This window comes from Lygodium microphyllum, chromosome 5 (assembly GCF_053477565.2).
Source record: "Lygodium microphyllum isolate KBCC chromosome 5, Lygodium_microphyllum_v1.1.10, whole genome shotgun sequence".
NCBI lineage: Eukaryota > Viridiplantae > Streptophyta > Polypodiopsida > Schizaeales > Lygodiaceae > Lygodium > Lygodium microphyllum.
Genome location: NC_141139.1, coordinates 89,783,119 through 89,855,207, shown reverse-complemented (window position 1 = coordinate 89,855,207; position 72,089 = coordinate 89,783,119). Strand labels below are relative to the sequence as shown.

Below are 72,089 nucleotides of genomic sequence, written 5' to 3'. Positions count from 1 at the left end.
GTTGGGATTTGGTTGAAGAGATGGCTTAGGATTTGGATTTTTGTTTGATGGTAAAGCAAGGGGTCGTGTCCAAGATTTACGAAATGAAGATGGAAAGAAGCGGTTTTGATTGAATCTTTGAAAATTAGAATTGAATTGTTTTGTACCGAAGTTACCATTGTTTGAGAATTGTTGTGGACGCTTCTCTTATCCTCGAATTTTGTCTTCAGCATCATGGGCCAAGGAAATTGCATCTTCGAGAGTCGTTGGCTTAAACATGATCACTTTCGCATAGAAGTGACCAAGCAAACCAGACATAAACTTGTGCTTATGGGTTACCTCAGGTACATCTTCGAGCATTCGAAGTTGCAATAAAGCATTCCAAAAACGCTCGGTATATTGGGAAATAGGCTCGCGATCTCTTTGTTGCAGAAGATCCCACTGTTCGATTGTTTTTTTGTGGAATTGGAGTGGAAGAAAATTCTGCAAAAAATTCTTTTGGAAAGTCTCCCAAGTAGTAGGACAATCAATGCTTTTGCGAACAACAGTCCACCATAGGGATGCTCTGTCCACTAAATGATTAGTGACACACTTAATTTTGTCTTTTTCGGCATGCTGTTCTTCGTGGAAATAATCATCAAATTGACTGATAAAAGCAAGTACAGTCTTTCCATCGCATGTCCCATTGAAAGTACGAGATTTGAAATTTCTTTTACTTGTCTTTGTTTCTTTTCGAATAGATTGCACTTCAAGTGTCGCGTCGATGGTACGTTGTATAATATCTTCAGATTGCAGTTTATCTTGATCGGTAGTAGATCGTTGAAGATTGGCCAACTGAGCTTGCAAAGTTTGACGTGCTCTTAGTTCCTCTTGAAGCTACATCATAATTAGGTCTAGTTTTTGTTCCATCGTTGGTTCCGGTAGATCACCTTCGGCCATAAAATCTTCCATATTTTGATCCGTCATCCTGCAAAATTTCGAACAAACTCATACACTCAAAATCCTGTTAGCAGGATGAGTGTAGCTCAAATTCAAGTTTATACGGCTTGCTTCTTTTTTTAAAAAAATAGTGGCTTTTTATGATCTTTCTTCTTCACGACTACGAAAATTGATGTCGGCCTTCTTCCAAAGCGGATACTTCGCCTATGTAATCTGCATGTGATTCTCTGCTTGTTGAAGTTTGTCTCTGTCACAACACAGGTGTGAACTGGGGCTTGCTGAAGGGTTGAAACAAATTTGGGATTGTCTAGTGTGAATGCCAGCTTAAGAGAAGATTGAAACTTGAAGGTGTGTAACCTTAGTAGCTTCAGTTAATAGTTAAGATTTAATTAAAAAGCTTTAACTAATCAATTGTTGTCGACCGGGACAAGAGCATGTCGTCGACGGATTCAGCGCGTCAATCAAAACATACTGCCACGCAGTCAAAGAATTTTTTTATGGCTAAAGCTTTCTTTAAGCTTTTCAAGCTTAATGAATTTTTAAACTTATTGAAACTTCTTCTTTCTGTCTGAAAACTCAGAAAAAAAAACTTGTTGATAAGGGAGCTTCTGAGGTGGTCCTCTGCCTCCAGAGAGTAGTCCCTTGCGATCCAACTGCGTAACAGGGGGTTCTTCACTGCCAGAAATGTGTTGGTATTGATGGATTGTCGTGAGACTGATTGTAGAGCCCGTTCATTCCAGGAGCTTCGCCTTCGCACAAGATGGTAAGCGATTGGAAGCCCTCGACCTCAACTTCGCTCTAATACCATTGGTGTGCAAATCGGATGCCATATGCATATGTAGCGAGTGCCAGAAGGTCCCCAAGAACAAAGAATTCTACTTTTTGCTCAAAATCCAAGAGAGAAGACTTGCACAACATGAAACAAGAAGACCAATTGGGTACAATCTCCCCCCCATGCCTTGTGTGAGTGCTCCACAAAGCGTGTATTTAATATATTATTCATCTTTAAGCTAAAAAATAGCCCAATTTTACAATTAGCACACTTTAGTTTTTGTGTTTGCTTTTGTCCAAATAAAGAATAAAGCGGTTGGGCGCCCCAAGAGTCGAGCTATGCCTAAATACAATGACCAATAATGAATATTTAAATCATGCGCCCATGCATATACAAAATAATAAATATATGTTAAGCGCTTTAATAAATAAGCGTGTCAAAATAAATATTGGCACCACGCCTAAGATGCGTGCTTATCAAAAAAGATAATTTCTTCTAAATAACTTGAATACATGCTATCGCCCAGTGCTTCCCAGAGCCACAGTCACCTGCTCTACACATCAACTGAAGCATTCACAATTGTTAGAAAAGAATAAAATTAAACCGACAAAAGTGAATACCTAGCAGTCTTCAGCTACAAAATAAATAAATAGGTTGGAACTCTGTCCTAACCTTAATTTAATACGAGTGCGCACTCTAAACTCATAAACATCCATTAATTTAAATATGTATTTTACAAAATCACCCGCTATGGAATCACCCACGTGCACATTAAATTAACGAGACGCCCGAAAATGACAAGCATCTCCATTGACTTTTCGCACAAGGAATCCACCTTGTGTATGAGCCCCGACAAATAAACATAATTTTACAGAATCCACCGCAAAACCTCTTGTAATCCACCATGGAATATGCCTCCTGCCATCATTTTCTAGTGCACAAATCGAATATTGTGTGCATATGTAGCGAGTGCCAGAAGGTCCCCAAGAACAAATAACTCTACTTTTTGCTCAAAATCCAAGAGAGAAGACTTGCACGACATGAAACAAGAAGACCAATTGGGTACAATCTCCCCCCATGCCTTCTGCGAACGCTCCACAGAGCATGTATTTAATATATTATTCATCTTCAAGCTCAAAAATAGCTCAATTTTACAATTAGCACACTTTAGCTCTTGTGTTTGATTTTTTCCAAATAAAGAATAAAGCGGTTGGGCGTCCCAAGAGTCGGGCTATTCCTAGTTACAATGGCCAATAATGAATATTTAAATCGTGCGCCCATGCACATACAAAATAATAAATATATGTTAAGCGCTTTAATAAATAAGCGTGTCAAAATAAATATTGGCGTCACACCTAAGATGCGTGCCTATAAAAAATGATAATTTTTTCTAAATAACTTGAATACATGCTATTGTCCAATGCTTCCTAGAGCCACCGCCGCCTGCTCTACACATCAACTGAAGCATTCACAATTGTTAGAAAATAATAAAATTAAATCGACAAAAGTGAATACCTAGCAGTCTTCAGTTACAAAATAAATAAATAGGTTGGAACTCTGTCCTAACCTTAATTTAATACGAGTGCACACTCTAAACTCATAAACGTCCATTAATTAAAATATGTATTTTGCAAAATCACCCGCTATGGAATCACCCACTTGCACATTAAATTAACGAGACACCCGAAAACAACAAGCGTCTCCATCGACATTTTGCACAAGGAATCCACCTTGTGTACGAGCCTCGGCAAATAAATATAATTTTACAGAATCCACCGCAAAACCTCACGGAATCCACCATGGAATATGCCTCTTGGCATCATTTTCTGGCGCACAAATCAAATGCCATATGCATACATAGCAAGCACCAAAAGGTCCCCAAGAATAAAGAACTCTACTTTTTGCTCAAAATCCAAGAGAGAAGACTTGTACAACATGAAACAAGAAGACCAATTGGATACAATCTCCCCCATGCCTTGTGTGAGCGCTCCACAGAGCATGTATTTAATATATTATTCATCTTCAAGCTCAAAAATAGCCGAATTTTACAATTAGCACGCTTTAGCTTTTGTATTTATTTTTTTCCAAATAAAGAATAAAGCGGTTGGGCACCCCAAGAGTCGGGCTATGCCCAATTACAATGACCAATAATGAATATTTAAATCGTGCGCCCATGCACATACAAAATAATAAATATATGTTAAGCGCTTTAATAAATAAGCGTGTCAAAATAAATATTGACACCACGCCTAAGACGTGCGCCCATCAAAAATGGTAATTTCTTCTAAATAACTTGAATACATGCTATCACCCGGTGCTTCCCAGCACCACTACCGCCTGCTTTACACATCAACTGAAGCATTCACAATTGTTGGAAAATAATAAAATTAAACCAACAAAAGTGAATACCTGGCAGTCTTCAGCTACAAAATAAATAAATAGATTGGAACTCTATCCTAACCTTAATTTAATACGAGTGCACACTCTAAACTCATAAACATCCATTAATTTAAATATGTATTTTGCAAAATCACCCGTTATGGAATCACCCCCTTACACATTAAATTAATGAGACACCCAAAAAGGACAAGCATCCCCATCGACTTTTCGCACAAGGAATCCACCTTGTGTACGAGCCCCAGCAAATAAATATAATTTTACAAAATCCACTGCAAAACCTCACGGAATCCACCGTGGAATATGCCTCCTGGCATCATGAGCTATGTAGTCTTATTAACCTACAATAATTGAGAAATTTATTGCCCTATTGCAGTAGTGTAGACACCAGAGGAATCTAAATGAAGCTAGGTGTTTGCAAGCCCACATGCTATCTACATAAGCTTGACTCACAACTTGTTCTTGGTAACTTCCTCATCTCCGTGCTTGTCCAATGCGGGAGCTTACAACCCAACATGCCTTTTATAGGCTCACCCATAGAGATGTATATTCTTTGATGTTGATTATGTCATGTTACACTGAGTTCAATCAACCCCACTGTGCCTTCCAACTCTACCAACAAATGCATACACACTCTACGTGCTTTCCTCTATTATGAGCCAAACAAAAACAACCAAGTTTCTTGTATAGTCCTCAAAGATCATTCCATCTATTCTAGCTTGCTTCTCATGAAGCTACCATCATCTACCATTCCAAAAGGACTTATCATAGTCCTCCTTCCTTAAAGAAAATAATATCTCTTAACTTGCCCCACCAAATGGCATCCTACATGGATAGCTGCTACTTAGGCCTTAATGGTCATTGCTCATCTCCTTTTTGCTTTTGCAATTTGATGGCAGGGGATTCTCCAACAAATACTGTAGCATTTGCAAAATCTTCACACCATAATGTAGTAGTTTAGAAAACATGTCTATACATGTGTCTTGTTCAACATCCTTGAAGATAAATTGCTAATATTGAGGAGGTGGGTAATTCTATGAATGATTACCAATGGATGCTAAACTTTGAGTGTCCAATAGCAAGATATTGGAGAGAAGTGGCTTTGGGACACTCCTAAATTTTCCTTGCCAATTGAGACATAAAACCTAATCTTCGATCACCTTGTTCTTGGTGCCAACAACATGAAATACTCTTATATAAAGTGTCTCAATGCTTGAGTGTTGATAGAAACTTGAATTCTTGTTGTAATATTCAGCATTGAAAATAGCCAAAGTAGTGCCAAATACATAGGCTCCTACTATAAACTAGCTGTGGAAAACATGGACAAATAGGCTATTCTTCTTTAAGCAAATATCGCTTGGAATCATGCTAAGTATTTCTTAAGAGAGCATGCTCCCTAATCTTCAAGAAAAGCAAATGGTAGTCAAATCTTGTTGTTGTATATGTTGTTCTTGGGCCTAAGAAAGAAAGATAAAAAGAAAGAATTGAAGACTATTGGTATGGTCCTATGAAGAGAGTCATCTTGGAATGTATGACAATCCATGTGGTTGGAAAGCTCCACAAAATGGTGCTCTATCTCAAGCTTGAGAGACTAAGAGGTACCTTCTTCAATCCTTTATTGCTACTAGATGAGATTCAAGAGAGAGAAATAGGTTTCTTAGTGTAGCTTCCATGGAAGCTCTCAAGGATAAATAAGAAGAACTTTCTTTTGAAAAAAAACAACTATAGTTAAAACTCTCTTCAATTTCTATTAGCGTTTTTCAACCAAGAACCCTAAATTTTCACCTCAAAGTTAATGATGACCCACTAAAGATGGTCTAAGTACCTCTAACTTGTTCGTGGCTCCTGTGAGATCTCCAAGAAAGGTTTCCAACACCCTATGGTACTCCATCATTGCTCCTTACAGTTCCTATCCTTATTATACCTATCTAACTAGGTTTTTTTTAATAATTGGGTATGAGAAAAGGGAAAGAAGAAGGGACCAAAGACCTAACCTTTGATACCAACCGTAATGAAGGAGGGTGAGAGGAGAGAGAGAATGAGTAGAAGAGAGAGAAAGACAATGAAAATGAGAAAGAAAGACTAGCAAAAGAAAGAGAAAGATAGGAAGAAGAGAGAATGCCAAGAGGAGAGTGAAGGGAGAGGAAGCCATGAAAGTGGAAGGAGAAGAAGATGAAGATGAAAGGGTATTCGTATTAACTGATCATGCAAAAATAAAACCCCATACATCTTATATATGTGGTTATGTAGCCAGTATTTTCCCTATTTCCCCTGTGCACTTATATTTCCCCTTCTTTACACACACAACTTGAAAGAAAAGGTCTAGTTGCATTCACACTGCATTAGTTGCATCATCACTCATCACATAAAAAAACCATTCCCATGTACTTTCTTACTTTAATGGCAATATTCTTGTTGTTTTTATTTTTAATTCAATTTTGGAGCACTTATTGTTAGAAGTGGATGCATCACAAATTCAAGCATTCCCATGTTGTAATTTATGGAAAATCTTGCACTTTTTCATTATAATATTGGCCAACCTATTTTGTGGTACGATAACTCTTCTATTTTTGTGTATAGAAGGAGGAAGTGTGACTTCATGTACTTTAATGATTCTTGCTATGGAGAGAGGGAGCCTTCCAAGTGTGACCACCTGTAGACTAATTCATGTACTTTAATGATTCTTACTATGGGGAGAGGAAGCCGTATGTGGTATGATAACTCTTCTATTTTTTTCTGTAGAGGGAGGAGGTGTAACCACTAGACTCATTCATGTGTTGTAATGATTCTTGTTGTGGAGAGAGGGAGCCTCTCAAGTGTGTGAGTTAGTGCTCAAACATCTTTTCTATATAATATAGGGAGGTTTGGGACAAGTGCCACATGGCACCTCCCACCCAACCTCGCAATTCATGCTTTGCCCTCATAGGAATAGGGCCCAATAGCTTGCTTGCCAGTCAAAAGGTTTGCAGTCCCCCGTGGCTTGCCCATGTCCATGACCCAATATATTAACACGTGTTTTATACATTATCATATATTACATAATATGTAATTACGATACATTAATGTCATAATCCTTAAAATTATGTAGCTATTAATAATAGGTCGATGTATGTGTGTGTGTTACATTATATATATTATCTAATACATAAGATTATGTAATTACAATACTTTTATTATCACTATATAACATATTAATATGTACATAATTTATTATTTTATTACTAATATATCACTCTAATACTTGTGTAAGTATTAACTATACATTAATATTTATGTCATAATATAATATATATTAACATAGTATATATCATATAATTATAATATGCTAATTATTAATATATAATATATTAAATATCTCATTAACTATACTTTTTACTAATAATTAATAATAATAAATAATTAATATTTAATATATAAATTATTATTGGTTACTCAATTAAATAATATTAATTTATTATTATATAACATATATTATTATATGCATTTATCTTAAATTATATGGCATTTACCATGATATAAAATTGAGTTTAGATTATATTATAAGCATTTATCATATATATTATATACATTTATTTATTACTATTATTATTTAAATTTATTATATTATGTTATATTATCACTTTATAGAAAATAATTTAATAGTTTCTCTCTCTCTCTCTCTCTCTCTCTCTCTCTCTCTCTCTCTCTCTCTCTCTCTCTCTCTCTCTCTCTCTCTCTCTCTCTCTCTCTCTCTCTCTCCAAAATACCATCTAGCCATTATATATTACTTGTGGAATATTTTGCACATGCATACACACACACACACACACACAAAGTTATTTGCATATATTTTTTACTAATATTTATGTAATTATTTATTATTATTTAATAATATATATATTATTATCCATTATTATGTCTCAAGTGGTTTCTTTGTGTCTCAACTACCATGAACCCTCATGCCACATGAAATGTGCATCAAGACATGAAGTGCCCTAATTGCTCTTAACATCAGTGCTTCAAACTCCGATGCAAAGTGACAAGAGAATCTAGGTGTGGAGCACCTAGATTTTATTATAACAAGGCATAATTAAGCTAAAGTTTATCTTTAAAAGGGATATGATACTTCTTGGAAAGGAAGATTTGATTCAAATATTAAAGACTAGAAATAATATTTACCAAGTCAATAATAGGGATAAGCATAAGTAGCTTAAAAACATTCTTGGGGTTTTTCATACATGTGTAAGCTTGAGGGGATTTCAACAAAACATGGGATCTTTGCGCTTCAATAATAGTTTGGCTAAGTTGTATTGGGTCATGCTACTCTTGTTTAGTTGTACTTACAATTATCAGAATGGAATCTTATCGCTATTTTCATCTTGCATGTATGAGCTTGAGGGGAGCTCAACAAAATGTGGGTCCTTTGCACTTCAATAATAGTTTGGCTAAGTTGTATTGGGTCATGCTACTCTTGTTTAGTTGTACTTACAATTATCACAATGGAATCCTATTTCTATTTTCATATTGTGCATATTCATCTCATTGATCTTGTCTTTCATTTATTTGATGCTTGTTTTGCTCTTTTGACATGGTATGAGAAACTTAGGTTTGATGGAAGGAGTTATGTTCATGCTATTGGTGCAGCTTTGCAAATGTGTTCAATCGGCTGCTTGCATGTCATGCCCATTTGTGTGGATTGCTATGGCCTTTGTTTTTTGTTAATGTATTGACTTCTCAACATATGCTTATTTTGACATGCAGCCTACGATGTTCCTAGTGACCTATGCTAGTTGTATCTCCACATTGATGCATTGGTATTTCTATCACTCCCACCTTTATGGCACTTCCATCAACCATTTTGACTAGCCTTCCTTTGGAATTGTGGACTACATTGCCATATCTTAGTTGATGCTTGATGTCTATGTTGATTGACATTGAGATTTGAGGTTTGACTAGTGAGATGTTACAGATTGTGTTTTGACATGTGTGTGCTAATTTGCTGGTGTATCAGTGGTCTATTATTTCCATTACTTATGCTTATAATCCTTGATTGCCATATATTTAATACTTATGACTTTGTGGTTAATAACTATTGATGTTTAGTTCTCTTGTGGTTGTTCACACAATATGCTTACTTCATTGGTTTTATCCTTATATTTGTTATTACTCCTTGTTATGCTAAAAATAATTTGTGGGCATTTGCACTCCCTCTATCAACTCTCTTAATTGAGGTAATGTTCATGTAGTTTTCCTTTCTCATTTCACCACATGATGATCGTATTGGTCCCCTTGTGATTGCGAGATTCATTTTTCTAACATATGTTATGAAACTCTGTGTGTGTGTTGTGATGCTTACCCTTGCCTTTTTGAGAGATTGTTGGATTACTCTAGCATGTGGAGGAGTCTCTACTTCCATCACGATGTGACCAAGTAGTGATCATGCATGTGAAGGTCAAGAGAAGGAATGGTGTGGCATGTTGTCACATTTGAAGAGAAGACATGTTACTACCCTATGTAGTGAACATAGTGGTCAAGCTTAGTGAATCATGAGATTGTGTGCAATTCTACATTATCTTGGTTCATTTGGGGTCTAGCAATGGTGATGGTTCTTATTGGCTCATTCCCTAATCTAATTCTAGCTAGAAGGGGCATGTCTAGGGGTGTAGAGAGGCCATGTCAATGATATTTTGTTCTTCATGGTTCGTTTGGGGTCTACCAATGGTTCTTACTAATTCTAGCTAGAAGGGGCATGTCTAGGGGTGTAGAGAGGCCATGTCAATGATATTTTGTTCTTCATGGATTTGATGTGTGTAATTGAGTTAGTATTTTTTGGCAACTCTTAACCTTTGATTTGGTGTGCCCATCACCAAATCCATGACAAGGCATGCAACATGATGTGTTTATATGGTCTTGTATAGGGGGACTTGAAGGGCATGCACATGCTCTAGTGTAGGAATCTTGGTGCCATGGTGAGCTCTCTATAAAGCTTGTGTGGCTACAAGATGTACAAGGTGGCTAGCTTGACGAGTTTGCTTCAAAGAGAGCTTATGGCACTTGGGTGGCCCTATAGTTTAAATTTTGTTTCACACAACATAAAGTGAGCCTTCACACCTAACTAGATCTTTTATCTTAGCTCCCTTCAAACCCAACTACTATCCTTGTTGATCCCTCTTTCCAACCATTGCATATTCTTCTTTTTTAACTTGATTCATCATAACATGCTCATCTAGTGATCTAACTTGATTCGTTTTCCTCTATAATCGATTCATTTTTGTTCATATTAGCTTTTCTCTATGACTTTTGAGCTTCATCAATTGTTAGTATCCTATAGCATTAAGATAACAATTGAAGCATAGGGTTTCTACCATGTATCCTTCTACCATGATTAGTCTCCCTTTGGTATACAACACAATCTATCTAATATGAAACTTCCACCCTTTGAGTGGATCAAACTCCGCAATGCTTCCTTATGCTGCAAAGTATGGCCCATGCACTTATAGAATATGTACAAAGGTACAAATTGTTGAAAATACCATTATAAAGAAAGCTAATATAAACCTTAGATATCCACAAATGTGATTGATGTATGTACAATGTTGTGAGTGATAAAACTTGCATCCTAGGCCTCATAATGAAAGTACACATGACAACATAGAACTCATGCATTCTTGAATACTATCTTTGAAAGCAACGAAGTAAACCTATTAAAACTAGCTCAAACATTGGCTTTTTGTCATCCTTGTTCTTCCTTCTTACCACTCTAAAACTATATCATGCAATTTTTTCCCAACACATTGAAGTCTTTCTTAATGTGATACCAAAATCATCTACTAGTGGAGAAATGAGTTTTCTAGCTTTGGCTATTGCAAAGCAAGGTTTTTTAGGCACATTTCCACTATTTCATAACCTCTTCTAATTGTAAAGATAAAGTTGTAGATAAGGATAAAAGTTTGGATAAGATAAGGACAATTCAGTATGTGGACAAAAGGATCCCATAGATATCCACTTTGTAAATATCTCAGATATTTAGAGATGAAGCTCACCTACCTCATTTAATGTACCATGTACATATACAACTACTAGCAATGAAATATTCAACTGCAATTGACTCCATTTCTATATTGCCTCTATCTCTTTCTCTTATTGTGCACAATATCCTCTTATCTACAAGTTCCTGGTTTTCACTACATGGTATCAAAGCACCAGGTTCTATCTTTCTAGCTTATCATATTCTCCTCAAAATCACAAACCATTAGTCCTCCTTTACTCTCATTCTTCCAATGGCTCTCATTAATCAAGCAAGAGAATCAAGCAAGAGCAAGTCATGAGAGATATTCTTTCTACTTCTTCAAATCGAGAATCCAAGGCTCTAGCTATAACTACTTACAACCCAAAACATCATCACAAAAGAGCTCAACACCTTCATCAAAAGCCCAAGTTTTCTCCTCGGTCTAACTTCAAAGGAATTATTGGTAATCCTCAACATAGGCCCAACTCTTACCAATCATTTCAATCCTTATCCTTAACCAGAAACCCTCATTATCATCTCATGTGTAATATTTGCAAACGACAAGGGCATATTGAAAAGCATTGTCATAAAAAAAGTAGATTCAACAAACATCACTCAAGAGGTCAAGCTCACTTTGTTAGCGTCGGCAAATATGATATGGAAGAGCAACCAGAAACTATCATTAGCCTAGCCACAAGTGTTTGGGCATCTTCCTCAAACTCCAAAGAAGAATATACATGGTTTCTAGATTCTGGAGCTACTCATCATACGACTTTTCATAAGGAATGATTAGTCAACTTCAAAGAGATCTCCACTCCACTTGGTGTTGCCATGGGAGACAACATCATTCAACAAGCTTAGGGCTACGGCACCATTCAACCGGAGCTTCCCTCAAATCACATAATCAAGGTACATAAAGTCTATTATGTTCCCAATCTCAAGAAAACTCCGTTAAGTATCAGTGAGCTCACTTCTCAATCCTCTCTCACTGCTCACTTCTACATAGACCACTGCATCTTACAGCTACTCTCGCCTTCTCTCAAACTTACTTTCGCCAAAGTAGGTTGGCTTTATACACTTGGGTATTCACTCCTACAACCTTCTTCAAATGCTTCAGCTAACTCCACTTCACTCACAAGTACACCACATAACACAATCCTATGGCGCTCTAGACTTGGTCATACCTCTCAAAATGTTCTCCAACAACTTATTCACAAGAAACTTGTCTGCGGCATTCCACCTTTCCTCCCTCAACTTCCATTTTGTCAAGCTTGTGCTCTCAGTAAAGCCACAAATCTTCCCTATCCCAAATCTTACTCCATTATGACTCAACCTTTTCAATTAGTACACTCCAACATTTGTGGTCCAATAAATCCTGTATCTCTCACTGGAGCAAAATACTTTATGGTGCTTATTGATAATTATTCAATATACACAGTTGTATATTTTCTCACAAGGAAGTCACAAGTCTTCTCCAAGTTCCAAGAATATAAGGAAATAGTTGAAAATAAGCACGAGTTACGACTCAAAGCTCTTCGTACAAACAATGGAGGAGAATATACTTCAAATGAGTTTGAAGATTATTGCAAAGCTTTTGGCATTCAACATGAGCTTACCATACCACATCATCCACAACAAAATGGAGTTGTTGAACACAAGAATCGTACTATGACTAAATGCTGCAAGAGCTATGCTATCACTAGCTCGTATAGGAAAAGAATATTGGGAGGAAGCAATTGCTATAGCAACATATCTTCAAAACAAGTTGCACTCAAACTCTCCAAACAATAATACTCTTTACGGATTGTGGTTTGGTCACCCTCCGGACCTATCACATCTAAAGGCCTTTGGATGTATTGCCTTTCTTGTCAATAAAGATCACAAATTCAAATTTTCTCCCAGAGCCACAGAATTAATTTTTACAGGATATGGTGAGCCACATGGCCATAAAGCCTATCTATTTTATGATCCAAACAACAAGGTTTTTATTTATGGCAAAAGTGCCATATTTCATGAAATTAATATTCTTACAGCAAACACCACACACCCTCAATCTCTCACACTTTATCTTGGTGTTCCTTATGATAACACAATTCCAACATTCGACACAGCTCAAGAAGGACACACCATATCTTCTACAAAATCCTCTCTTCCTATTTCTATCCATACATTATCTTCTCCATTATCATTGTCCTTATCTCATTCAAAAGGGCCAACATTAGCTATCCCATATGGACAAGCCTCAAATCCACAAAAATCTATCATTAATCACTCAAATTACAATTTATCCAAAAATCCAAGTGATTTTAATATGATGCATGATCTGCTAGCGCCAATCACGCCATCTGAGGCAACCACAACAGTCCACATGGGGCCTTCAATTTCTACCACAAAGCATCCAGTCCACATGGCGCCTTTAATCCCTTCCACCCAGCAGCAAATAACGATGTTTGTTGATGCCATGTCGCCTAATTAGCATCCAAGCCAACAAACAACTGCCATATTCAACATCCACCTCAGCTTGATATACTCTCTCTTACCAAGCATTCCAGCTCATTCTCTCCACATGTGAAGCTCTACTTAAACAAAGAGCTCCTGTTCCTCCACTCCCACAAGCCCACTATCGTCAAGAAAATTTTGATATTTTCCATAACTCCTCTCAAAAATTACCTCCATCCTCTTCCACTGAAGGACACAAACTTTGAAGGTCTGCTCACATAGCAACAATGTCTTCAATTTCAAGAAATTCTTCCCCTACTACTCTCATTGTTACCACTCTACGGCCTCCAACTCCAACTTCCCCATCAATGCCCATTACCCTATTCAGCTCCTTCGACTTCGACACTGAAGAGGTACAGTCACAACCAACTCCTTGCTTCAAAAGCTTGCACGACCTTCATCTTCAAGCCAACATTGCCCTTGGACAAGCTCGAGATTTGCCTCCAATCAATATTCCTGAGCCCCCAATCTGCCCTTCTGTCACTCAAGCACTTCAAAGTTATGAAGCCTCTCAATGGCAAGCTACAATGCTCGATGAATACAAGGCTCTTCTTCACAACAACACCTGGACATTGGTTTCCCTTCCTCCTAGAGAATCTACAATCAATTGCAAATGGGTACTTTGCAAAAAGCCCAAACCAAATGGCTCTATTGACAAGTACAAAGCTCAACTTGTAGCTCATGGTTTTGAAGAAATTAAAGGCCTCCATAATGGAAGTACATTCTCTCCCATACTATCTTTAACCTCCTTACGGGTATTACTCTCCATAGTTGCTCATTTCAAATTAATTATTCACCATATTAATGTAAAATTTGCCTTCTTACATGGACACTTAGAAGAAAAAATCTATATGTCTCAACCACCAAACTTTGTTGATCCAAAATTTCCTACACATGTCTGTCTATTGCATAAAGCTCTTTATGGCCTAAAACATGCACCAAGGTAGTGGTACACTCATATTCATTCTCACTTAATACACCATGGCTTTCAGTGGCTAGAAATAGATCATAACATTTATACTCTTCTTTAGGGCAACACCGTCATTATCCTAGGCCTCTATGTTGATGACATTTCCATTCTTACCAACTCTCCTCACGCCATGTCCAAAGCTAAATCTATCATATCTTCATAGTTTGCTATCACAGACTATGGTCCTATGCATTACTGTATTGGCATTGAAATTAAATAGTCACCCACATCCATCAAAATGCATCAGCATACCTATATTATGTATATTCTCTCCCGCTACTCCATGCTAAACTGTAATCCCATGGTAACTCCACTTGCCCAAAATCTCCAATTGAATCCATCCTCATCCCATTCTCTTTCAACAAATCAAGCTCGTGAAATGGAGACTATCCCTTATATAAAAGCACTTGGATATCTTGAATATCTAATTACTTGTACCCGTTCATATTTATCTTATTGAGGACACATTCTCTCCAAAGCCATGCATCCAACCCACTTATGAACATCGGAAGTAGCTCAAACAGGTCTTACGATATCTCAAGGCAACATCAAATGCGGGGATATGTTTTACCAAAGACATCAATGATTTTCTTTTAAGAGCATATTCCGATGTAGATTGGGGTGGTGACCTTGCTACCCGAAGATCTCTCATTGGTTTTATCATTACTCTAGTAGGAGGTCCCATCTCTTGGAGCACCAAACAACAACACTTTGTAGCACTTTCTACTACTGAAGCCGAATATGTAATCTTATGGGGAGGGGAAAATATTCTAGTTAAATTGATGGATTGAATGTAATCTTTTATTTCTCTACATATCTCCTATGGAATCCTTTTGAGGGGGATGTAAAGATAAAGTTGTGGATAAGGATAAATGTTTGGATAAAATAAGGACAAGTTAGTATGTGGACAAAAGGATCCCATAGATATCCACTTTGTAAATATATCATATATTAGAGATAAAGCTCACCTACCTCATTTAATGTACCATGTATATATACAACTACTAGCAATGAAATGCTCAACTGCAGTTCACTCCATTTCTATATTGCCTCTATCTCTTTCTTTTATTGTGCACAATATCCTCTTATCTACAAGTTCCTAGTTTTCACTACACTAATTGTTCTTGATTATTACTTAATACATGTATAATCCAATGATTGATCAAACTCTTTCCACCTTCTTCCAAGCTGTAATGGCTTCTGCCTTTAATTACATCCTGTATGTAAGAAAAATACATTCTCACTAAGTTGCTTATTTGATGTAACCAATAGTGGAGTAAATGTTGGTGTAAGTGAGGAAGCCACCCATCTGCTCTACATCTAAAACAGAAATGCTTCCAAGCCTAAGTAATATGTTACAGTAAATGTTGGTGTAGGTGAGGAACCCACCCATCTGCTCTACATCCAAAATAGTATATTCCAAGCCTACGAATAATGATAGGTATGTTAAGCGGTTTGCTGTGTTTTTTGGGGGAGTCGTAACGAAACTAGTTGTTAGACCCATCGACAAAAATAATCCACTAATATGCACAACTTGACTTGATGAATCATTGAATTGTGGCATATTGCCCATTGATGTAAACATGACAACTCTTAATTGTGTTTTGGTAGGTAAAAGAAACCTTTGTTTCTTGATCATTGAGACACTTGATGTAACCAAGACACCCATTAGCACTGTCATAAATATATATTAGAAAGCTTGTGAAGCCAAATAAAGTGGAGGGTTATTAATAGGATGATCAATTGGACATGTAGTTCCATTGACTTATAATCCAACATGCTTCAAACCGCTATTCATGTAGCTTTGAAAGACTCGTGGAGTAGCTTGGGCAAGTTATGTCCTCCTAAATAAGGGAGCACATTCAACACCTATTTGAATGTGTAGGTCCTTCTTGCCTAAACTCATCTTCCACCATTAGGAGAATTTCAAAAAATTTCAATTAACCCCCAAAATATGTGTAAAAATGTGAAAATTTACCAAAATGTATATTTATTAACCAACACTTAGGATATACAAAATCTCGGATTTAAAACTGTGCTAAAAATTGACTTGTAAACAAGAAGATATGAGGAATTCAAGAAAAACTCTTATGGATAGTATAAGAGAGGCAAAACAAGATTCTTAAACTAGAGAGAAAATGAGTATTTTGATTTAAGGAGTGAGAAGGATACTAAAGGGGCCTAAAGAGATTTTTGTTAATGGGTGGCAAGACATACTCTTATGGGACCTTGCCCTTATGTTTGCCATGGCTCAATTTAGCTTGCATTGCAAGTAGCTCAAGGTGCCTCTCATGCTCTTTCTACATTTGCTCTTTGATTGAAGCCCTCTTGGCCTATTCAAGCAACTGTTGCTAAAGATTTTCAAGGTTCTCCATTCTTTTGGCCATTTTCTTAGACTCTTCCTAGGTCTTTTCTATATCCTCTGTCTCCAAGGGATTCAAGTCAGGGCTTGGGGGTCTATTGTTTGCTATTCTTTACATTTTTACCACGGCCCTATTTAGTTCTCTCTTCTTGTATGGGCTCTTTTTATTTCTAGCTCTTTGTCTTAACTTTCTTATGAGGTCCCTCCCTTCCATATTCTCTAGTCTTGGTTTGCCTTTCTTCATTTAGAGAGCTCTCCTAATCAAAATGTGGCACTTAAGCACATATAGCCCTCTCAATAGCTCTATGATGATCAACGTTAAACTTTCCCTGCATCTAATGGTGGCTCCTTTATCACAGTAGGGACCTAGCTATTATGCTAGACAATTGACATGAGAGTGCTACGGATCTGTCATATTGTTGACTTGCCATCATTCCACTAAGTTGAAGAATGTGTTCATTGAGGGTAGCTCTAATAATGTTAGATGTAAAATTATGGCTTTTAGGTTTTCCTCTTAGAATTCATTAAAGCTAGCACTTTTTAAGTTAAAAGAGCATGATCAATTCAAAAAATGTGATTAATTGGAAGTTAAAAGGTAGAACATCACAATAATGACATTACCGATGCAAACAACATGTAAATGAATGGGAAGTTAAAAGGTGGAAGTCACAAGAACGATACAAGTGCAACAAACAACCTTAAACCAATAGAGTAGTTTTTGTTCCCATGTAACTACAATTGCTTTTTTTGAGAAAGGCTTGATATTTGAAAGATGCCGTAGAGGTGTACCCAAGGTTTGAACTCATGTGCCCATGTACACATCCACATGCTCAAACCACTAGAGCTACAACCCCATTAGCACATAATTACAACTTGCTTTAGTTAAAGGGGCTAACCTCAAATTTGGGGTGCTCCGACAAAAGCTTGGAGTCTTGACAAAGGTGCATGCATGGGCATTACATCGACTTGTGCAAGTCTATTCGCCTATGTGTGTCCAAGGCCTTAGGGTACTTCATAATAGGAAGTTGCCATCACACGGTGGAGAGACATTTATCGAAAAGGTGTATGTTTTCTCAACTTTGGATGTTTCTCATACTCAATGGTGGCATAATGGATCACATAGGACAACAAGGGCTCTCGACCAGTGCCGGCTGCTCCCTAGTTTTGCAATCAGCCTCTCTCATGATAGATTTCAAAACCGCGTGTGACTGTGCTCTTCCATGTTTGAAAGGAAGAGACCAATCCCTCAGGTACATGTGGGCCGGTTGGGGCTCTCGACCAGTACACGACTGCTCCCTAGTTTTGCAATCAGGCCCGCTCATGATAGATTTCGAAACCACGTGTGACTGCGCTCTTCCATGTTTGAAAGGAAGAGACCAATCCCTCAGGTTCATGTGTGCCGGTTGGTCTTATATATTCCAACCACGGGAGATGATGGCCATTGTAAGTGTGCTGCTGTTGCTGATCTTGTTGGTACAAAAGGAAGGAGTCAGGAATGTATGAAGTGGGAGCTGAGGACGACGATGGCGATTACAATAATGGAGCTACGACGGCATCCCTTCATCGCCAGTCTTCTCCAATCGGCCCATAATGCCAACCTCCCGCATACCACCACAGCCCGAGTCCTGTTACCCAGCAACCTCTCTTGCAGCCGCCGCCTCCTCGCCACCTCATCAATTCGAGCAAGCTGGCACCACAATAGCCTTGCCCTCGCTCCCGAAAGGTTCCATTGCCGTTCTAATGCGGGTGTTGCAGGTCAGTGGGGAGAGAGAGAGAGAGAGAGAGAGAGAGAGAGAGAGAGAGAGAGAGAGAGAGAGAGAGATTTTACGAAAAAAAAAGAGAGAGAGAGAGAGATTTCCACATTTTGGTTCATATTCGATCAAACACAAGAAGTTCTTGACATATTTCCCATATGGGTAAAGGGGCTCTTTTCCCTTGTTTTTCACTGTAGTGCTCAACATCATCAGCTTCTGCACGGGAGGCACCCCACGACCCGGGGCTGGCAGCCCCCTGCCCCGACCATACCTATCTAGGTATGCTATCCCTCCCTTGCAGAAGCTCATGATATTGTTGTAATTCGCAATGTGGAAATTCTAGTGTGAATTTATCTAAAATTTCTTGTGAAATCTTAAAAACACATACACCCTCACCAGCTGTTTGCACCGTTTTCTTCCTATTGCATGTTTTAAGAATACCCTGCTTGCTGCCACATATCATCTTTGCTTCTGCATTCAGGCTTCAACAGCTGGCACAATGAGTCTGACCAGGAGCAAACATTCCTTTTACAGGTATCAAAAGCGCATTGACATCAGTGCTTTCCTTGAATTGCACGTGACAAAGCTGTCTTCCCTTACCTACCGTGTCATAACTTGTAGTGCCTGTTTTTGATGGTTAACTGATCTCTTTCACGAACCTCTCACAGAAGCTAGCCAGAGATGTAGACGCAGACTTTGAAGGAACTTGTATCTTCCTCATTGGGATGATGGGTACTGGAAAGTCTACGGTGGGCAGAATTTTGGCAGATGCCTTGAGATACAATTTTTATGACAGGTGACCCTTTTATCCATTTTACATGAGATACCAGTTTTTGATATATAATATTGTTTTTCAATCGTATATGGCCCCACTATTTAAGTTGTTATAGTTTGAATGCTCACAGTGATAATGTTATAGAGGAAGCCACAGGATTATCAGTTGCTCAATATTTTACCAAGCATGGTGAAAAAAATTTCAGAGACGCTGAGGTATCTTTTTTATCTTGTTCTCTTGAAAGTGGGCACCCAAGTTTTTGCATTGGCACATTGTATATCAAACCAGACATGGACAGAAGGCACCATGATTGGTTCTGAATCAATTTCAGGAGGTGCTATGTTTTGACAGACTGCAGTCTTGAAGCAACTCTTTCCTTGTGGACGTTCGGTTGTTGCAACCGGTGGCGGAATAGTCATGCGTCCTGTAAACTGGTAATACATGTGTGCAAGAGGAGCTTTTTGCAAGCTGTCAACCTGACTGAGAACATGGATTGCCAATAACCTTTTACCGCAGGAGTTACTTGAGGCATGGTATAACAGTTTGGCTGGATATGCCTTTGCAAGGTTTGGTAGAGCGGTTCAGCATTAAAGGTGTTGATTCACGACCTTTGTTATCTGGTTCAAAAGGCAATTCTGATTTTAGACAGGTGAGAAATTTTCTGACCTTGGTCCTGTAGACTTTGTTCTGTTGTCGTAAACTGCATTATAGTTGTTGTGGGTTGTGCCCTTGAAGCCTTTTAGTGTATTGAAGGGTTTGCTAGTGCTAACCACAGGTGACTTTGATGTTGTAGGCTGTGACAGTAAAGCTCTCTAGCATTCTGAGAGAAAGGGGCCCTCTTTATGCAGAGGCCGATACTACTGTGTCTTATGACAGTACGTGGGTTTTGAATTTGTGCACCTTTTTTTATTGTACAATGGTAGAAATTTACGGTGTATTAACTAATTGTCCCTTGTGGATCTTGGCAGAAGTGGCTGCCCAGTTAGGCTGTTTAAGTGTTTGTGATCTTTCTCCAACAGCAATTGCTGTGCAGGTATGTCTATGTTATACTACATAAAAGGACATCAGAGGGAGGGAAGGAGGCTAGACACATTTTTCTTTTTGCCATGCATCTACTGGTTGTGCCAAGGTAGACAACAATGTTTGAAGCAGAGAATAGTAGGTTAGGGTTTGGTGTGTCTGGACTCTGAAGTGGTAAGCATGCTCCAATCTTAGCGAGTATCAGGTCTTTTACCATGCATCTATTTGTAGGGAGGGGACGGAGGACAGAGGGCTAGACACAATATGCCTTTTACCATGATACCTGTTGAATGTGAAGTAGAGGAATTTGTATGGTTAGATGTTTTCACTGAATCTAGTGAACTGGTGTTAATGCTTCCAGAAATTTTCTTTAGCAAGGAACTAGCTTGATATCTTAAAGTGTGCAAACTTTGTAAAAATGGACAAAAAATTGGATCATGACTAGATTCAACTCTCAATCGTTGTACTTTAGTGAAGGTATTCTCTCATGTAGCTTGCAAGCTCTTGCGCTTCTTGGTTATCCTTGCTACTTCTGCTATTGGACTTGTGGATAAGGCCCTAGTATACCTTGTCTAGAGCTTGGCTCGTCAATATTGGATTCTTGTGATCTTTGAAAAACACATGCATATTTGAGCAGCAGATTTGGATTGTAATCGCTTGCTCTTTTTATTTTCTGTTTGCGAGCAATGGGCTGAATAAAGAATGGCACTTAAGGGGACGGTCATACATGGTAGCATAGTCTTTCAAGCATTGAAGGAGTATGCAAACATTTAGAAGAATACACAAATATTAATCTCTCTCACACACACACACACACACACACACACACACACACACACACACACACACACACACACACACACACACACACACACACATGCTGAAGGACTTGCAAGTATTGGAAGATATCAATATTAGAAAATTCACTTGGCTGCCCAAAGTTAGTAGTCCATTTTTTGGGAAGGGACCACAAACTCATTTGCTTGTTTTCATGTGAAGGTAGTTAAGCTTGTGGGGTTGTGCCTAGCATTAAAACTTTATACTCTTCAAGGAAGAAATCTCGAAAGGATAGGATGGGCCCCTTTCCCCATCCAGTGCTTGTAATGTGCCTATGATTACCATCCAAAGTCATTCACAATGCAAGCAATAGAAAACAAAAGAATTTGATAAAGATAATCATATGTTATATCAACTCTACTTGCAATATACAATTTTGTATGCATGAATGCCTCAAATTGAGATTCTTTGTGTTTGAAGTGGTGTAGCAATGGAAGCATAAACAGAAGCTCTAATAAACTGCTGAATACAAGACAAAAGAGAAAGGGAAAGAAAGAACAAAATACAGATGATAACTCAGATGTATGCTTGGGAAATGGAATCCATATACCAAGACATGAGACAATACTGAAGTAATGTGAGTCACCGGCTGTGGAGGCACTGGCACATGTTCTCTCTCTCTAAGAACTGTTAGGTGATGAATGAATGTGGAGGAGGGAGCCTGAGAATATATAGGCCAAATAAATGCCAAAAATATGACTGGTCGGCCAGCATTAAATGTTGGCCGATTGGCTGCAAATAATGCCAAAACACAATAAATGTTGGCAAATAAAATTCCTAAAATATCTCTATGCCCAGCTTGTTGTACCACATGTATAGACTCAACCATGAAGTGACTAATCAGCTAACACCCTCTCTCAGATCATGGGTGATTTGATACAATACAATATACAATGATAATGTTGTATCAGAGTACATATAACAATGTCCATCATAGTAGAACCATGGATACCCAAGTAGTGGGTGCGTAAGCCACCACCAAGGTGCCTCGGAGAGAACCCGATGTCGATGTCGATCGTACCAGCTAGTGAAGATAGTGATCATAACAGCTCTCAATGTTTGTCAACAATGCCATGCATGAAAACATGCTGCACATGCACTTTTTTGATTGTCTTTCTTGAGCCATTATAAAATCCGTTACCCTACCCTTCTAGTATGGGAAAAAGGGTTGGCTTGTTGAAGATCTCTTTTGCTTTCTTCAGTGCATGATTATCCATCTTCCCTTTGTAATGGCCAAGGGAACCCATTGTCCTATCATCAAGCGTAGTGAAAGTGACTATGGACTAGGGACGTTCCTCGCTGGATCTTGTGCATCTATATAGAAATATAGATGAGGCATGGCCGCCCCATCTCACCACCCTCTCACACTCCCTCTCTGGCACTGGAGAGTCATGAGAGATGACCGCATCACCACCACTAGAAAGCAGCTGAGGAAGGGGCCACCAAGCCCTTCCCACGATTCGAAGAAAAGGATCCCTTCCGTGCCTTGAACTTCGCCTTGGCTAGAGGAGTTGAGCCAGAATCTGAGGTAGATGATGACTCGTCGGAGGAGTCTGCATCCCGCTTCGTCTTCTGCTCCTTGTTCTTCCTGGAAGCCACTAACTCGTTGCAGTCCTTCCATAAATGACCTTCTTGCCACAGTGGTAACATTGGGCCTTCGACTTCTTCATCTTCGAACCCCCCTCTCTGAAGCTGCATGAGCCTCACCTGAACCTCCATAATATGACAGAAGCCTCCCCTGTAGTCGCAAAGTCGCCTCATGCTCAAGTAGCATCGAGGACATATGAAGAAAACTGACAGGAGTCGTAGATGTCTGTGTTAGAGGAGATCACAGCCTGTGCAGCAGGTGCAGTCGGACAGGTGCTGTCCGTGTGCAGTCGGTCTGCACAGTCGGACTGCCACGTGGCAGTCCGACCTGTTCAGACAGTCGGCTGCATTTAATGCAGCCGACAGGTTATTTCTGGCGCCCTGTTTTTTGCCCAGATTCTGGCTATAAATAGCCGAGTTCTCCAGCAGTCTCCTACACTTCTCTGCTCGCAGATTACAGACCGGTGACACGCGCAGATTCCGTCTTTGTTCGCAGATTTCAGACAGGAGACAGTGCAGACTGCAGCGGACTTCGAGGTGAACAGCAGGTTGCATCGTCGAGGTGGAGACACGCAGTCCAGCGCACTGCGCCCGTGTATATATCTGCATATCTTTGTATTCAGCACACTTTATACAGCAGATCTTCATCTTCCACTCTCTTTCTCTCTCTTCTCTCTCTGCGTTCTCTCTCTCTCAGTCCTACGCTTCCGCACTGCTGCACTCTAACACGGTATTAGTGCAGTGTTAGAGGGCTGACTGAGCGCAGAACCAACCTGAAGAGGAGTTTCTATCGCGACACAAATTTGCGTTTTTAGCGTTTGAGGGCAGATAGGAGGGCTGTGCCTTGGAACAAGGCTGAAGTGAGCGTGGGCGCACAGGAAAGGAGTCCAGGTGGTGGATTTGCTGCTGTTTGACGCGGAGGAAGTTTGAGTTTTCAGCCTACAAGTGCAGGTTTTGCTTTTTCATCGCCTCCGACGGGTGAAGAAGTTTCAGGACGCGGAAGAGCCTTAGCAGGCTGAGTTTTCACAGTTAGAGGGGGCTGCTTTTGCGTTTGTGAAGGCATTACAGGTGAAGATGTCTACAGAGATTGACTTGGAGTTCCAGTGGATTATGGACCGGAAGGTGCCTGTCTTATCGGCTCTTTCCGCAGATCAGAAGCTCGACGGTGACAACTACCGCATTTGGCGCGTCATGATGTTGGCCATCCTTGAGTCCTATGATTTGGCGGAGCTTGTACAGGAGGAGATTGACCGGCCCTCAGTAAGAGATGAATCCAAACTCTCTTTCGATGTTTGTGCGGAGTTGGCCAAGACTTAGTCTCATTGGGACAAACTGAATGCCAGGATTCGTTCCTTTCTTTTTCTATCTTGTACTACAGCCGTGATAGCTCACATTGAGCACTTGACGGTGGCTCGGGAGATATGGCTGGAGCTTGATCAGATGTACAATCGGATGACCCTTATGAAGCGGGTTTCTTTGGAGGTACAGATGCAGACCTTGTCCGTAAACAAGTCTTCTTCGCTGCGGGAGCACATCAACAAGCTAAGGCAACTTCAGATGCAGGTTCAGAATGCGGGGAAGCCGATTTCCTCCGAAGACATGGCGATCACACTATTGTCCCAGTTGCCGCCACGATTCGGTACATTCTACTCTGCCCTTATTGCTTCGGGGCGAGAGTCTACTCTTCGGTGGGAAGAGTTGGTTCCTATGGTCTTGGACCAAGAGGAACAACTAAAGGGACAGAATGCTTCCAAGTCAGAGGCGCTGACAGGTCAAGCCTCTCTGAAGAAGGAGAAGGACCAAAAGAAGAAGAAGGGGGATAACAAGTCAAAGAAGGACAAGGACAAGGACAAAGAATCTACATGTCATATTTGTGGAAAGACTGGCCATTGGAAGAAGGATTGCCCTGACAAAGACAAGGACACAAAGGATTCTGGAGCGGTGGCTGCATCCTCATCAGCTGCATTTCTTCATCTAGCTGTCATTGAGGACTCTTCACCGAATGCTTCTGATGCTGCGATGACGGCTCCCCAGGCTCGAGAGTGGATCGTTGATAGTGGTGCCTCCCGGCACATGACTCCTTCATCAGATGGTGTTGCCCAGTTGCGACCCTCGCGTGGGCAGATTCTCATTGGAGATAGCTCTTCAGTATCTATTGCAGGACGGGGTAAGATGCAGCTTATTCCAGATGGACGCGGTGGTATTCATATCTCAGAGGTTTTGCATGTACCAGGCTTAGGGTATCACCTCCTGTCAGTTCATAAGATTTGCTCCCTTGGCCTTTTGGTGGAGTTTGACAGTACTACAGTGTGAGTCCTTGATCGTGGGTCGAGGAAGGTTCTATCATCCGGATATGAGGAGAACGGCATCTATAAATTGAAGTCTTCCACCGCTCTTTCTACTCTTCTTCTTACCTCTCAGTCACAGTCAGAGTTATGGCATGCTCGGTTTGGTCACCTCAACTATGATTATCTTCGGAGGGCGTCACGTGGACAGCTTGTTCGAGGGTTGCCGGATATAGTGGTGAGCTAGCAACCATGTGTCTCCTGCATTCGTGGGAAGCAGTATAGGGATGCCATTCCCCACACAGCTTCGCGGCGGTCTACTTCACCGATGGAGCTTGTATTTACGGATCTATGTGGCCCTATGAGGAACGAGTCCTTGCGTGGGAGCTCGTACTTCATGTTGATCGTAGATGACTACAGCAGGATAACATGGGCCTATTTCTTGGCATTAAAGTCAGAAGCTTTCTCCCACTTCAAGGATTGGCTTCTCTTTGAGGAGAACCGATCGGGCCGGAAGTTGAAGACCTTGCGATCCGACAAGGGTGGTGAATTTGTTTCTAATGAGTTTGCTCGGTTTTGTGCAGATAAAGGTATTCACCAGGAGTTTGCTAATACCAACACTCCTCAAGAAAATGGCATTCTTGAACGGAAAAACCGCAGTGTGATCGAGATGGGGCGCACCATGATGGAGCATCGACAGACCCCTCAGGTTCTATGGGCCGAGGCTGTGGCTACTGCCATCCACATCCTTAATCGATCCCCCACTTCGGCCGTTGATGGGATGACTCCTTTTGAGGCTTACTTTGGGACTAAGTCCGATGTTTCTTACTTTAGGGTCTTTGGGTGTGATGCCTATGTTCACATTTCCAAGGCTCACCGTGATAAATTTGAAGCAGCTTCCCGAAGACAGGTATTTGTTGGCTACAGCTCCTAGTCCCAAGGCTATCGTTTGTATGATCCCGTCAAGCGGGATGTGTACACTAGTCGAGATGTGCAGTTTGTGGAGGTTCTAGCTATATCAACGGGTGAGGAGCATCCCGTTCTTGGAGATCCAGGGGAGAGTTGGGCTCCTGCTACAGTACCACTGGAGCCCGTGCCTTTTGCTTATGATTCTGTTTTTGACACAGAGTCTACTGTTCCACCGGTCACCCCCGAGGAGTCACCACCGGTGGATATTCCAGAGTCTTCAGCTGATGGAGAGAGACGAGGGGAGGTTCGGCCTCCTCCTTGATGGGCCCGTGACACACTCCGTGATTCAGGGATCGAGGGGGTTCCTGAGGAGTGGGGACCGTAGGATGGTCCGCGGCGGTCACGGTGGCACTAGGCACATTCTACGGAGCTTGTTTGCTCTAACTATTGTTTGATGACCCGTGCTATGCAGGATCGAGAGCCCACCTTTGTGAAGGAGGCTTTACAGTCCGCACCATGGAAGAAAGCTATGGAAGCCGAGTTGGAGGCTATTGAGAAGAATGGCACTTGGTCACTCATGCCCCGCCCCCCGAATAAGAAGGTGATTGGCGTCAAGTGGGTCTTCAAGACCAAATACCTTAGCGATGGTTCTTTGGATAAGCATAAGGCTCGCCTTGTTGCTAAAGGTTTTGCACAACGCCCAGGGATTGATTGTCATGATACTTTTGCCCCCACTGCTCGTATGGCAACCATTAGAGTTGTTCTTGCCTTGGCTGGCCTGTTTACCAGTTGGATGTGAAGTCGGCCTTCCTCAATGTTGATTTGAAGGAGGAGATCTATGTTGAGCAGCCTCCTGGCTTTTGATCCTCAGATGGGAAAGTCTACAAGTTGAAGAAGGCCTTGTATGGCCTCAAGCAGGCTCCTCGTGCATGGAACGAGAAGATTGATTCGTTCCTCCAGTCTCAGTTGGGATATCGGCGTTCTAAGGCCAATCCGCAGCTTTATGTTCACACTTCTGAGGATGGTTGTGTGCTTTTTGTGTTGTATGTTGATGATTTGATTGTCATAGGTGATCATGCACAGCAGGTCTAAGAGACGAAGTCAGCTTTACATCGGACGTTCGAGATGACGGACTTGGGTCTACTCCATTTCTTTTTGGGCCATGAGATTTATCAGTCTCAGAGGGGGATCTGCATCTCTCAGCAGAGATATGTATAGGAGCTCTTGGTGTCCTTTGGGATGGAGGATTGTCGGACCCTTTCTACTCCTATGGATTCGAACTGGAAGGCCACTTCCCATTTAGCTTCTCCTATGGCGGATGCTTCCCGCTATCGTCAGTTGATTGGATCCTTGATTTGGCTTCTCAACACTCGGGTTGATCTTTGTTTTGCTGTTGGGCTCTTGGGAGGGTTCATGAGTGAACCTAAGACGGTGCATTGGCAGGCTGCTTAGAGGATATTTCGGTATTTGAGGGGGACGTTTGATTTAGGGATTCATTATCCCGCCGGGACAGATGGTTCAAATCTTGTATTTGCGGGTTGGAGCGACTCGGATTGGGCCGGTGATGTGGACCACAGGCGGTCTACTACAGGTTACTGTTTTACCTTGGGTGCAGGCGTTATCTCATGGAGTAGCAAGAAGCAGCCCATGGTAGCCCTTTCGTCTACTGAAGCGGAGTATCGGGCCGCGTCTTCCACCACGTGAGGCTGTGTGGCTTTGGAGATTATTGGAGGAGCTTGGGTGCCCCCAGACTCGTCCTACTTTGCTGCAATGTGACAATGGGAGTTGCATTGCCTTGGCACGGAACCTTGTGTTTCATGCCCGGACGAAGCACATAGAGATCCAGTACCACTTCATCAGAGAAAAGCTTCTGGATGAGACCATCATTGTGGAGTACTGCAAGACAGAGGACAATCTTGTGGATTTGTTTACGAAGGCACTTCCCCAGGCTCTACTTCGGAGACATTCCAGATCCCTCAGGCTTCTACCCCGCCCAGGCTCTAAGAGGGGGTGTTAGAGGAGATCACAGCCTGTGCAGCAGGTGCAGTCGGACAGGTGCTGTCCGTGTGCAGTCGGACTGCACAGTCGGACTGCCACGTAGCAGTCCGACCTGTTCAGACAGTCGGCTGCATTTAATGCAGCCGACAGGCTATTTCTGGCGCCCTGTTTTTCGCCCAGATTCTGGCTATAAATAGCCGAGTTCTCTAGCAGTCTCCTACACTTCTTTGCTCGCAGATTACAGACTGGTGACACGCGCAGATTCTGTCTCCGTTCGCAGATTTCAGACAGGAGACAGTGCAGACTGCAGCGGACTTCGAGGTGAACAGCAGGTTGCATCATCAAGGTGGAGACACACAGTCCAGCGCACTGCGCCCGTGTATATGTCTGCATATCTTTGTATTCAGCACACTTTATACAGCAGATCTTCATCTTCCACTGTCTCTTTCTCTCTCTTCTCTCTCTTCTCTCTTTGCGTTCTCTCTCTCTCAGTCCTAAGCTTCCGCACCGCTGCACTTTGACAGTCTGCACCCTTAAAGCATTCGCCACTCCATCAAACTCCTGAGGAAGCTTGTAGAGTACCGTACCAACAAGATGTGCATTTGATAGGGCAGATTGCATAATGCAAAGCTAGTCTTGGAGTTGGGTAACTCGAAGTACAAATGATTGAATTGTTTCTTTTGGTTCAAACTTCAGTTTTGCTGGAGCTTGCCATAGAGAGTAACGACCCTCATGGTGGAAGGAGCCTTGTACATCAAATGCAACTTCAACCATACGTCTGAAGTTGTCCTGCAGGAGGTGATTGCCGGTAGGGCTTCTTTGGAAATACACTGAAGTGAGGTTGAATAAGCATGGGCATCATCCGAATCCCATGTAAGCGTTGTCTCCTTGTGGTTGTCTCCATCAAAATTAGATGGAACAGGAGAAGGTTGTTGAGGACGTGCCATAGCTCCACCAACCACCTACCATAACCGTTTCGGAATAAACCAAGCCTTTATCACCGCACTCCACGTGTAATAATCAGGTCCATGGAGCTTGTCATCAATGGATGTGCATGGAGGAGCCATCTGTAGAGGATTGAGAAAAGAAGTAGAGAAAAGAAGGGATTTGGAGAGGGAACACAGTCAAAACAAAAGCACATACAATATAACCCAAAATCTAACCAAAATAAGACAAAAGCTGTTGTAAAAAGTCAAGAAATCAGTCAAAAACTGCCAAAAACAGCAAAAATGACCGGATAATGCAAGCGCCCAGTCAAGAAGAGATGCTAAGGCACCAAAATGCAGGCTAAAACCGATGCACAGGCACCAAAACGCAGGCTAAAACCGATGCACAGGCTGTACGGATGCTAACATCAGCAAAAAACGCAAGTAAAACAGGTCGCCTGGTTGGAGCAGCAGCCGCCTAATCAGCAAGGGTGAAAACAGTCCTGAAATCAGCAAGAAAACACAGTAGGAACACAAATCTTGAAATCTGATACCATGTCAAAAGTGGTGCAACAATGGAAGCGTAAACATAAGCTGTAATAAACTTCTGAAACACAAGACAAAAGAGAAAGGGAAAGAAAGAACACAATACAGATGAGAACTCAGATGTATGCTTGGAAAATGGAATCCATATACCAAGACACGAGACAGTACAAAGGCAATGTGAGCCACCGGCTGTGGAGGCACTGGCATATGCTCCCTCTCTCCAAGAATTGTCAGGTGATGAATGAATGTAGAGGAGGGAGCCTGAGAATATATATGCCAAATAAATGCCAAAAATATGATTGGTCGGCCATTGGCTGCAAATAATGCCAAAACACAATAAATGTTGGCAAATAAAATGCCTAGAATATCTCTGTGCCCAGCTTCTTGTACCACATGTACAAACTCAATCATGAACTGACTAATCTGCTAACTCTTTGGTGCTAAACTAAGAATGCAAAGCTAACCTAAGAGAGTAAAAATACAATGGAAGATGAAGTAGCAATGCAATGGAAGATAAGAGAAAAGAAAATAGTCCTAGAGGTACATAGCCAAAGAATAAATATCCTAAGGTCTAACTTGATTAGCCTAAAGAGCTAAGAGCAAGAGAATATACCAGAGCAACCAAGGATGTTCTAGCCTACACCTTCGTGCACGTCCTTCGATAGGTCTCTACCAAGGAAAATTGTTATTTGTATGTATATATATATATATATATATATATATTTGGGAGGGGGGGGGGGGGATCGACATGGACAATAGGTGAATCATGAGTTTCCGTAGGGGTGATTAGATGGCATTGTGGGGTAAAGTCTAACACAGGTGGTCCACTAGACTAGCCAACCATGCCTTCAATTGTCCTGAAAGGTATTGATGAGACTTAGGTTGCTGTTTATAAGCCACATTACTAGGGGGTTACCACTAGATTGTGTGAGCACTAGTAAGAGTAGAAGAAATGGGAGTTCATGTTGGCTGCCCAAGAGGAGTGCTGGCAGTGGGTATGCATGAGGTTAAATGATGAGAAGTCGGCACAAGGGCTTGCTCTATAGGTGTGAGAGGAGCTTTCTTATGGTATTGGTCAAATAGCCGTGCATAATGCAACAACTAGCACTTAAATTCATGGAGAGTAGGTATATATGGTTGTGAGATCACTTGTTGAACAAAGTTAAAGTACTTGGGTGGTAATTTGTTCAAGAACATTGTGTGTAACCAGCCTTCCTTTCTTGGATGGGTGGTAAATCCCTGATTATAACTTAATTATAGCAGTAAACAATTAATGCAAATCTGAAAATACAAATTTACCTACTGATCTTGGACAATGTACACCCGATTGGCCCCAAAATTGGCGCCCCTTTCGGTATTTCTTTAGCTTTATTGAAGAAAAAGTTAATTTACAATGGGATTCTCCCGATCCCCTTCAAAATCCAAACTCCCCTTGTTGTCCAAAGTGACTAGCAAGTCTTCAATCTGATTTGCCCTTTGATTCGAGCACTTAATTGGCCTTCACCCACTTCATAGACGATGGAAATGCCCCAAATTCAATGGATGGCTAGTCCTCCACTTGAATTTAGCTGAAATTCACCTTCAGCCCAAAAAAATCAAGTTTTAGAGCTTCCAATTTTTGGCACGGTTCCTGAGACTGCTGCTAAACCCTAATTTTTGCTGTAAATTAGAGTTTACAGCAGAGAAATTTGCAATTTCTTAGCCTCCAAGGGTCCAAATGTCGAGATATTCAAAGCAAGGTTGTGAAATGGCTGGGAGATGAGAGAGAAAGCTGTAGAGAGAGAAAATTTAGAGTTTTGTCGCGAAGAATGACTGAAAATCAGTCAAATGCAGTTGCTGCCTTGTCATTACAGCTTGTAGATGCAAAGAACTGAAGAAAATCAATCATTTACAGCTGCTGCTCTGTCTCGACAACCTGTAGATGCTATCACCCACTGTTATTGATCTTCTCCTGCCTTTGGCTGCCTCAGAAGGTCCTCCAATGGCTGTAAATCAGACTAATAGCATCTCCTCTCTCTCTCTTGCAGGTTGAATACACTAAAAATGCCTCTCTCCAACCTCTAAAGACTTTTTTCAGTCTTGCATGTGCATTTTTGACAAGTGGTAGCTTTCCCAAATGGTTTTTTCAGCCTTATCCATAATTAAATATTAATTTTCAGTCTTTAAATACTAAAAATTAATCTAATAATTATTTGGGTGCCCTGAAAAATAATTTGACCAGCCAATAATTAATTGGCCAGGCAACTTCCGTTCCCGAGTGTCTCTGCGCTATCTTTGACCATTAGATTGGCGTTAGGTACCATTAAATGCCACTTCTCTAGTGTCACCAACTGACACTTATGGCCAAATGAATGACCTAGGCCAATAATTGTCACCAGATACCACAAAGTACCTGTGCGGCATAACTTATAGTAACTTTTGCCTTTGACATCCTGTGATTCTCTCAGGTCTCGGGCTCGTAAATCTGTTTTAATCCTAGTTGCACCTCACATGTGTAACATTTACTTAATCATGTGATTAAAAATTAATCCACACGTTAAGTGAGGTTTCAAAAATACATGTCCCCATGACATTGTGCCTTGGTCATTAGGGTCTTAGGAAGTCCAATAGTGGTAAACTTAGCAAGTAATGTGAGAGTGCGCAACGGAAGAAGAAACATGAACACAGAGGGAGAGAGAGAGAGAGAGAAAGCAGGAAATGAAGGAAGAAAATCTGCACTGACTGTAATGAATGCTGAATACAAAACTATGGACTGATCAGTCCCTGCACGTAGCTTGAAGCGTCAGTGAGGGCACCAGATAAGGCTGATGATGACGGCAACACCGAAGACGGAGGAAGATGGAGTCAGAACCTGAAGAACTCTCCTGTCTTTTAGCTTGTGACTTCCCTTTCTTTTGTGTTCCCCCTCTCGAACCTGCAACAAAAGCTTTGATGGAGGTGGATCCATTGGCTACCTCTTTGGCGCGCTTGTCATGCTCCAAAACAAGCGGGGCAAGCTCCTCCCATAGAAGCTTCTGACGGGTCCTCGATGTAAGAAGGCTGGTGTAGAAGACATCAAAACGGGGAGATGGCAGCTGAGTCAAAAGAATCATGGCCATATCCTCGGAAGAGATCATCCTGTCAACGGATGCAAGCGCATCCCTCATGTCCTCCAACTTGTTGATATGATCCTTCATGGAAGAAGAATCATCAACAAGGAGCATCCGTAATTTCTTCTCAAGAGTAATCCGATGGGCAAAAGTCTTCTGATGGTACAAAGAAGCAAGCTTTGTCCACACTTCTGCTGCTTTTCGCAACCTGCGCACATGCACTAGGACAGAATCCTGTAAGCTCATATAGAGGAAAGATCGAGCTCGTGAGTTGAGCCGATCCCATAAGGCTGCACGATCCATCGATGATCCAACGATGGGATCCTCCACTGGACGGGAAATAGGGTGGGTAACAAACTCCCAAAGATCAAAGGTATCAAGGATACACTCCACCTTACATGACCAAAGCGAGTAGTTGGAACCATCAAGCCGGTCTTCTTTGGGCAAAGAAGGGAGTACGGGCACCTGTATAGAGGGTGCCATGGAAGGCATATGAAGGCCAGCAGAACGAGCCTTCTATGAAACATGGAGAGAACGGGGAATAGAGGGATCTCGGTCAAATGGGCTAGGTGACCTCCGGTCGTCGCGTGAACTAGCCCGAAAGTCTCTCGGTCTCTCAGAGAAAGGAATAGAGACCTCATCCTCTGAATCAGTAAAGAACTGGTGATAAGACATCTTCGTATATATCTGCAATCACTAAACAATCTGCAACCAATAGGCAGTCAAGATGGAGCCGCCTATGTCAGAAAAAACCCAGAAGATGCTGTCGCCTACAAGAGGAGAGAGAAAATGCTGCCGCCTGGAGAAAAAAACTGTTGCCTATCCTCCAGATGATGACGCCTTCTCCTCTGCTGATGTTGACCACCTCCTGTTGGCTGCGTTTGATGCAAACGCAGGTTGCAAACACCTAGAAAACTGTCGCCTACTCCTCCTGATGCTGCAAAACAACAAAACGCAGGTATGGAAGGCTGCGTTTCAGCCTGGACAGCACCGCCAAGGGCTGGAAAGGAGGGAAGAAAGGCTGCACTTGATGGTGCCCTCCTCTGCAATGGAAGCTCTCCTATGTGCTCTCAGTTAGGCAATGATACCATGTGAGTGCGCAACGGAAGAAGAAACACGAACACAGAGGGAGAGAGAGAGAGAAAGCAGAAAATGAAGGAAGAAAATCTGCACTGACTGTAATGAATGCTGAATACAAAATTGTGGACTGATCAGTCCCTGCACGCAGCCCGAAGTGTCTGTGAGGGCACCGGATCAGGCTAATGATGACGGCTGCACTGAAGGAGGAAAATGACGGAGTCGGAGTGTGCACCTGCCAAGGAAGGAGGGAAGATAATAATACAACTGACTGCCAAGTGGGAAATGGCTATAAATAGCCAAAAAACCCAAAAACTGGCCGACCTGAAATTTGGGGCCATAAATATGTCCGACCAGCATTTAATGCTGATCCGATCATCATTTAATGCTGGTAAAAATGCTAGGAATGCTCAGAAAAATCCCGGAAAGGATGGACAATGTTTGACAGGTGAGACAGGCTGAAGAATGCAGAAACTACCCCGGGAAATGCACATAAAATCCCGATCGGAGGAGAAAATGCACTGAAACGCAATAAACTGAGTGCTCTAGAATGAGCTACCTCCTCTGTCAAAACAAGTGATAGACAAGTCAGAGCTCCTAAAGTCCTCGTCTGACTCAGACTAAGGCTCACAGGCAGGAGATGACAAGGCATGACAAACATGACTTCTAACAAAAGATAGTATCTCTAATCTTTTAAGGCTTGAATGATGGCCATTAACTCCTTTTCATAGGTAGTAGCATTTCTTTTTGCATTTTGTAACCTTCTGCTTGTATAAGAAATTGCACGCCCTTCCTGGTTTAAGATTGCGCCAATGCAGCCTCTTGAACCATCACATTTTCAAAGACAGGTCTCAACAAATTAGGTATTATGAAAACATGTCCTTTGCTGGTATAGAACTTTAAAGCTTCAAAAGCTTTCTTCTCTAGTTTGGTCCATCGGAATGCCATTGCTTTCTTGGTTAAATCATGCAGTGGTCCAACAGCCACTGCAAACCATTTAATGAATCTCATGCAATACTAGTCAATTCTGGCCATTCTACAATAGTCGACTTTTTTTGGATCCATCCGAATTCCATCTTTGGATACAATATGGCCCAAGTAGTAAATCTCTTCTAGGAAAAACTCACTTTTTTTGCCATTGACATAAAGTTTATGTTTGTAGAGTTCTTGAAATACTATTTTCAAGTGTCACTTATGTTCATTTTCATCTTTTGAATGAACCAATATATCATCAAAGAAAGTATCTGTGAACTTTCGATGTGCACTAAAGATTCTTTCCATCATTCTATTAAAGGTTGCAGGAACACTAGTGAGACCAAATGGTAGTACAAGAAACTTATACAAACCAAAAGTTGTCTTGAATGGTGTTTTATGAATATCTCGAGAAGCAATTCTTTATCTGATAGTAGCCACTCTTCAAGTCAATTCAGCAAAATACTTTGGATCCATCCAATCTATCCAAGATATCGTCAATTCTTGGAATGGAAAACCTATTCCGAATTGTATTTTTGTTGAGGGCCGTGTAGTCCACACAGATGGGCCAAGCTTTATATTTTTTTGGCACTAAGAGGATTGGAGAGTAAAAAGGCAAGGAATTGGGTCTTATTGGACTCTTCTCCAAGAGCTCATTCACTTCCTTTATGATTTCCTCTTGTTGTGTTGGGGACTCACACGATAGGGTGGCCTATTTGGAGGTGAATTCCCATGAATGAGATCAATGTGATGATCTTCTGGTCTCTCTATCGGTAACTCCTCAGGTAAAGTATTTGCAAAACAATTTTCATACTTCTTTAAAGAACTCATTTAGTCCTCATTCATATTTGAGATGGATTCTTTAATTCTAGACTCTTTGTTAGAATCTTTAATAAAAATGAAGTATGAGGAAATAGACTTTTTCATGGCTTTACAAATTTATACATGGGATAATATGGAAATAGAGTTTCTTTCCACTCTCACATCAAAAGATATATTTTTACCGAAAGGGAATCTAACTTATTTTGATTTCAATCAATGGTTGAATCTATTATTCTTTGTCAAGGTATTCGTAATGATCACAATGACCAAGATCTCCCATGACAAAACTCTCATGATCTACATAATCTCCTATCTTAATTTGTAGTTTTCCAAGAATGGGAGTAATTGCAAACTCAATTCCTTGAAACGGAACACCTGACATTTCTGGTGTTCCAAACCTCTCCTTTGGTAGATGTAGAGCTTCAACAATCCGAGGATGGATATAATGATATATAGCCTCTGTATCAACACGAACGAGAATAGGTTGATTAGCAATCTTACCCCAAGCCATAAAAAGCTCTCTTTTCTCTAATGGAGTTTCATCCTATTGCAATGATCTTTAGGTACATTATTTACTTGAGGTGTCTTTTGGGATTGGTTTTCCTTCTTTGTCTTATTAGGGCATTGACCAGCCATGTGTCCTTTTTCTCCACAAGAGAAACATCGTCTTTCTCTTGTATTTTCTGCTAACTGTTGATATGTTAGTTTCTTTTTGGATGGCAAAGGTGGTCTACCTCCATCCTTATGTTTTGGTTCTTGTATATCTGTCTTCTTTTGGTCAAACATCTTGATCTTCTTCCTTTCTGGTTCTTCTTTTGAGGGTTTACTAAGTATCCATGGCATATGTAGTCCTTCAGCTTCTAAGGTTGCATCTTGGGCTGCTTCCAAAGTATCAGGCTTTGTCATCTTGACAGCTCGCCGTACCATCGGATGTAATCCATGGATAAACTTTCTTATCTCCATATTGGAAGAAACTTCATTAAGAGATATAAACTTAAGAGAAATGGATGCAAACATGTTGATATATGTTTCAACATTGTTTCCATGCCTTTGCTTTAGCTCATTGCATTCTTGTTGCACATTAGCTTTAAAGAATGAAGGCAAAAACTTCTTGTTGAACATTTCCTTAAACTCTTTCCAAGACTTGGGTTCCTTTTTCTCTTGAACAACTTTGAGCCATCAATTCAAAGCAGCATCCTTTAGATGAATTTTAACAATTCTAATTTTTGATTTTTTTGTATAATCTTTACCACCAAAAGCAAATCAAATTGTCTAGTAAAAGACACAGCTTTTTGAGAATCTTTCTTACCATAGAAAACATCAAACTTGAAATGTTAAACTTGATGCTTTTCTCTTAAGTCTTGAAGTCTCTTTTAGTATCGTTTTCCTTTGCTAAAAATATATTTGGAGATTCAACTACTTTCCATGCTCTTCTCCATGGAGGGATTCTTGGGACAAGAGGAGGTAGCTTGTGTATGGTGAGACTTTGAAGTCACTGCTTGGATGGATCCTTGAATGATAGGTGATATGCTACCTTTCATAGACTTAGTTGCATTAATAACATTGATACCTTTCATGTTGAGGTAGGTCTTTGCAGCTGTAACACCATCTGTCTCAAGAGTCTTCTCGGTAAGGAAATCTTTAAAGACCTTTGCTTCAGCCCGTGCTTTAGTCCTTCTCTCCATCAAAGCTTGGATTTCTGGATCAGTTTTCAGCTCCTCTTCTCATAATCAGAGAAACATACAGATACAAAGTCTCGAGAGCCTTCCCATTGTTCGCCAAAATTCTCCTATTCGCCTATTGATATGGTGAGAAAATTGGATCCAAAGATCGTGTCACCCGGAAAAGTTTTTTCAAAGAAGTCGTCCTTGTTCTGATAGGTAAGTGCAGGAAAGAACGTGAGAATGACAATACTTTGGACTTAACAAACTTGATCAATTATCACCATAAAAAATTAGGAGAGAGAGAGAGAGAGAGAGAGAGAGAGAGAGAGAGAGAGAGTCAACACCATGTTGAGAGGAGAACCAGCCCCCTCCCCCTTTTCAGGAATTTATTGAAACAAAACCACGAGCACCAAGTGCTTGAACCATATATAAAAGGGCTGATATGTTGCAATTTTGAAAACTAGGGCTTTGAAATCCTAATTTTTGTAAGCTCCGGGCAGCAAGTTGATTCTCTTCTTTAGTGCTTAAATTAGATCAAGCTAAGTAGAAAGTGTTTCTTGGATGAGAGATAGATAGGAGAATACAAATCATGCGGCTGAAGTTTCAGTACGAGAGCTTGTTTCAAATGAAGAGAGAGATCTCCAATATATAGGTGTGGGGCTTGGGTGCTCAAAAGTGGAAAGTAGAGGTTACAAATGATAAGTGTGTGTTGAAAATGACGAGTGTAGGGATACTTGTCTCTTCAAAATGACACGTCTTCTTTTAGATGTCACATGTCACTTTTCTAGAGAAAGAAACTTTCAAACCTTCTACTCTAAAAATCTCTCAAATGGTTAAGAATTTGAGATAGTTGCTGAAGGCAAAATTGTTCCTTATGAAATTCCTGAGCTTTTGATGCGAATAGAATTTTCATTTGAGCAACTTTCAAAAATAGTAATCTTTTAAATTTTGGGACCTGCCAAATTTAGCTTTTGTAGAGCTTCATTATATAGGTGTACAAGTTATGGTTTGTTTCTTCGATCATGAGCATTTGGTTTTACTTTTTGAAACCACTCATCATATAAGCTTCTAATCAATGTGACTATATGAGTGTAAAAGTCTTAGTCATTTGAGCTTTTTGGTCAATTTGACCACCCGACTAAAACTTTTAATTTCTCTTGGGCATCTCATCAATGACGATCCAAGTATAATTATAGGGCGTTTTCGCCATTGACCACCCTTAATTAGAAAGATGAACATTTAATCATATATTGAAATACTTAAATAATACAAATCGCCTTTGAAAGTACTTGAGCATTAAGTTGATTTGGAATCATTGAGCCAATATGTCTTGGTAATAATTGATATGCAAAAGGTTTGTTACAGTCGATGCAATGGATCCTATCGTGAGCCATATAGTGGTTAGTCAAGTGTTCTCAATGCTCAAACGCTAGGTCAAATTGTTGTAATTGCGAGTGAAATTCAAGTAAGAGACCTTGTATCAACTCAATAATGGCAGAAGCATTCCTGACTTTTCAAGAGACGATAACTTTTGGGTGGGTGACTGCTGCAAACAAGGCGCCTCAGCAGGAGAAAGCTAGACAGCACTCCATGATCTGAGATATCCACTAGTAGGGGTGTGGACAGTAGTGGGATGTAGGTGCCAGATGATGGATGAAGGTAGACTGATGAGGGATGCAAGTGACTATACTGTCCATCTATTTATAGATGAGGAACCGACCAAAGTTTGTGGGTTTACTTATGGGACATAGAAACTTTGTAGCATTTTGAGTTTTGGGGCTGTTTAAAATGAGCTATTGAAGCTATTAATGTTAATGTAACTTTTTGGCTTAACAAACTCTGATGTCTGGGCAGTCTACACCACTGTCCAAGCAGCAGGAGGGTTGACCGGCAGCAGAATCCGCAGCAGAGGCTGAAATGCTGCAGTTTGGGTCAGATGATGCAGAAGGAATGTTCGTTGGGCAGTGCAGCCACCAGAAAGATCATGACCACAGCAGGGGAAGCCACCCGAGGAGGACAGGTTGGCAGAGCAGCAGAACGCAGGAATGATGATGATCATGATGGCAGCTAGCCAGTGATCAGATGGGCAGCAGCATCTCAGAGTGGTGGTGATGATATGGGTGAGGAGTGTTTGATGAAGATCTGGCAATGAATCATTGCAATCACTAGGGATAAATGAGGGATGCGAGTGGCAATAACTGGTGATTTTGTATTTGGAAGTTTGAGTCAGTTGTCATACAAAAGTTTTAGAAAGCCATATTTAATGAAACAACATGGTCAGACATGGGAAGCTCGTAGAACAATCATATCCTGTTTCAATCAATCAAATCCCTGGGATGCCTTCTTGAAGCAGCCTGGATGGGTATCCTACATTTCTGGACGCTTGAGACAATGTAGATTAGTTGTTGCCCTTCCAAGTGCTTGTTCCACGGACACGAGCTTTTCCTTGCTTCATCTTGTAATTCCTATTCTGATGTTATTTGCCTTGCAGGACAAAACATATAACGCTGTTGTTTATATTGTGTTGCTTGACACATACTTTAAGTCAAAGGAAGTGACTGAATCATATGGGTGATTTTAATCCTGAACTGTGGTGGAAAATTATATGTTCTGTCACTGCTATCATTTTCTGATGTTACTTCACAACTTTCTATGAACTCCAGATGCTTCAAGGGTAGCAACTTTGATTCATATGAATGTTGGTGTTGGATGCAGATTGCCATTGTTTGATGTTGTATGGTGATTTAATCATCAATCTGTTTCATTAAAGGCATGACAGATTATCCCCATCTGTTCATCTTGTGCCAAATTACAAGGAAGTAGGGCGCTAATTAGTTCACTCCGTTTATGCCACTCCAACTGCAGGTGCTTGTTGAAGTCAGTGGTATCCTTCGACCAAGAAAGGGAGATGATATGTCCCGAGAAGATCTTTTGCAAAGAGGTTTTTGAAGGCGGCCTCTGTAAGATGGTGTTTACCAATATGTCAGCACTGTTGGATAAGTGAACACTCGGGGCATGGTTCAACTGGAGTTCCACCCACTGAGTTGGACCTACAGTGAGAAGGGGTTTTATACAACTGACGATCTCCCCATGATTCACAGATAGCAAGCCTTGTTTCTGCATCTAAGTGAGCAGATATTTTTGCAGGGCCTGGATGGTTGCTTCCATATTACAGTTGGTAATGTAGCGACATTGATGCATAAATTATGATTTGTTTGACTTGCATTTCTTCAATGGAGTTGGAATAATGTTACCTTTTGCTTTTGTCAAAATTGGTGTTTGTTTTGAGCTCCAAACTGTCACATATGCAGATTTAGCTCTAATGCAAATTTTGAGATGAAAACATCATCGTCAAGGTGGATGCAGATATTATATCAATGATAAGTTCAATATATCAGGATATGGCACTTGAGAAATCTAAGATGTAAAATGTAAAGTGTCGAGTGGTCATCATTTTGTTTTGATTTAATGTGTTAAAGTGTTATGTATAGAAAGAACAAGAGTTGACAGGAATAAGTAAAAATTCAAAGACACTCCATTCAGATGGAGGATAGAAATTGTTGAGGAAAATTGTGAGAGGAAGATACTGGATTGGCACATAAAGAAAAGCTCAGGGCAAAAGATGAATGAGAAATGGACAGAAGTCCACATGCAGCTAGATAAGAAATGTACATTTCAAAAATAATAATTACATTGTGGTCCAATTATTTGATCAATTTGACAATTTATCCTCCGCCTTTGTCAAAACATTGCATTTAGATATACCAGAGATTGTTGGCCTGGCTGTTCCAAGTCCTGAGTGAGTGGTAATTTTGGCTGAAGTTTTTCATTATGGCATGAAATAGGAAAATTGAAAGGTTCTCTTTATTGCAGCTCTATCATTACCGGCATTGCTTGCCCTAGCTCTAGTTGATAGTCAAATTTTTTTGCTTTGATGATTGTATCAAGGATAGGCCATGCCATGGCTCTTACTTGACTATGGATCAATTACCTCTTGAAAGTTTGCTATTCCATTGGCAGAACCAAAGAGAAAATGTTGCAAAGAAGTTCTCCATTGTGGCACTTGTCATGAGATAGATGTCTCAGCTATCCTCTCTATCCGTTGCTTCATGTCATATAGTTTTCTTTTGTTTTTGCTTCAAAAGAGGTTTGTTGAGATGGCAACATTACTGTAGGTTTTGAAGCCGTGCAAACATGGTTGAGAATTTGTTCTAGATTGGCATCCTTGCCTTCAAACTTGTGTGATAGTTTAAAGTTTGTCTTTGCTCAATAGTTCCAATTTGTTTTGACTCACATTGTAATTGACCCCCACCATATTGATGCCAAAGCTTTGGCCTTTTGGTGTTTTTTTTTGGGGGGGGGGGGGGGGAGTTTGTGCACAAGTGGTTGTGTCACTCACAAATATGTAAGTTTATCATGTGGATTACATAAGGGATATTTTAGATCCCTTTTGTAGACTTTTTCTTAAAAACATATAAAAGGGTATCATTTAATGGAGGTATTTGCGAGTTAAATAGGAAAACAATGTGCTTTACATGGTAAATTTAAGATAATGGGTTTTTAAATTAAGATTGAATGCACGAGATAATAAGAATAGACCATTTTGAGGAATTTGGGACCCTACTTTGAGGTCCATAATCTAGGCAAGAAGACATCACAAGTCTAATCTCTTGTTGCCTAATATAGAGATAGAGGAGTTCCTTCTTGAAGCATCTAATTTGTTGTAGCCTTCTTAGAAAGATGGGTTTTTATAATGGTTTTGGTAGGGTTAGAATCCTCATAAGTTGTATGATATCACGTGATCCTTAATAGGTTCGCTCTATCCTAATTTTTGACCCATAATAGTTTGTTAGTTTATTATAGAGTCATGCAATTTATGATTGAAAGTTTTTCTTTGACCACTTGGATAAAGCAACATGACTTCATAACATTGTGTGGGTGTTTAAAAAGTAATTGTTCTTAGTTGATGAAAAACAAACAATGTAGGTGAGTAATTGCATTCTAGTGTTGTCTCATGTAGTGTTTTTGTCCTAAATTAATGAGGTAACCCATATTACCTATGTATTGCCTCATGTGATGAATTTGTGCATAGCCTATAAAAATAATGTAACTATGGATTTTTTAAACATTACCTCATATGATGAATCTATGTCTATCAAACTTAATGTGAGTATAAGTGGTATGCAACTATTAGATAGTCATAAGTCAAAAGTCAATCATGATATTTGAATCCAACTTCAATTCTTTAATAGAATGACTTTTATGTCTATCTATATACTTACAATATTGAGTACTTGTTTTGGTAGTGATTTGATCAAAGAGTTCCATAACTTTTTTCAATGATATGTTTTGCCTAGTTGACGAGTATTTCTTTTGTTTCTTAAGGAATCCTAACTAAGATTAATCAAGTAACTTTGATTGGAAATCTATCCTTTTAAGGGTTCCAAGTAAGCATAAGTAATGGTTCCACCCTATTTCTATTAGGGTTTAGTAACCTATCTAATGTTGTCTTTTATTAGAATTATATTTTAATATAATCTAGGATATAATTTCTATCCTATTTTCATGGTTCCCAAGTTCCCGTAGGGATACCCTCATTCAATGCTAAATTTTCCTTACATAACTTAGCCTATAGCATGGATTCCATGTCACGGAGAATTATGTTTTAAGGCTATCATAAAAAGAGGTTTCTCATAGTGAACCTTCATGTTTGAGTTATGTCAAGTCTCAACATAAAAGTCTATGTAATTGAGTTGGAAATACATACATATTCAACTACATTTGTTATTATAACATGGTTTGTCATGGTAAAATTACAAGCTAAGTTCTATTAATGGATCAACTTAATTCTTCCAGATGCATTATCAACTACATTTATATAGCTTAGGATGATAAGAAATTTATGCTTATAATCCTTACTTCATAACTCGATTAACCACTTCAACTATCAACACTACACTTAGTACATTCATTAATCTTTGAGGAGGGTAATGCCACATATTGTAGTTTTCGATGGCAAGTGGTGGTGAGAGAGCTACCTACAACGCTAATCGGAAGAGTCGATGATGCCTCAACTCTCTCTCTCTCTCTCCATAGGTGACAATAGAGTTACAATTGAGGTTGAGAGGGTAAGCTAGTGCAGCCAAGAAGCAACAGCTCAGGAGAGAGAGGTTGGCAGGCTTGTCACAATGTTAGGCAGAGCCTGTAAATGGAATGGCGGTGGGGACAATAGTTGAGTTGTTGGTTTCTGTATGTATGTGCGTGCATGCATGCACATACGCATGCATGTGCGCACGCACACACACACGCACACGCACACACACTAGTGTTGCAATCCTATACTCATGGAAGAGTGGGTGTTCATTATCTTAGTGCTTTGCCCTAGGATTTGCACAATTATGGTTGATCGAGGCACCTTTAAATCAATGGTGTTTATGCCCCAAAAGATGGTACATTGTTTAGTATATGCATTAATATCACTATGCTCTATAATTAGATATATGTATTAGTAAGTTTTGATTGTATTACTCAATTACAATGTAATTGAGTAGTTTGTTCAACCTAATCTAATCTTAGGCTATTGTTTAGTCATATTATATAATAACCTAAGCCTTTCTTGTGTGCGTGCATGTGTATGCATATGTGTGTATCCACACGTGTGTGACCACATGCATATGTACATTTGTATTTGTGGGCCATTAATGCTGAACTAAAGAGATTTGTGCCTCTATGATGGGGTGGAACCTTTTAATCTTTTTAGAAGTCAATGTTGGTTAACTTAAATATCAATTATAACCAAAGTGCTATGTAATCAAGTGTTTGCTTAGTATCACATATTTGTGACCTATACATTTAATTGTCTTGTTGATACAAAAACTAATAGGACTTAAATGCTTTTTAGTATCATGTGGTTGATGCTTACAATAGAAGAATATGCAAAAAAACTCTCAATTTCTTTCACCTGGAAAGGATGTAATGGGTGTCCCTTAGATTTGGCCAATTCGCCCCTTACATGTATATATTGCATGTGCATTCTACTTGAGGCTCTCTTTGTTTGTCTCCCATTCAATGGACACAATGTTCCTATGCCCACTATAGGAGCCACCAGCAACATCGACAACATTAGAATAGGACGATAAAGTTGGAGGAGTAGGCTTCTCTAATTGCTGCAATAGGAAAAGAAAAGATTCAAAAGAAGCTTGTTATAGAGTGAATCTTTTGCAAAATATTAGTGCTATAACTCAAAACATAGAGGTCACTCTCTCCTTCTCATGTACCCTCTTGTCTAATATATCAAATATGTAATCATCTCCACACCTACATGATACTTCACCTCCCCCTCTCTCCTTGGTGTTCTCTCTCTCTCTCTCTCTCTCTCTCTCACTAACATAGACTATGTTTCACCCTCCATCAATCATTCCACTCTCTTGTTACATTAATTGTAGGCTTCTTGTGCACATTTGCATGCCAAGCAATTGAAGGTTTGTGGTTCTATGTATAAGTTTATGCATAACCGAATATGTGTGTGCGTTGTGTGCATGTGGGTGACCTTGTGTTGGAGAGAGGTATGTGCATATGTTTGCTATGGATTGGATATTTTTGCAAAATATGTGGTAGCACATAGGCATCTTACTTCCCATTCTTTTGTATGTGGCAACCCATCATGCCTACAGTTATATGTAATGCTATAATTTAAGATACATAGAGGTCCGGTCTCTCCCTGTCACATTGGTTATCATTTGAGATAGAAGCAACATCTCATCAACACCTAAATGTGGATTGTTTATATTATAAAACAATACAACAATTCTTCAAGTTTTGGAGCCTTTAGCTCCTCTATAACACATTTTTCAACACTTCCTTTAGAAATGATGAACTTGTGCAACTCAGAATTAACTCATGCGTAACTCGGAATTGCTCCATTCTTTATGTGGAGAGAATTTCCTCTCACGTATTTTTTATATAAGTTATTATAAGCCATATGACTATTTTATTATTTTCAAAATCAATTATGTACTTACTTCCATAATAAGCCATTGTAACTTTTTAAGGATAACTCCCTTGCCATGACATTTCAAGGACACATTGACAAATCACGTCTCATTTGGGGATGTATGCATAAAGAGATCTATCTTCACATAATGGCTGTGCACCCCTTATCAAATGTGCACATTGAGCTTAATGACAATTGAACTCCAAGCATAACCATTGTATGCTTACCGACGGAACCCGCCACCACCCACTCCAACCAACCAAAATGTTCTAGTGCTAGTGAGGTGGTTGAAGGGGTGAATATGCAACAAAGTTAAACATGGAGAGACATTGTAAGATGTTCTATTGGAATGCATACAATAGGCATTGGCCAATGATTTCATCCGTGATACACAATTTTTGAGTATCAACAATGGCGAGAAAGTTTGGTGTCAGAAAGCCTCTTTGTTGTTGCAACAATACTTCATCCCTAAAATTATTTGTCACATAATGAGAAATATCTAATCATTTCTACCAATGTTTTTATTAAGTCTATTTTTCATCTATCAATCTCTTAAGGCCGCTTGAATTGAACATTTTTTTCCCATGATGGAATTGTCATTTATTTGTTGTATATGATAGCTCAAAATTATCGCTTTGAAAAAGTTCAAAATTCAAACCTACCTTTCCATGACATCCCCGATCCCCTTGAAGCATGCCCTCATCTACAATCTGGTCATAGTAGCCTATAAGAACATATGTCAAGACCTAAAATGGGCCCGACACTAGCTCTAAGCACTAGCTGGGCCTCTCTATACTCAAATAACAAACCCTCTCAGTCTTGCGGCCAAGAGCGTCTAAGGGACACACTGCTCTAGCTTAACTTCTATCGTGAATTCCGCATTTGTTTTAAATTGTAGTCCAATGGTTAAGCCTTCCCCACACTCCTCAGAGGGAGTCCCTACACATATATCGGTGTAAAAACACCTCATAATACAAATAGAAGGAGGCACCCCTCGGTTGAATGCCGTGGCTCCACTGTAGCTCTCCTACACCTCGAGGATTGGCCCCTCGATGTGCCGCTAACATAAATAACACCACGGACATCACAAACTCCACTCTTGCTTTAATCCGTTCAAGGAGATAAGATATTGCCTCACTTAGCAATTCCCCAAGGAACCCAATCGTCTAAACCTACAACTTAGGTGTCTCACAACTTAGCGTGGGTCATATGTATAAGAAAACAATTGCAGTGCATCCAAGGATTACACCATGTGATATGCACAATGCAACTGTGAATGCCATAGTGCTCAAACACTTTATGATTCATAAATCAACATAGTGAATTCCAAATACATTTCTTTTAATGATTTCAGCCTATATGTCATGCTGCATTGCTAAGGGTTAGCACCGAGCGTCCTCGTGATGCTTGACCCCTTTAAACTTAATTTATAAGCGTCCTATATGGTATGCACAAAGAAATTGATCAGAATTTCAAACGTTATCAACAACTAATCAACATCAAAACCCATCTCCCCCCCTACTGTTTAGGTTATGCATCGTTGATAGGTGTAAAGAGCAAATTTTTCATGTGTTTTTCTTGTAAAAAGCAGTAAAAATGGACTTGAACATAGAGACAAGGCTGAACTGAGACTTATCCCCCTCATGCTCCAGCCATGCCATATATTCACGAATATAAAGCATATTTATTCTTAATTTTCCAGTGCAAAAGACTCAATTTTCTATTTTTCACTATTTTTCTTTATTTATTTAAATAAATTTTTTGATATTTTTGATTTATGAGTTGGTATTGATCACAATCATCGAGCATTGATTTTATATTCATTTCTACTCCATATGAACCCCAAAATCACAACAAAACTCCCAAAATTTATCATTTCTATGATAACCGCATAATTGCGGACTTAGATATAAATTATTAAATGACTAAAATTTCTAGTTTTATTCAAGTTTCTAATAAATTTCAGCATTATCAATCAAAGGCATCCATTTACAAACAATTCTATCAACCATCTATCATAAAATAAATGAAATGATTGCTTATGCATAGAAACCCAATTTTGGAGGCGTGTATTTAATAGTTGGGAGGCCATTGACGCTCTCTCCAACTTTGATCTACGATCTCCTTCGCTCCAGTTCCATTATTCCATCAGAAACTTGCATCCAACTCCTTTCCCTTCTTCCACAAAATCACGCGTGTAAATAGCCATCAAGAGGAGAGAGAAAGACTGATTTCTCAACATCTTCACCAAGCAGCCAATTTCTGATCAGAGACTGGTGATGAAGGGAGGAAAATTGAAGAAGATGCTGAGTATGATCAATTGTACGTGTTGCTTGCAGCCCTTAACCCTCCTCCAAATCGTCGCCTTGGAGGGGGCGTCGTTTCCTGCATGCCATTAAACACTATCCTTCCCGCCCGCCCCCTCCCCCCTCCCCCCCCCCTCCCCCTTTCTCCAATGATTTTTTTAAAAAAGAAGGGGGCCCCTCCTAGAGGCCATGCCCATTGTCACTTTTGTGGTCACTTCAACCTTTAAATTGCCCTAGCTTCTCGTATCTCTTCTATCTTATGATTGATTTTAGATTTGAAAAATCTAGCATGTCTGACTTGACATCCCAAACATCTGGAAGCTCTCTCTCTTCAATCTGGCCATCGAAAAAATTACTAAAAATCCACAACCATCGCAATGGCCAAAGTTTGCATTTTCATCTTCCTCGGTCTCTAAAAATTGTCAAATCTTCATGTTCCGCTTCCGTCGGCTTTAATTTCCCTCCTAAAATTTGCATTAATCCGCTCCGTTTCGGTACTTCACAGGTCTTTAAATGCTGCTCTCATTGGCGGCCCCACGGGATAGGGTGACTCAGCCCATCAAATCCCACGAAGTGATTTGCACAAACAACAACCAAAGAAAGCATCAAGCTGCCACAAAAAATATACTCAACAAAGCATAAGAACAGCTCTCACCCTACCCCCTAACAAAATCAAGGCATGAAAATCCACAAGGGATAGGCCCAACATAATTTGATAGAAATCAAGAGCGAGTTGCTAAAACCAATTGCTCTAATATGGACTGGCCAAAATGCCTATCAAAGAGGTTATCCTAGTGGTGGTTTGAACTACATACCTAACTTAGGACAACTGGACTAGGACTTCCTACTAGGCGAGGACTCCTATAGTCTGGTCATCATATTTTCCTTTCTTGTAATACATTTGCCTCCTAAGGTTTCATACTCCGGCGTGTTAAAAGGAGGGAGGGAGAGTAGAGTGACCTAGGGAGAACATGGCATTGGCCTTAGGCCCTAACTTGGCACCTAAGAACCTTACCAAGCTCTCGTGAGGCGACACTTAATCCTTTTCTTTCACTCACTTTTGTTTTCGCTCCAACCTTCATTATTTTTTAATTTTTTTAAAAGCTAGCTGCTACCCCTAGGAGACAAAGGCATTGGGGCTTTGGGTCTCTGACTCATCCCCAGGAACCTACTAAGCCTCCGCAAGGCGATAATCAACTATTTATAGGAAATTTCTTCCTTTTTTTAATTTTCCTTCTTTTTTGATTGAGGGGTTAGAACCCCTTTTTACACACCCATGTAATTTTATCTTGAGATATATTCAACACTTGCTCTTCTTTGCTATTTTGGTAGGCTTCTCTAACTGCCTCACACTAGCAGGGACTCCTAGGACAACTGCCTAGCAAGCAGGAAGGATAGGGTCACAAGAACTACCCTCTATCACATGTCTTTAATGCCTGACAATGTCCTAACAGGAGGTAGACAACTATTCAAATCTCCCCTAGATATACCTAACCAAACCCTAGGATTTCATGCCTTGATTGTCGGTCCCCACAAACGAAAAGAAAATAACCCCCACATACACATATAACATTATCAGCTTAAGGGGAAAACTCGAAAAGGCAATGATACCACATGGAATAGCCACAAGAAGCTCCTGCGCAGCAAAGGATCCCTCCAGGCACTTCGTCCAACTTGTGTGATACAATCACTAAGATAGAAAACCATTAAACATACCCACACCAAATAGACGTATGGCCTTCTTGGCCTAAAGAGATGTAACATTTCACAACCAACAAAACAGCCCTCTTGGCCTTATGAAATAAAACATTTTACTATCATTCAACACAATGTACTGTTGAAATAATCCCTTGGTCTTAACGTCACTCTATTAAAGCGCAAAACCAACCAATGATAAGGCCTCTTAGGCCCTACACTAAGTGCATCGAGTTATTAGCTAACCCCCCTGCATAAACAGCAAGGGGTGGTCGACGAATATGATGATACACAATCTAATGCGTCCATGACAGAGTAGGAAGGTGCTCACTTGCTACCTGACTCATAACCCAAACTAACCATCGATGGCCGAAATATGACGTGTCAGCATAAGAAGACCCCAAAGTAGTCCAGGGCTAATGTTAGAAGGTAATTGTAAGGGCTTCCCTCGACCACAATTGAAAAAGACATCTTCCACGAAAGCATAGTTAGCCAAGGAATCCGCAAAGCGATTCCATTGTCGAGGAACTAATTGACAAGTCACAGTCTTAAAGGTATGCAACATATCCAAGACTGCATGATGGTACATCTGTAAGATAGGATCCATTGTCAAAGAACTAACTGACAAGTCATCGTCTCAAAGATATGCAACATATCCAAGACTGCACGATGGTACATCCGTAAGATAGGATCCCGTACACTATAGGTCCCATTTAGTTGATTGACTAACTGCAAGTCACTTGTAACTAATAATCGGTAGATACCACCACATCGGGCTACATTTAGCCCCATGCTCAAGGCATTGTATTCTGCCATATTATCAGTAAAAGAGGGTCCCAAATAGACTCCCATCTTCATGACAACCCTACGTCCAGGATCCTTAATGACCACACCAACGCTCCCGTGTTTAGCAGGCCCCATGGAAGCTCCATCAAAATACAACGTATAAACCCAGATTTCATTGATAGTCCCCGCCATAATAATAAGCTCACTCGTACTTATGATAATCAAAATCAAGCAGAGAGGGAGAGAGTGTATAATAGTCACAATCCCTCTGCTAAACTTGATAGGAATGCTAGTCAAAAGTTGTTGATAATGGTGGTAGTAGACCTTAATTTCCCATGTAAAGGATCCATCTTGCCACTCAGTAACCTGATACCCTTTGCTCCACTAGATCACTCAGCCTTGGTGGTAACGTTGCTCAAGATACAGATGCTCTAGATAGGGAATGATGCGTCCCATCCGCTCGTCTTGGTACCTATTACACGTTAAAGCTGAATCCTGAAGGACCTACATAGGCACCAAGCCCAATGTAAGCCCTTACACATAGTAAGGCTTTAGCTTATTAAAGTTAACTTTAGTCTTAAAGTCTATCCCCTGCAAATTTGCTAGAAGGGCCATAGAGCCATTCTTTCCTAAATGTACAATCTTGTATGACCCATCCCAATTTTTAACATCCATCATTTAGGAAGCTTTGGGGGAGGTGGAAAGAGTAGTGGAGGAGATCATGGATCTGTCACCTATCCAAAAGGAGCATTGCTTCCCCATCCCAGCAAGGTCGACCATCTCGCTTTCAACATTTGAATAGGGGGAAGATGAAATCCATAAGGAATAGTAGGACAATACGGAAAGGGTTTCTAATGAAAAGAACGATCAACCCTCTTAACAGCAAGAAGCCTCAAGCAAGAGGATAGTCAATGAGTAGCAAGGCTTAGAGTTGATGAGCCAAGGGGGGAGGAAAAAGATGACTCTTAAAATCCCCATAAGAAGAGCTTGGTCCACCTCTGAGGAAAATAGAGAGCTGCAAAGGGTGGAGGAGGAATCAAAAAGTCTAGAAGAAGAGCACAGGAAGAGGCAAGAAGAGGAGGAAGAATGACTAAGGCAACAAGAGGAGGAGGAGATCACCCTAGCCATTCAAAGATTAGTGGAGCAACCCTTCCAATCCTAGGAATTGGTAATGATGAGTCTATTGCAAGAGGACGTGACAAGCACAAGCACAATAGCAGCAACTCAAGAGGTGAGACCAAGACCGATGGCAGAAGGCAAGGGTAAAGCCCCTCTACACACAATCCCACTAGTCACATGGCCACATCAACAATCACCCCAACACAAGGAACTGTGGAAGGGGCGGTCAACAAAAGCAACATCATGGCCTAGGTGCACCAATTAGTTAGCAAAGTACAGGAAATTACGCTTGCACCTGGCAAAGGATCCCCCCTTGTAGGAACAAAGAGACCAACAATAGAAACCAAATACAAAATCATGCCAAGGGCCAAAGGCACCTTGCTTAGAAGTGTTAACCACTTTGATGCCTTTGGCTAGGCGCAACAATGAAGATCATGGCGAACTAGTAAAGGAGCTTCAAAGCCAACTCAACAAGGCAATAGAGGAAAATGACACACTTGCAGAGCTCAAAGAAGAGAAGATTTCCTTTGTAGCCTATAGGGTGGAGAAAGCAAGAGTGATGACCATCATAAACAGGGAGGTAATCGCACTAAAAGAGGCCTTAAAGGCAAGGGATGCCAAAAGATAGGGAGAGAGGGATGAGGCAAGAGGGAGCAATGAACTCCCATATTCTTCATTATTCCATGTACTTCACACACATACTGAATGACTAGAAAGAACTAGGTCTAAGTGACCTGATGACTAATTACATTGACTAACTCTACTAGAGTAAGTGTACCTGACTTATTGACTATGACGTACATGCTAGAGACAACTGGACACTAGCTGTCATGTCAGTGTATATGAGTTGAGCTTGAAGTCTCAACACTCCCCCTCAAGCTCAGACTGGTTGTTGCACTCCAAGTACCTATACCACATAATCCTCTTGACTGCATCTAAGTGTGGCTTACTAGGTTTTTGCATAAACTAGCTAAAAAACCCACCTCATAACTCAAGGACGGGTAATAGTAAGGTAAGTCAGGGTGCCCACCATTTTTCTTGTACATAGTGACATTCTTGATCTCAGTCCCAACATCAACTACAAGTTTGACATTCTGAATCAATGGTGTTTCCATGGATTTACACTCCATCATGCCATATTTGAGCAACATATCATGAGCATACTATTTTTGCAACAACAATATACCTTGAGATATAGACACAACCTCAATCTCGAGAAAGTACTTAAGCTCACCAAGATCCTTGACTTTGAATTTAGCCTGCAACATTGCTTTAATTTCAGCAATCCCATGATCATCATCTCCAGTGATGATCAAATCATCGACATAAACCACCAAAAAAACATAACCAGGGTCTGTCTTCTTTAAAAACGAGGTGTGATCTGCATGACCTATCTAAAAACCAAGCCATTGCAAGTAAGTGCTTATGCAAGCATTCCATGCTCTCGGTGCCTATTTTAGCCCATATAAGGCCTTTTTCAGCTTACACACATATGTCGGATAGTCAGGGTGTACATAACCCTCAGATTGCTCCATATACACCTCTTTAAGAAAGTCACCATTCAAGAATGCATTTTTGACATCCATTTACCATAATTTGCAAACCTTAGAAGCTGTTAATGCAATGACTGTTCTCACCATTGCCCTCTTGGCAACCGGCTAAAAGTCTCCTCATAATCTAGGCCGTACTGGTGTGCATATCCCTTTGCAACCGGTCGGGCTTTATATCTTTCCAATGAGCCATCTGACTTTATAAACCTATTTACAGCCAATGGTTACTTTGCCTTTAGGCAAATGACCATGTCTCATTTTTAGCCAATGCTATGTATTCCTCATCCATGGCAACACACCAATTCTCATCTCTAACTGCCTCACTGAACTTTGTAGGCTCTTTATAGCCTGATACTTTAGTCATATATGCACAATATTTGGCTAAATACCCAATGTATGTTAGCCTATTAATTGGTTTTCCGACCCTTTCAAACCTCCTCAATTGCAGTGCACTCTAGGCTTGCCTCTCATAAGGTGGCACATACCTGCTTTGCCTTGCATTAGGAGTCATAACTGATGGTATGCCCAATTCAATGTCAAGACTATCATTGCCACGTGGCTCATATCCAATTGTTGTAAGTGGGCCACTCACATTGTCAAACATCTTTTCTTTTCCTTTATCCAATCTTCCCCTCACTGACATATCTGTGTTAGTGGATTAGTAGCACGACTACAAAATCGTCATGTCCAAGGATTTGAACCATCACCTGTCGGTCCACTCATAGACATACTACGTGAAGGATAATTTTCAACATAAGTAGGGCTGGCTGGTCCATCAGAGACCACTACATTCGGATTATCATACCTTGAGGCCAGGTCATTAAAAACTACATCCCTGCTGATCAAAGTTTCCTAATGAGTGGATGGATCATAGCATTTGTAAGCCTTTCTCTCCTGTGCATAGCCAAGAAAAACACTTTTGACAGCTTTTGGGTCCTAACTTATTCCTCTTTTCATCAGGCACATGTACGTAGGCAATGCAACCAAATACTTTTTAGGTGACTAATGTTGGGCTTGTGCCCATACAATTTCTCATACGGAGTCAAATCATGAATCCCAACTGTAGGTGTTCAGTTCAGCACATAAATTGCAGTAACCACTGCTGCAGCCCAATAAGCATTTGGCAAATTCTTTTCATTAAGCATTGCCCTAGCAACTTCCATAAGCACCCCATTTTTTTTCTCTCTGCCACACTGTTCTACTGAGGTGTGTAACTACATGTGAGCTGCCTTTTTATGCCATATTTAGCAAGGCACTTGTCAAACTCTCCGAATACATATTCTCCACCTCCATCAGATCTCAAACATGAGATATAATAGCCAAGTTCATTTTCAACATGCTTCTTAAAAGTCCTAAGACATCGAGCACCTCATCCTTGTGCTTCAGAATGTAGAGCCATGTGTATGGCTGGAAAAGATGCATTATGGACATGACCCCATACATCCAAATGTATCAACTACAAAGGTCAATAATTGTTTTTGACATGTCTCATGAATGGGAATCTCGCTTGTTTCAAAAGCTGGCACAAGCAGAGCATACATGTCCAAGATCAGTGTACTTGAACTTCGGTAAGCCAAGTAAAACCTCTTTCTATTGCATATTTTCTAGCTTATGACATTAACATGATCGATGAGTTTGTGCCAGATTTCTACATCCCGAACTGCTCCATTATCATGGGCAAACATGGCTGCTTTCAATTCTGGGATAAATGCATCCAATCTAAACATTCTGGCATCTCTCTTGCCTTTTGCAATCAATTTACAACCATTGCCATATTCTTCAATTAAACAACCATCCCTATTGAATCTGACTTGTAGATTCTGTTCTACCTATCATCTATCCAATTGACAGTAAATTCTTGGTGATAGAAAGTACATGTAGTACATCATGTAGGTTCTTCTTTCTGCCATCAAGCATGAGTAATGGAACCACTCTTGTATGCTGAATATCATACTGTGTATCATCACCAGTACATACAAATCCATGAGACCTTGCTACTAGCTCATCAAACCATTCACCATTTCACTTCAATAAGCTATCACAATAAAAACCAACAGCAGTAAATAGTGTATTTTAGCTAATATGTATGTCAAATACATGCCCGATCATGTGGCAAAACATCTAGATGCAGTGACATTCCAAATAGACAACATGTGTCTCCATAGTAGACATGTAGGTATCCACAACATTTAATGACTAGCACCAATTTGAAAACAATAATATGTAAATAACCAGTGTTGTATTCTCTATTGGAATGAGAATATTCTCAGCTCAAACAAGCCACAACCATAATATCTAGATGTCATAACCTTTGGGAGTCAATACATAACTCAACAAACACCAATGCTTGTCTAGTTCTTCAAGCAACAATGCCATATATGCATGCTACAGACTCTTAACAGTCACCCCCACTGCAATAACAACAATAAACTAATTCAAAATTGAGCATTTAATGCTCACAACATTCCCAAAGTCATCTAGTAACTATGTTACCTCATCCATGTATGGTTAGGATATCAATGCTTACTCCTGTGAGCTTCAATCTTCAAGTCTCATATTATTCCAAGGTTATGACGATAGTATGTCTACTATGAATTGCCTATTCATGATGCTTAATAGCTTCCACAAGTACTTAACCAACCAAAGGTAATGGCATAATCATTTATTAGTCATGGTACCCTCTGCAGGTATGACATTCATCTCAACAATGGGCTACCTTAATCATTGCCAATGCAGAGGAAGCATTAAGTACATTCCATGCTAGACTGAGTGATTTTCAAAACTACTTGATTGCATTTATTTCTATTGTAAGCATGAGGTCAATACAATCTTTAGATGGTGTTTGTTGATGCCATACCAATTGTACTCTTCAAGTTAATGCTCAAGACTTGCTATCCAAGCTCACACGACCTGCTAATTTGTCTTTCAATCTAGAAAAAATTGCTGCATTCTTCCATTGCTATCCACATTGATTTCTACTACTATTTGATCTCCAAAGTACTCAGCCATGCATGCTCAAGGTGTGGTAAAGATGCTACTCTCTAGTAGTAGCTATTGATGGCATTGACTAGGACATCCACATGATCATATTGAATTTGTGCCATTTCATATCATTGTCCATGCTAATTTGGTAGCAGTATACCTCAACTATTTGTGGTTCATACATCCTTAGCATAGCACTTGGATTAATTCTACTCTCTGAAGCAAAGTGTCTCGACTTGATGACTGCAAGCTATGCTTGAATAATAACCGATTTAATCATTGCCACACCGATCATGCCACTCTTGGCGCTATCCACACTGGAAAAATTAACCACATGTTTGCTGATTTGGTTCAAAGCTCCTAATTTTGCATACTTCAGTTGATAAATGAGTCAGTACAGTAAGCATGTGCCAGCTCCATGATGCCACAAACAATCTTGTGAAAGACCTGGTCCTGACTATTTTATCTTGATGTGTTTGATGCTCTTCAAAATACCTTGGTCACACAGCTCACCTAGCAAATCTCCATTGCCAGCCATTAACCCCTTCATATGCTGCCTTAATAGGCCTTGTACAACAATTTGCATTGGACCAAAGTCACAGAGCTTCCTAGAGCATAATGGCTCTAATACCATGTCAAAAGATAAGGAGAGAGAGATAAGGAAATAAGGAACAGTGAACTCCCATATTCTTCGTTATTCCATGTACTTCACACACATACTGAATGACTAGAAAGAACTAGATCTAAGTGACATCATGATTGCTCACACTGACTAACTCTACCAGAGTTAAGTGTACCTGACTTATTGACTATGGCTCACATGCTAGACACATCTGGACACTAGCTATCATGTCGGTGTACATGAGTTGAGCTTGAAGTCTCAACAAGGGAGGGAGAAGAGAGTCTAAAGGAGTTGTATGATGAAGAAATAGAGAATTATCTCTCTAGAAAACATGTGCATCTTCAACTCCAAGGAAAATATGCACCTAAAGCTAGAAATAAATGAGTTGAAGAGGCAAGAATAGACCTATAGGTGGCAAGGAACCAAAGAGATGAGGAGACCATGAAGAAGTTGATGGGGCTGCACAACTAGCTTCAATCAGCTCTCCACCAGCAAGACATATTGAGGAAATAGGTGGAACGTAAAAAACAAGAGCAAGAACAAATGCATGCATTGTGGCATGAACAAGAGCAGGTGATTGCCACCCTAGCTTGATAAGGGTTGGAGTAGATGAAGGAGAAAGTAGAGGAATGGGTAGCTAGGAGCAAAGATAGAATCAAAGACTTAGCTTACAAGCTAGCCCATTCCAAGAATGAACACCTCTCCTGTCAGAAAGCAAATCCACGGTTGTCGAGACAGGAATGATGGAGCAACAACACACATTTTTTAGCACAATATTAAATGACATGTAGTAGAGAGGAGAAAAGACATTGAAAAAACTAAAAAGAAAACTAGAACTAAAAGGAGGGCTATGCAACATGGACTCTGTGCCAAGGCACCCAAGCCTAGCACTAGCTTGGGAGTAGATGATTGGGAGTAGATGAGTAATGCACCCACCTAATCTCAGATGGCTTAACCTCACAGGAATTGGCCTTGTTAGGGCTTGGGGACCTAGAATAGCAAGTGCTGCCACCTCAACAAGAGCCACTCGAGTTTGTCCAGGAAGAAGTGCCTAACTTTGAACTAGACCAACAAGAGGAAGAATGAGTGCAGAAACCAAGCCCCCCTCTGCAGCCACAAGTATAGCTAGAAGAGCAAGGGGAGGAACCTGGGCCACCTGAAAGGATAGTACAGATGTGGCACAAATGTAGAGAGTAAATGGAACATGCTCTCTGGAATTTTCAAGCCAATACATTGCACGTTCTACAAGTGGCCATCCCTTAAAGCGAGGAGTGCAATCCTATCAAAATGGGGCCAATAACTTGTAGTGTGGGAGCAATGGAAAAGCCATGACCATCCCTTTGAGTTCTCCTTCATCTTCCCTAGTATATTGGATAGAGTACTATCTTGCAGGGTGGTGGAGGATGTCATTAAGCTTTTAGCAAGGCTGGGAAGGAGACGACTAAAGGAATGGATGAGGCACCCCACAAGATGGTAGTAGGAACCGAAGATAAGGTGGTGGAGGTACCTCGGAGGGTGGAGGGATATGAGGCACAACCTAGGCGGTGTAGGAACATCTAGGACTCTAGCATAGAGGCCTAGATTGCTTTTTGCAACACCCTACTACAAGAATGGGATGATCCTAGCTACATACCCTACTCAAGAAGGATTGGAGTTGATTTTAATCGGGAGGTGCATGGTAGATATATGACTTCCCTCTGGTCTACAATACAAATGCCTCAACCCCTGAAGAAAGCTTGGTCTTTACTAAAAGGGACCTCTGCCAATCTATAATAGGTTTCCTCAAAAGACTTCTCCTCATGCCCCAACCCTGCCTCCATCACCACATGTAACTACCTTTGCCTATTGCAAATATTACTAAAACAAAAAACTACCATAGAGGAAGAGAGGTTGCTGCCCCTCTTTTTTGATATCAATGCTGGGATTGATAGCTGTGCAATGGTGCACCTTGTGATGAGAGCCACTCTTTTGCTAGCATTTTGTATGAACCTCTTAAAAGATATGAGTGATATTATATTCATTGGGTGTAACCACCTATTTTTGTCATCTACTCCACTCAATGTAAGAGCTAACTTGAAGGATATTTGCAAAGTAGGGCATTCCTAAGTAAAGCCCTCAAGCCACCATGCAACTTAGCCCTTGCTCATCAATGGAATGATTCTTAATGTGCTCCCATTATAATTCCAAAAAAAAGAGGAGAAAAAGAAAAGAAAATAAATAAAAAGGAAAAGGACAAGAAGGAAAGAAGTGGAAATAATAGAAACACCACAATGAAATCATCCATGTGTACTCTACAAGCATCACAAGTACTACACCTAGGGACTACCCTAGCCCCTTCCCCCACTTCACATACTCAGGGCACATCAAGGGTAGGACACACCTAGGGAGCTCCCACTCACCTACGATTAGACCTGTCTCCCTAAGTCACACCCACAGCACCTCCCCTAGTATATGAATGGGTCCTCAAGTGTGGGACAACACCATTGGTTCGGATCCAACTCCCAGTTCCATTGGCATGAACACTATGCACTACACCGTGAGGTAGACAAACCCCCAAGCAGTGCACTTCCTTTTCCTTTTCACGTGCATTTGACAACCCACAATCAATCACTGACATTGGAAGCCCCATTATCCACTCAATCTAACCTCCACAACCTCTCATCCATTTTGTTATGCTTCTTCTCCATAGCCAATCTCCCCAAAGCCCCATCATTGACCCACATGGAAAACCTTCAACCACTCAAGTCCTCACTGACAAGTTCCATGGGACTAGTACTTGGCTAAGAGGGGGGTAATGTTAACCTCGGTGCAAAGAAAGCAAATAAAATTAAAAAGTCTCAGAAGAGAGAGCGAAAAAAGGTAGCCTAATAGAACAAGCAGGATGAAAAGAGCTAAAAGTGCAAGAAGCAAACTCAAAAGTCCAAGGCAAGTGCAAAAGGAAAAATGTACATTTTAAATATAAAAGTACACCCTAAATCCTTGAAAAAGAGCTCTAGGATCCCTCCTTTGCAATTTGTAAGTGTAGATGGGTATGGGTGAAGGAAGCATCATGTACATAGAAAGGGAATAGGAAAAGAGGACCTAGGCTAAAATGGTTGATCATGTAAAAAAGGGATGGGCACCCAAAGAGGACTAGGGTATGTATAAAAAGAGAAAAAGTGAATGAAGAAGCTCATTCTTGTGTGTGGCCAAAACTAGCTCGCTTCTTCTTCCTCTTCTTGTTCTTGCTTGTGCTTGAGAGAGGGAGTGAGGGAGCGAGTGTGTGAGGGTGAGGGACCGTGGTGGAGAAGCTCTCCATATTCTTCTCTTCTTTTCTCTTTTTTTCTCTTCTCTTGTCTTGTGCGTGGAAATAGAGGTTGGAGCTTGGAGCTTGAGGATCGAGCTTGCTTAAGCTTGCACCATGGATTATGGAGCTACCATAGATCTTGAGGGAGGAGGCAACTCTATTGGGCATGAAGGTAAGCTCACTATACTCATAGGTGTGAGAGTGCCATGGCTATGTGAGAGGTAGCCATTGCACTTGTCTTGAAATGTTTGAAATAATAAGTGATCCGTGGGTCTTGGCGATTGAGCAAGAAGCTCCCACACTATGTTAATGAGTTTTCTATTTGCAAAGTTTGCTAGGATGTTCATGTTCCACTCTCTTGATTAGTACAATACTACTCCAATAGCAAACTTGAAAGCAAAGATATGCACATGGAAGGTTCTTGGAAAATTTGTGTAATTAGAGCATTTTTTAAAGTCTCATAGTCTTGCTGACATTCCTTACTAAACTCAAAGACAATAAGAAATTTGTATAGTGACCTAGCAATTAACATGTAGTTTAGTATAAATCACCTATAATACATTGTGTAATCTAGGAAACATGGAACACCCTTGTTGTTGGTCAAAAGTGAAGCTCAAGGATCACTTTAAATATTTCAAGAAATCTATGGAAAATTTTCTCCTAACACAATGTACCCTAGAATGCATATGTGCTTAATCCAAGACTATCATTTCAAGGGTTCAACAAGGAAGTGTGTTATTGACATCATTCAAAGACTAGCCAAAGTTTCTCTAAGTACCTCAAGTGGTATGGATGCAAAGATTATCTACAAACACCTCAAGCAACTTTCATAGCATGTACAAATAGAGTCTTTGGAATGTCATAGGGGTATTAGTCAAGATATAAGGCACAACTATGTAAGGAAACATGCTCCACTCTATGGTGAATTTAGTCTTATGCATGTCATCAAATGAACTTGCAACTAGAGAATCCACTAGAATCAACTTTCTTGTAATTGACACATACTCAAATATTTTCATTCTTTTTTACTTCTATAAAACTTGGCGATACCCAATCCATGTGTTCAATCTAATAAATACATCTAGCATTCAGCAAGTTTGTTGATTACTTCTTTAATAGCATGCTTGTGCTTGAGATTTATTGCATATAATCTCTATCTTGTTGAGGTGGCATTAGGGATCATTAAGATGTGGTATGTGATGCCCTTAAGTTAGACCATGCAAGCATGTCAAAGAATTCCCTTAAGAGGCTCACAAGATTGGTTTCCTCTTCCTCATGTGAGGAATGTTGAGGCTTTTTCTCTTTGTCAACCAAATCGACCTTGACTTTCATAGATCCTTCAAAATATTATTGGCTTGACCTTGGCATTTTGCATCCAAGAGTGCTACAACACAATCTCATTTCTTAATCAAAATATTGTAAATTTATTTGGGAGATCTTGAGGTTTTCCTTTGCATTCAACTTTTGAATCCTTGTATTTTTTCCCTACTCTCTTTCAACTTTCTTCTCCTTAGGTGGACTAGAAGGGCCCCTGTAGTACATTGAGTAATCTTAGGGACACTCTCTAAAGTGACTTTGTATGTAGAGTTGAAGTCATATCATTCACTAGACAAGGTGTTTCACTTTGGGATCATAGCTCACAATCAACTCCTACTTCATATAAGGCTATTGATTTGGCTTGGTTGAGTCCTACTTTCTTGTAGTCAACAAGCTCTAGGTACTCAAGGCTAAGTTTGATCACAATTCAATTTGACTACTTATTTGTAGTCATCTAGCTCCATGTACTTGAGCCAAGTTGAATCATAGTTCAATTTGACTACTTCATCAATAAGTGGCATGCTAGGTTTACTTGATTTGGAATCTGTGATGATGGCTTCATCCCTTTTGAATTTTCCTCTTTGAAGGACTTGTGGTCCAATTGTTTGTCATCTGCTTAATCTTTCTTCTTTCCTAAAAGGGCCCAATTGTATGTGAGGTTTAGGTTGTACACTTTAGTCTACTTTCACTTTTGAGTTTTTAGTTCTTCAAGGGGCTTGAAGTCTGCTACAATGTCATTGTTAAATGCTCCCTTAGAGACTTCAAGACTCTAATAAACTCTAGCTTGGTTGTGGATATGTGGAAAGTCATGCAATGAGTTTTGTATTTGATTGCACTTCTAGTAATCATAAAAATTGGACTGAGGAATATGATTCCTTCTAAGACACCATCCATAGCCACAATCTTCCCTTACATGCTTACTCTTTTAACTGCTTATTTATAGTCATCCTCATTATCCAAAAAGGATAAATTAATGGTTATAAGGATGTGCATCTACTCATGATCATCTTCTATGATGAAAGGAGTGTACTTAGTGAGAGGATTACATAATTTGAATTACTATAGGAATCTTAATTGGTGAGGTCTTCTGTGTATCCCTCTCTAGAAGGACTGCCTCATGTCAATTTCTAAAGACCATCACTTTGTTAACCCAATACTCAATTACTTGAGCTATTGAGATGTCGAGTTCCACGTAAGCTGGCATCCACCACACGCCTTGATAATGTAGCATGACTTTACTGATTGGTGTGTTAGGTGATTGACATAAAGAATATGCTAGCAAATCTATAGTTATACTATATTCACATAGTTCACTCTTGGTTACGACACATTCATTATGCCACCTCATCTGTCCTTAGTGGGTTTACACTTAGTAACATCATGCACATTACTTTTATATTAGGATTTTATCATATCATAGATTGAGCCTTGTGTGTGGAAGAAGAAGAAGAAGATTTCAAGCCTACTTCTTTGTGTGCTCAAGTTTGGATCTGTTTACATTACAAGTGGTGCAAAGCTATAAATTTTTAATCTGTGAGGTTTTGGCTATTTGTTACATTGTGGACAAAGAGGAAATTTGTGTACAAATTGCAAATTGTAGCTATTTTTGTGTAGTAAGTGAAAAAGACTACCTATTTTGATTGTAGTTACCTTACAAGTAGTGCAAAGATATAAATTTTGAATTTATGAGGTTTTGGCTATTTGTTACATCATGGACAAAGAGGACATTTGCGTACAAATTGCAAATTGTAGCTATTTTTGTGCAGTAAGTGAAAAAGACTACCTATTTTGATTGTAGTTATTTGATCTAAGCTTGGTTATATATTACAAGTTTTGCAAGGTTTGTCTTTTCAAAATATTCCATAAAATTAATTAGATTGAGTAAGAATCTTGAAAAGCTTAATTATATTGTATGAAATTTTAGGATTGCAAATTTCTAAAAGGGCAAAGACATTTGAAACTATATTAAAGCAGCCATGGCAATATTACCTAAAGTCATCAATGAAATGCTACTACAAAACAAATAAAAACCCAAAAAGGATTGGAGATAGACATAGAGTAAAGTGATGTATTGGCTATCTATGAGTATCACATATATTATGATAGGCTATTTATAGAAATCTAAAACCCTCATAGAAATTTGAAAGGGCCCATCAAGAGTATTGTGGAAGCTCTTGGATCTATTCTTATAGTAGTTGATAATGATGATGTTATGTGAGCATCTTTGGATGAACTTGGAGATGAGCACAAGAGCTTCAAGTCATCTATGAATATGAGGGATGACATCCATGACTTTGTAGATTTGATCTCTATGCTGATACTTGAGAAGAAGAACCTTGGCTTGGATTCCTTTTCTTCTCAAAGTGAGAGCAAGTCTTAACAAGCATTTTATTCTGCTAGCAGAGGTAGAGGTTGTAATCGAGGCCAAGGTCATGGTTTGTAGTCAAAGTTATAGTGCACAACAAACTAGGGGGGGATAGTCCTAAGGAAGGAGGAGCCACAGAGGAAAAGCTACATGTTTTAATACACAATAGAAAAAGTATGGTGATAATAGGGAATGCTAGCATTGTGCCAAGAAAGGCCACACCTCTAAAAAAAGAAGGCTAAATTAGATATAAAAAAAAGTAGCAAGGTCATTATGCTTTCACTAGTAAAATAAATGATAACATAAGTGAGAAGCTCTTTGTCATGCATCATCATTTTATAAATAGTATGATTGGTGATGGTTCATCTAAGAATGATGTACAGTGAAGACTTAGGTGCCTCTAACCACATGACTTCTCATGGAGAGTAGTTTAGAGAGATGCACAATCTAGAGTCACTAGGTTATGTTGAGACAAGAGATGATAGAGCCCACCCCATCACTCACATTTGAAATATTCCCTTGAGTATGTAGAATCGTAAAAATAGAGCACTTAGTTGATATGCTACATGTCAAATATAACTAAGAACATGGTTTCTTTTGGTTAGACAATAGAATAGGAATTGCAAGTTTGATTCACATTCGATGATTGTTATATAGAAGACCTTGAAAATGGTTGCATGGTGATTGTAAAATGTAAGTGTAATAATAATATATTTATTTTTGATATAGGTATGTTCGATATAAATGCTGCTATGTTTGCATAAGGTTTAGGTATTGTGGTTGACATTGAAATTTGACATAAGTGGATTGGTCATGTAAATGTGCAGTGTTTGAAAAGTATGCAATTGAAAGAGATTTGATACCTTACCAAAGTTTAGGGTTTTCGGGATGCATAAAGTATGCACAACATGCCAATTTTGAAAGTAAGCAAGGTATACATTTCTACATGAAAAACATATATGCAAGAAGCCACTTGACTTGATACATTTTGATATATGGGGTCCTACAAAAAGTGCAACTCAGAGTGGTTGCAAGTATCACATCTCTTTCATTGATGATGATACTCAAAAAGTATGGGTTTATTTTATGTGTGAGAAAAGTCACTCACTTTAAAAGCTTTAACACTTTAGTTTAGAAGGAGACAAGGTTGCATATTAATGCTTAAGGTCAGTTGGAGGGGGAGATTAATTCTCCAATGAGTTTTCTAAAATTTTCACAAAAAATGGTATTCAAAGACAATATAAATGTAGATACACTCCACAGCAAAATGAAGTTCTAGAGTGAAACAACATGCATATTGTAGAGGTTGCTTGAGCATTGATGTTTAAAACAGACTTGCCTCCTTATTATTGGGCTAAAGCAATCACTATTGTTATATACATTATGAACTGGACACCTGTGACTACAATGCATGGTATGACACCTAAGGAGAAGTATATATGTGAAAAGCCAAATCAATCTTGTTAGCCATGGCTTACACTTTATGTATTATGTTTTCCCTTGGCATGGTTAGTATCTTAGTCATTGTAGTTCTATGTGTGGGACAGTCCTTAGATGCCCCATGAAGTTATAGTTATGTAGATAGTATTCATTATGAGGAAAATATGGTACCATTCCCATTTTTGGATCGTTCCTGATGTTCATGACTTGTTGTATGATGGATTTCCATGACGGTATATGAGATTTGACAGTTGGTGCCATTCTCTTTCTAGCATATACTTTCTAATTTATGTATCAGATTCTCTGATTATAGGTGTTGTAGTATGTATTCTTAGGTTCCTATGTCATCATATTTGGGTTTCCTGTGAATTGCCTGATACAGGATTGTGTTCTCCACACTACTTATAGCAGTGAGATGTATTTCCCGTATGAGGCACAACAGTTCTATTATGCATTCCACACAGATTAGGGGCTGCAACACTTTGGCAATCCTGCCATTGTCATTTTGAACCTCTGGTTGAAACCTCTATCAAAAACAATTGTTTATGGAAGAAAACCTCAGATTCTGTATGCAGTTTGAAGAGTTTTATGTGTGTAGATCATCTTTTTCCTTCCCTAATCCTATCATTGCTTTCTTGTATCTCTATGTTAAAGTACCAACAAAAATTTCCATATTTGAGGGCGGAAATTTGAAGATGAAGCAGTAACACATTTTGAAAAAACAAGATGATACAATCCTACTTTTGTTGTTTTGTATCATTGGTCTTAAAGCTTGATAAAAAATGACTTTGTTTTGTTGCTGAAAGGCCAAATTTTTTGTAGAGACCCGATGTAGTAAAATCGGCTGCTTGAAGCAACATGATGTAGTTTAAGGTCTTACTTTTGTTTGGTGGGGTATATGTCAGCGAATTACCCATATTAGCCAAATGCCATTGTAATTAGGAGCAAATCTAGGGACCAAAGAGAAAAGTGGGCAAAGCAATAGTAGAAGGGGGAAGTGAATAATGATAGTGGAACAACGGGAGGACTTAACACACTAGATGAAGAACAATTTTCAAACTACAGGGATACCTCTGGAGATGTAGGTACCTCTAGTACCACAACAATATGCCAATCTCCTACAACATCCACAGTATCTCCTATAACTCCTTTGACTCCTTCAAGAATACCAAGTGTGTCAGATAATAAGGAGACAATATTGTCACCAAGAAATCAGGATACTCCTCCTAAGCATGAAATTTAAAGATTGCAACATATAGTACTTGGCCAAACAATCTTGCTACAGAATACAAAACGTCCATCACAGAAGACTTTGAAGTTCAACACTTTACCCCCGCCTAAGAAGCCTAAGCACCAATACACAATGAATCCTAAATCAACCGGTTAATCCCAAGGTAAGAGTTTCAAAATTTTCTTGCAGGAAGCGAGAAGACCTAGATTGCAACGTGGCTCAATTTGAGACATGGTGGATTGTGAGCTTCAAAAATTTTTGGAAGGAAGGGAGAAGACCTAGATTGCCACATGGCTCAATTCGAGACATAGTGGATTGTAGTGACTTTAATACCATGTATGGGGATCAAGTTAGGAGGCAGCAATTTGCAGCAACTTTTTAAGGAAAGACCATGGATTGGTATAGTACATATGATGCTACTCATTTTACTACATAGAATGCCCTTAAAGATGCTTTTCTTAGTAGATTCAGAAAGCATAAAACTGCTATGGATGTCTTGAAGAAGTTGAAACATACAAAGAAAATATTAATGCTTGTGCAAGATTATGAAAAAAAATTTAAAAAATTGTTAATTAGATTAGATGTTGTTGGCATGCCATCTTTGGATTTGCAAAGTTTTTACTTTGTAAAAATATTGGATAAAACTATTGTGACTACTATAGCCAATGTGGAAGTGCAAGAAAATGCTACAATTGATGTGTTGGTAGAAGCTACTCAAATAGTTGAGAGGAGACTTGGCATAAGCAAGTCTAAGAAGAAGGCAACTAAGGATACATGTGATTTTGATTTAGAAGATTTAGGTTTTGAAGTTAGCAATAGTGATGAGGACACCTTACCAATTTTAGATTCAGATATAAAGTCAAGTGACTCAGAGGATGAGAAAAAAAAGAAGTGGCAAAGATACCAAAATACAAAGTCTAAAAAGAGCAAAGGAGCTTCTAAGGATAAGAAGAAGAGGAAATAAATGGAAGAAAATGTAGCACTAGAAAAAAGACGAGAAAAATTAAGAAATGGTTGTTGGACATGGGAGTTATTAATAATCCTAGAAATGTAAAGTCATGCAACATATGTTGGAAGGTAGGCCATGAGGATAAGGAGTGCTGGTACAATCCAATGGTGTAGAATTCAAGACCACAACAAGTACCGCCAAAGTGACATCGATGAATCAAATTGCACCTAAGATGGCACAACAACGTGGACTTAGAGGTTTTGCAAGGAAGGGTTAGCCATGTAAGCAATGGGTCAATGACTAACCAAGGCAATGAAATAATGCCCAATAGAGGTAGTGGGGGCCTTGCTACTATTGTGGTAGACAAGGACATATTTCAAGACCTAACTACAAGATTTGGGTATGCCATAGGATTGAAAGGGGAATGCACACTAGAGAGCATCAAGAAATGCGACCGATAGGACCACTGTATGAACAACAACCATCGACATATGTAGTAGTGGTCCTAGTTGAGATACCTACAAAAGTCACGGAGGGCAAGGTAGTAGGCCATCAGCTAGAGTAGAAAATTAAAGGATTTTACTAGAAAGAGGTGCCAAGTAAGGGTGTTTTAAATGTCAGCCACATAAGTTAGAGCCATAGATAGGTTGTGATTTTTCAAACTATATAATAATAAAAAAATTTCCAGAAGAGACAGTTTTTTAAGCCATAACTAGGGCTAATATCAAGGAGAAGATAAAATGGGATGATCAAGAATAGGCTTGGGAAGTAGCCTCTAAGGAAAATTGGAAGTTGTAGAAGAAAAAGAAAGAGTCAAAACAACTCAATTTTGTAGGTTTGCCATATGAGGTGTACGAAAGTCAACTGCAATATGCAGCAAATTAGTAGAGGAATAACCACCTACAAGATTATAGTTTAGTGGCCAGCAACAAAGTGTGAATCTCAATGAGCAGTCTCAAGGTTCTCACGAGTTATTTATTACATTAGCTAAATCTTCATTACATTTGACTTTGAAATAGATCCTTGATTTGATTCCAAGATCTAAGGAAAATCTTTTAGTAAAGATTATGGTGAATCAAGAAAAAGTGTTGAAACACTATGCGGTTGATAATAGACTGATTTCAAGCCATTATCCCCACGCGGTCAAAAGTGGTGGATTACAAAGTGCCAATCATTCAAGTGGAATATTTGGGCAATAAATTGGATGGTGTATTATTAGATGGAGGCTTGGGAGTAAACATTATACGTGAAGAGCTCTATTTAGCACATAAATTACAAGGACTTATACTAGCACTGTTTCGAGTTAAGATGGTTGACCCTAGCGGAGGCTTTAGCCTTTGGGGATCCTGAAGAATCAACTCATTTGAGTTGTAGGACTGAAGTTTAAGGTAAGGTTTGTTCTCCACACATGGAAGATCTAGGAGATTCATATCACATGTTGTTGGGAAGGCCTTGGTTTAGATTATCCAAGTTGAAGTAAGATTGGGATGCTAACGCAATTATTATTCCCCATGGTGGCAAGGAAGTAAAGTAATCTATAGTTAATCTCAAGTAATATTAAAACCAAAGTACCGTCCATTGGTTACTTAGACAATAAATGTTGCACCCGAGATTGAAGATGATGAAGAAGAACTCTTTTACAAGCTAATCCTACCATTGTACCAGTTTTTGAGGTGGATGTTGAATTTGTTTTGTCTAAATATAATGTAGTTATAGCAATACCACTGCAGAAAGAGACTTTACCGTTGTTATAATGTAGTTATAGCAATACCAGTCTTTGTTTTCCTACAATGGTAACAAAAAAGAATGGCAAAATATGGGTTTGTGTGGATTATAGAAAATTGAATGTTGCAACCATCATTGATCCGTTCTGTTAACCCTCAAACGAACAAAGGTGGAAAATCCACAAAAGTTGAAGCAGAAGACAAGGCCAAGGCAAAAGTGAAACGGAAGACGAAGGTGCGCCAAGAAAAATATGGAAACACAAGAAGTGCAGAATAGTCCTAAATAAAGAAAAAAGGTGCACAAGAAAAAGTGCAAGTCAATACTTTTGTAAAAAAGCACAAGGTGCACCATGATTTATTTTAAGAGTGCCGCCGTGCAATTTGTAAAGGTAGATGGGCGGTAGGAAGGAAGCTAGGAAGATAGTTGGACAATGGGAAAAGGGGCCTAGGCCATGGCCGATCATATGAAAAAGGTGATAAGGGGATGACCGCCCAAAAGGGATTTAGGGTTTTGTATATAAAGTTGAAAAGTGAATAAGAAGCTCATTCTTGTGTATGGCCAAAAGTGGCTCTCCTCCTCTTCTTCTTCTTCTTTTTCTTGGTTGCTTGAGCTTGTGCTTGAGAGAGGGAGCGTGAGGGCGAGGGACCAGGGAGGAGAAGCTCTCCATCTTCTTCTCTCTTCTTCTCTTCTCTTGTCTTGCTCGTGGCTATGGAGCTTGGAGCATGAAGCTTGAGGATGGAGCTTGCTTGAAGCTTGCACTTGGATCATGGAGCTACCAGAGTGCACGGGAGAGGAGGTGACTCGATCAGCATAGAGGTAAGCTCACTACGCCCGTAGATATGGATGGCGTGTCGGCTATGTGAGAGGTAGCCATTAGTGCTCAGCTTGGAACGCTTGAAGCAATAAGCGGTCCGTGGGTCTTGGCAGTTGAGCGAAAGCTCCCACATTTTGGTTCCATTGTTGGGACCAACAGATTCAAGCCTTGAGCGCTTGCACGCTTCGAATTGAGCATCAAAGTAAGGGTTTTCCATGAACCAATGCTTGAGGTAGATAGGTAGGAAGCGAGGGAGTTTGAAGAGGTATTCGATCTCCTTAGCAAGTAGATTTTTGGTTTTTTGGATTTGGAAAAGCATGTTGGAGTAGGGTAGTTATTTGCTTTGTGATTTGGGTGCATTAGGGTAGGAAAAAACAAAGAAAAATAAGAAAAACAAGCATCAGGGTTTTTGCTTTTATAACAGGGCATGAGGGTTTGATTTAGTTGCCGATTTGTATTTTGGAGTTTATTGGCTATTCCAGGTATATACAACTCTTTCCCTCCATCCATAGCTTTGATATGGAGGTGTGTGTGATAGGTCATGACTTGAATCGTGTGATTCAAACGATTTATCATTGTGCCAGCCAGAGTCGTGCTGCGTTTGGCGAGTCCGAGTGACGACGATTCTGGGCGGAGTCCCGGAATCGGCCCTCGGCCCACTATCGCTCGGACCACCTGACTCGAACCACTCAACTCAGACACCCACCACTACTTGGCTTGTCAAATCGACCATTAGGACCAACTTTGAAATTCGGCCCTCGGCCCTCGGCCCTCGGCCCTACCAACTCGGCCCTTGGCCCACTTGGCCACTCGACCCTCGGACAACCACACTTGGACTGGCCGAATTTGACATTTGGACCAGTTACATTCGGCCCTTGGCCCTCGGACGGGCTGAATCGGGCATTCAGCCCCTGCAATTCGGACCTATTGGGCCGAATTTGGATTTGCCCAAATTTTAATATGTAGACCCTGAAACTAATCGAGAGACCATATAGAGCTGAAACCATATCATAGATCGATCATTGGGCTGAAATTTAGAGCAAGTAGTTCAAAGTTTGGCTACAAACGGTCCTTCAAATCGCGCATGGCATTTACTGTAACGGCCTTGCGGGTCGGGGGGACTGCCCCCTCAGACCCTCGTAGAGGGGGCTCTATCCCCTCCGCACCTCCCCCAAGTAGATTGGAGAGAAAACACGCACCGTGACAGGTCCTCCAAATTGGACCCTAGTGTAGTAATGGCTCTACATGAGCATGGATTCTCACTTGCAAAAGAGAAACCAAAAGCCCATACCTAAACAGGGACAAACAGAGACCCTAAAACCTGAATGGGCCAATCTAGCCAACAAGGGCAAAAAGGCCACACTACAAAAACACGTACGTGTTGCATTCAGACTGCATCTGATCAAAGCGGAAAGCAACAACATCAAGCTACAATAGCGAGGATGATTAGATATGACAATCCTAATGATAGATGCACCTTGAATAGCACTGCACATGCGATGCAAGACATCAGTGGAGAATCCACATCTAGTCGTGTAGTTGGGGACTCAAGGGCATTTGTTAGAAGGCTTAAATTTATAAGCCAAGACCCGAAAGATGAAGACATGGTATTGCATGCTTATCTTAGGGTCAAACTCACCGCGAAAAGAGAGCACACTATCGATGCTCTAATTGATGAAGGAGCAGATTTTAATATCTTGACCTATGAAGCATGGAACCTATTAGGCCAACCAGAGCTCACATCGACTAATGCAACTCTAGAGAAGACTAGCACTACCCCCAGGGAGAGACTACCCATGAGAGGTTTTCAATTGCAGGTATTGAAGACTCCAATGAAAGTGTCGTTCGCTCTTCATCAACACCCAACTCTGAATTCTTATCCTTTATCATCTTGCAAGCCCACCAAGAATCATCATGTGCAGAATCCACAACAAACCAACACTTGTGCTAGCCATCACTGCAATCCCCAACAAAGAACAGCCCTACCACCAGCCACCTAGGCCACCAATGACTTTCCTCCACACCACCACCAACAGTCCTCCACGGAAACCACAGATGTCCTTTCCACCCACGTCTTCAGTGCATGCCAAAGCCTGCTACCTATGACGGTGAGTGCCAAGGGACTAGCACTTGTCTAGGAGGGGGGTAATGTTAACCCTCAAACGAACAAAGGTGGAAAATCTGGAAAAGCTGAAGCAAAAGACAAGGCCAAGGCAAAAGTGAAACGGAAGAGGAAGGTGCACCAAGAAAAATATGGAAACATTAGAATTGCAGAAAAGTCCTAAATAAAGAAAAAAGGTGCACAAGAAAAATGCAAGTCAATACTTTTGTAGAAAAGCACAAGGCGCACCATGATTTATTTTAAGAGTGCCGGGCTCTCACTCGTGCAATTTGTAAAGGTAGATGGGCAGTAGAAAGGAAGCTAGGAAGATAGGAGGACAATGGGAAAAAGGGCCATGTAAAAAAGGAGATAAGGGAATGACCGCCCAAAAGGGATTTAGGGTTTTGTATATAAAGTTGAAATGTGAATGAGAAGCTCATTCTTGTGTGTGGCCAAAAGTGGCTCTCCTCTTCTTCTTCTTCTTCTTCTTCTTGTTCTTGCTTGCTTGAGCTTGTGCTTGAGAGAGGGAGTATGAGAGTGTGAGGGCGAGGGACCGGGGAGGAGAAGCTCTCCATCTTCTCCTCTCTTCTTCTCTTCTCTTCTCTTCTCTTGTCTTGCTCGAGGCTATGGAGCTTGAAGCA

At 40.1% G+C, this 72,089-nt stretch overlaps 1 protein-coding gene across 6 annotated transcripts; it reads left to right on the top strand.

The window, feature by feature from the left end:
* The first annotated feature begins 18,164 nt into the window (after positions 1-18,164).
* LOC148036118 (uncharacterized) lies at positions 18,165-40,602 on the top strand. Of its 6 annotated transcripts, XM_087678115.1 has the most exons (10): positions 18,179-18,661; positions 18,858-18,939; positions 19,142-19,194; positions 19,329-19,456; positions 19,551-19,650; positions 19,787-19,869; positions 19,952-20,084; positions 20,229-20,310; positions 20,404-20,468; positions 40,033-40,602. In XM_087678115.1, exons 1-10 carry the CDS (start codon positions 18,497-18,499, stop codon positions 40,114-40,116), a joined length of 975 nt encoding a protein of 324 aa, XP_087534241.1. In that variant the 5' UTR covers positions 18,179-18,496; the 3' UTR covers positions 40,117-40,602. The 6 variants fall into 6 exon arrangements, 5 of the variants coding, with proteins under 5 accessions (XP_087534240.1, XP_087534241.1, XP_087534237.1 ...); XM_087678114.1 differs by lacking the exons at positions 18,858-18,939; positions 40,033-40,602 and adding an exon at positions 39,022-39,991 and having other exon boundaries at positions 18,175-18,661; XM_087678111.1 differs by lacking the exon at positions 18,858-18,939 and having other exon boundaries at positions 18,181-18,661; positions 40,033-40,601.
* Positions 40,603-72,089: the final 31,487 nt, after the last annotated feature.

What these genes read in the sequence shown, in the direction of transcription:
- LOC148036118 (XM_087678111.1), top strand. Translation starts at nt 18,265, where the DNA reads ATGTTTGAAAGGAAGAGACCAATCCCTCAGGTTCATGTGTGCCGGTTG. An exon ending in AAAATTTCAGAGACGCTGAG is followed by an intron (nt 19,651 to 19,786) that starts GTATCTTTTTTA and finishes ATGTTTTGACAG; the next exon opens with ACTGCAGTCTTGAAGCAACT. An exon ending in GTCATGCGTCCTGTAAACTG is followed by an intron (nt 19,870 to 19,951) that starts GTAATACATGTG and finishes CTTTTACCGCAG; the next exon opens with GAGTTACTTGAGGCATGGTA.